The following is a 70,237-nucleotide window of genomic DNA, read 5'->3' as shown; positions in this document are numbered from 1 at the left end:
AGCTTGTCAATGCTGTTCTGATGTGAATGAGGAAACGCTGGCTGGACTCCAAGCTCTTGCGGGGGTCAGCACCATTATGAATATGAATATTTTCAGCATGATTTTACAGCCTTTAATGAAACTGGCTAGAAACTATTAGTGGGAAATCCTGTCAGTGGAGAGGCAGAAAGACCCACTTAAGATGTTATTCAGCTAATTGCATGAGGAGATTTCTAAAGTGTAACTTCTTGGTAATTACTGGTTTTATTTCATTATTTTATTTGAATATTTTACAATTTTTGGCTGTATGCATTTAAAATGAAACCCCAAAACCATTGTGTCATTACTAAAACTGACACTGATTGCTAAGGCAAAAATTACCATTACCATTGCTCATATTGGTGGGATTTTTCTAAAATCTTACAATTTCTGTTATGCAACTCATCATGTTTGTGCTACAGATATAAATTGTGCCTAAATCTTGCAGACTGTTACACTCTCAGAAAAAAAGGTACAAAAGCTGTCACTGGGACAGTACCCTTCAAAAGGGTTCTAATATGTACCATTTAGGTACTAATATGTACACATTTGGTACCAATATGTACCTTTGAGGGACTGCACTCTTTAGGTACAAAGGTGTACCTTTTGAAAAGGTACCGCCACAGTGACAGCTTTTGTACCTTTTTTTCTGAGAGTGTATCAAAGTAACCTATAGCAACCTATCCACATGATTTAAGTTATGAGTTTGGAAAAGCCAGTAGGGGTTTGCATATAGATTGAAAATGGGCTAGTAGTAACTAGCTGTCAACCAATCAGCGCACCATAGCAACCACAAAAAATGGCTTAACAACCACTCAGAACACCTTAGCAACCACTAGCATTGTGCTAACTTGATTTCATGGGAAAACAGCTTACGTTTTCTTGAGATTTAATTGGATAGTAATATTCTCTATGCATTTCTTGACACAATGGGATTTTGGAACCATATGCATCAATCTGCCTTTTGGTAATAATGTCGAATACAAGACTGTCCTCAGAAGCTTAGTCATTTGTGTGTCTTGAGGGATTTCTTACAGTAACCTTTTTGATTGCCATCTTTGAGTAGCTGGTTAAATAAGATTAACACACAATGCAAATGGCAGTTCTGCAATGCAAATTAAATCATTAACGCTGCTCTACACACATCCTCGCCACTGAAGCAATTCATGCCTTTCCAAGTCTCTGGAAAGGTGGCATCGATTATTTTTCTCAGTCACGTGTCATAAATACTGATTGCCATTTAGAGACCTTTTACTCCCGACATCCTTTCATTTTTAAATGAATTATTTTATAGTGTCTAGTATAACTGCATATAATAACCATTTAGGAATCACTGATTGTAATGAGAAATTATAGTATATATGTGTCAGTGGTGTGCAGTGGTGTTCTGAAATGAGGAGGCAAAATCTTCAGGTTTTTTTTTGTATAAATCACATGTAAATTCATGTCCCAGTTAAACTTAATTTTGTCACATTTTCCTGGTTAATTAAACATAACTTTACAATACATCAAAAAAATATCAGTATTGTTTTATTTATTTTTAAGTATAAATCTCATCAATGTTAGTGTTTTAAGCAGTGTTGTTTTAGTGTTGTTTTTATTCCAATAATAACTAAAGGCAGTGACAATTTAAACACATTATTTTATTTGTGAACTGATGTTCAGCTGTTCTTTTTAAAAGTCAACTTATTTTCATCAGTCATGAAGCTCGATAAACACTGTCTGTCACAGACACGAAGATGAACCTTTAACTTCACCAAGCTGATTGCTCATTAAAAAGCCCACAGTCATCATGTTTACAGGTCATTTCAAGTTTGATTTTGATGTGACACAAAGCGGAGAAGTTGTTGAGTTGTTTACTTACTTTTTAATTAGTCTTCCCATTAACGTCATCATTTTGTTAATTCAGACTCATTCATGGAATGTGCAAGTAAACAAGATATGGGATCTAGGCTACTGCACAAACCAATCATAATCTATCATATCCAATCATAGCGGGATAGAGGCATTGCCTCCTCTCATTCATTCTCAATTACCCCCCACTAAACCCACTGCATTAGGGTGTCTGTTAAAACTCAATGGGCTCAGGGGAGGCAAGAGAGACGCGGACTCCCAGCATAACCTTACCTGCTGGTGTTGCTGTTGGACAGTGTTACTTTAGAAAAACAAGTGATTTATACACTTTTTAATGTCACGTTTTGTAAAATTTGTGTTGTTTCATCTTTGTAATATTGTTTTTGAGGAGGCACTGCCTCCCTTGCCTCCTCGGAGGAAACCGAGACCAGGAAGAGAAGTTAGGCTACTTTTAATGCATCCTTGCATTTCCCTTTCCAAAACATGATCATTCAAATCTGATCCGACATTTTTATATTAATCAATGTTAGATTCTAATGCCTGTTCCCATACCCATCTTTAAAGTAAAGCTGTAGTTGTTTTATGTGTGCGGTAGGCCTACTTCAAATAGTCTGAGCCAGCCGGGCCACACATAATGTCAAGAAGCTGTCATTTATTGGGTGGGAATATAAGTTCTCTGCATATATTGATGCATTAGTCATTTTAATATCAAGAAATAACTTTCCTGTATTTGTGCCTGGCTGTTTATAGAGCCGAGCTTTGTTAATCATCAACTTAAGATTTGATGCTGACGCCTTTCGAATTAACTAGATTTCTGCACGAATGACTCATGAAATGTGATTTCATCTGCATCCAGGTACTAATAACAAGCTGATTTAATTAGCGCCATGCACAACATTTGACAGTGCTATATTTTTAATGAACAAATGATTTGTACAACCAAAATAATTAATGGAACAAGTATGTGAGCATTTATATTTGGTAACTGGCAAAACTAAATTGCTATTGCCACTGATTAGACCCCTGCAGTATATATGGTAGTCGTTATTAACAAATATTATTTTTTATATTATAGGTTCGTGAAACTGTTTGTCATGTTGTGGTTCACAAAATCTCAGCTCTTTATGACATACCTTAAAGAAAGTATGGAAACCTGCTTCTGCTGCAGAGTTAAAAAAGGTAATTGCAATTATTATTTCACCCAGCTGTGACTTAATATTTAGTAATTGCTACTTTATCCCAGCTGTGACTTTATATCTTGAAATGTGATCTCTTTATTTTTTATTTAGCTCAGTGTTTTTTTTTTTTATTATTTTATTTTTTTACTTTGAGGCGAAAACAGGGTTCTGCAAGAACTCAACTTTCTATCTGATGCTGTTTTTTTGATTTTAGATTATATAACTTTCGAAGAGGCTCTATCATGATCACTTGGGACGGCACTGAAGAACCTCCTGAATGCTTTCGATTACACAAAAGAGGAGACGTCTGTGCGAAGACAATTCGACCCATGAAAGCTTTGAATGCAAGCAATGAGGGAAGCTTGAAAGAAATATTCCCATTTGATCCTTTCTAACTGTGATGTATTTTAATACAAAACAGTACGCAGCACCACAAGTGGGCTGGTGGAAGTGGAAACCTCTAGAGCTTCAAAGGACCCATCAATTGCGTCGACTGGCTGTTTATAAAGTGCAGGCCCTAATTCTCCATGTTACAAGCACTCAGCGTTTGCAAGAACAGAACACAGTAGCGTCTAGCATCCTGTTCAAATCTAATTCATTCTGACCTGGCCACTTAGCGTGCACTGAAAAAGAAGCAAACCTGCATTCTGTAATCCAGTGGAGCTCATTACATCGCTCAATAACAGTGGCTCAAACTCTTAATTGAGATTTTTAGCATGTTTTATTTGTCGTGGTAAATATATTTCAATGCTAATGCATCTATAAATTACTAAATTGGTCACATTAGATATAGCCACTCAGCAGTGGAGCCAAATGTATCATAATAGAATGAGCTGTAGGCTGTAACGCAAGTTTTTCTGTGCTTTATTTATGTGCTCCATGCTGCGGAGTAACTAACTAAAGGTAGTGATGCTACTTTGCTACATTGTTACAGAAAAAAAACTGCATTACAGCTTAGCTATTTTTGTAACACTGTATTTCAATGGTCTACTTTAGACATTCTACAAGTAACTTTGCAACTACATGTCAGCTAACTCTCATTAGAGTATTAGTAGACTGTTTTTAATGAATATAATTAATTTGAATCAAAACGGTCAAAAACATTTTCTTTTTCTTTTTTTTTTAAAAACAACAACATTAAAGCAGCATAAATATTACTTTATAATATTTGTATTCAAGTCAAGTCACCTTTATTTATATAGTGCTTTTTACAATACAGATTGTTTCAAAACAGCTTTACAGTGATAACAGAAAAATAATGCAACAACGTATGTTTCTGCAGCACAGCAGATCTAGAAGAAAATAGCGTCATTGTTCGGCTTAAGTAAGTTCAGTGAATGTTCATTTCTGTTGTAAAAAAGTTATTAATTTAGTTTAATTTTTGAATATCAAGTGTCCCCAAATAAGCAAGCCAAAAGCCACAGGTGACAAAGATGATGGTGGCAAGGAACCAAAATTCCATCAGGTGAAATAATGGAGAAAAAAACCTTGGGAGAAACCAGGCTCAGTCGGGGGGCCAGTTCTCCTCTGGCCAACTATGATTTAGGCACCAACACAGGTCAGCAGTCAGGTTGGATCGGAACATTCAGAATATTATCCAGCTCCATCTGGCTGAAGGTCAAAGTCATCACTCCGGTATGGAGAAGGGTTTGTTGAGGATCAGTGCCGATGGCTGTCGTGTCGATGAGGCCTTCACAGGGGAGAGTCTAGTTGACACAATCTCTGCTGACACTTCAGGGATGCGTTGTGGTCGTGTCTAGGTGCAGGTCCAGCATTTGATCTGGATACGGCCGGGATCCGGCTGACTACAGTAAACCTTGGGATAAACAGAGAGACTAATATTAGCGTAAATACCATTCTTCTTATGATGTAACGAGTGACATCAGGTATTATAAGAAGTGTTCCCAGTTCCGACTGACCTAGTTTATGCAGCCTAACGTAACATAATTTGGGGGCTCATCCGGGATATTTTCTCAATATTGAGAAAGTTCCGGTAGTTAGCATAATCCCTTGTTTTACTCTGGGAGTGTCTGTGGTGGATGGACTCAAGTGACTATAGGGTTATCAGTATTGTAGCATTGAGTTTTGTGTAGTTTAGGGTTTTTGTTTGTAAGCTTCGTGATATCTTTGAATGTACATAGGTTTATTGAGAATCCGTCATTAGACATTTTTGATAAATGTCGTAAAGATGATCTCTTGGCAATAGCTGAACACTTCCAAATCTCAGTTCATTGGCAGTCATTGAAAAAAAGAGATGTTTTGAGTTTAGGTTTAGGTTTAGAATAGTCGATGAAGTAGAGTGTTCTACTATTTGTCAGGTAGTTGTGCCTGCAGAGTATCGTGCACATGTGCTTTTACTCGCCCATGACCATGTTATGTCAGGACATTTAAGGGTGACAAAGACATGCAATCTTGCGTGTGTTGCGCCTTTTTAAAAAAAAAATTTGGCCTAGGTTGAAAAGGGATGTTGCAGCTTATTGCCGAACATGCTCTGCTTGTCAGGTTATGGGGAAACCAAACCAAGTTATTCCTCCCACCCCGTTAGTTCCAATTCCAGAGCTTGTGAACCTTTTGAGCATGTGATCATGGATTGTGTCAGACCACTGCCTAAAACTAAGACTGGACATCAGTTCTTGCTTACGATAATGTGCGTAGCGACTCGATACCCAGAAGCAGTGCCATTGCGAAAAATTACTTCCAAATCGGCCGTTAAGGCATTGGTCAAATTCTTTTCTACTTTTGGTCTGCCTAAGATGGTACAAACGGATCAAGGCACAAATTTCATGTCCAAGTTATTCACACAAATCTTGTCTTCGCTGGGTATCCGTCATCGTACTTCAAGTCCTTACCATCCTGAGAGTCAAGGTGTGCTCGAGAGATTCCACCAGACACTTAAGGCTATGTTGAAGAAGTATTGTTGGGAGACAGGGAATGAGTGGAATGAGGGTGTGCCACTTGTTCTTTTTGCTATTCGTGAAACCACTCAGGAGTCCTTAAGGTTCAGTCCAACTGAACTGGTGTTTGGACATAGTGTCCGAGGACCACTGAAAGTCCTTAAGGAGCAAATGCTTGGACTAGATGACAGTTTAAGTCCTACAAAGAACATTTTTGATTATGTGGCTTGTTTTCGTGAAAGAGTGCAGGAAGCCTGTAGCCTGGTCCTACCAGACTCTTGTACATTTCATTTGTACAGAGAGTCTGGCCACTCTCCATTGACAAGCGTTAACTTTCTTGAAGGTGGGAACTCTGTTGAAGTTTAAAACTATTGGATCTGCCCAGAGCCACTCTGGATCGGCCATAACCAATCGCTAACGTTTGGTCGTGACGTAACCCTACAACTCAAACTAGTGCATGACATCAACGTCATCGTTCTCAGCCACTCCGTCTGTTCGCTCAGTGGACCGCCAAAAAATTGGCCAGAGATAAACCAAGAATATACCGCAAACCCAGACGGAGTACTGAAGGAAAATGACAATTGAGCGGAAGTACGTAGGAGGGAGCCTGTGCGCGTGCCAAAAAAGCTCTTTCTGAAGCTCAATCTAGCATGAAGTCATGATCATTTTCAGTGGGTGATAAGGTACTTGTGTTATTACCAATTCAAGGGTCTGCATTGTCCGCACGTTTTGTTGGTCCTTACGAGGTAGTAGGTAAACAATGACACTAATTACATCATTAAAACACCTGACCGTAAGAGACAAAAATGTGTCACATTAATATGCTCAAAGCTTACCATACCAGGAAAGAAGCATCTCACTGTTCAGAGGAGAACACAGGGCCCGTGATTTCATCTGTTGCTGTGAGTTGTAAGCAGTGCTTTAAGTGGGCCGGTACGCGCCGGTACTCAGTACCGCCACTTCCAAATATAGCTCTTGAGCGTACCGCCACCTCTCCGTGCGCCCAGAACGTGGTTTTAGCGTACCGGTACGCTCATTTGCACATCTGTTTTAATCCTCTGGCGGCGCTGCCGCTTTTCAGAGCGCCCTTCACAATGCACGGCGCGCGCTCTATTTCAGCATAATGGTTGTTTGTTGCCATGACAAAGGAGGAGGAAGCACAACTGAAACCGCCATGGAAGCACGAGAGGACCTCCCGTTATCGTAAACGACCACCCGCCAACTCTCACGCATTCACCGTCCGTGAGACACATGCACGCAATTGACACTTTTCACACGCTCTCACAACACATCCATTTTCTCACGCACAGAAAAATCGCGAAGCAAAGAGGACACGGAGACAGAGCAGGTTAGTTATGATATAAAACAAAATCCCAGCTCTCAGATTCTGTCATTTTTATAACGAGATTCAAACAATAAATACCGTTTTGGCGCTTGTAAATGTGACATGACAGATCCCTAGCGCACGTGAACCGATCATCTCTATTAACACGAATGAACACAATGTTAAAAGAAACAGTACAACTTACCGAAATGTATATTCAGCCTACATAATATCGATCAATCAGTGTTTTTCAACCGCGGAAAGGGTCAGTAAAACAGCTGGAGAACAATTGTCACATAATATTTACCTCAGGAAAGCCATTTGATGACCATAATATAGGCTATAGCACGTGAGTTGGCTAGAAAAACACAGCTATAGAGAGTTTTTTGCTAAATATGTGTACTATATTACATATTTATTATATTTTTTTACATATCATTAAATAAAGTTGTTATTAGGATAAAAAAATGCATTATATTTAATTTGAATTATTTTTAACCTTAAATAATACTACCAGCTGATAGGGCTCTCTGTATGTTTACATCATTAGGTGAGATTTTTTTTCTTGAGAAAAATGAATGCCTATCTTGTGTACCTAATATTTATCCAAATTAGATTAAGAAAAAGATTATTTTGTTTTTTTCTTTCTCAGAATAGTTTATATCTCACAATTCTGACTTTATAACACACATTTTGCGACTTTATATCATGCAATTCTGACTTTATATATCCCAATTGCGCCTTTATTTCTCAGAATTGCGACTTTATATCTCGCTATTGCGACTTTATATCTCATAATTGCGACTTTATTTCTCACAATTCTGACTTCTTATCTCGCAATTATGAGAAAAAAAGTCACAATTCTGACTTGATATATCGCAATTGTGAGAAAAAAAGTCAGAATTGTGAGATAACAAGTCGCAATTATGATTATTTATTTATTATTCAGTGGCGGAAACAAGCTTCCATAGTTACCTCAGGGGAGGAGGGGAGTCAGCAAAAAAAAAAAAAAAAATTAGAGTACCGGCACCTCTTTTGAGCCACTTAAAGCACTGGTTGTAAGACAGAACCATAATTTCTTGGTGATGCTGATGAGTTGAGACTACAGGTTGACCCATTGCCTTTCACACCATTGTCTAATTCTGAGATTTTTGCGCTGATCCTTCTAAGTTGTTATTAATTGTATTTATATGATATTTGTATTTTTGTAATAGAATTTTTGCCATGAAAATATCCTTAGATGCTGACATGGCATTAAATAAAAAAATCTATCTAAGTTGCTGTGTCATCTGACAGAGGATCAGCGTGTAGACATTGTAACACTGATTCAGAGTTTTCCTCAGATTTTTGGGGATGTACCTAAACAAACTGATGTGCTTTATCATGACATTAATGTTTGCAATGTCGTTCCCATTAAGCAGCACCCTTATTGGATGAATGCTGCAAAGAGGGCTGCAATGAGGAAAGAGGTTGAGTATTTGTTACAGGAGGATCTTGCAAAGCCCAGCATGAGTCCATGGAGCTCTCCATGTATCCAAGTTCCTAAAGCTGATGGAACAGTTTGATTTTGTACTGATTATCATTGAGTGAATTCCGTAATAGTACCAGATTGTTTCCCATTGCCAAGGATGGAGGACTGCATTGACAATGTGGGTTCTGCTAAATTTGTTAGCAAGCTAGATATGCTCAAAGGTTTTTGGCAGGTGCTATTGACACCAAGGGCATCAGACATCTCTGCTTTTGTAACTCCAGATTCGTTCCTACCATATAACAGTAGATATAATAATATAATGGCGTTCGGCCTCAGAAATGCACCTGCGACTTTTCAGAGGTTAGTGAATACAGTGTTGGCAAATGTACCTAATTGTAGTTCATATTTAGACGATCTGGTTGTCTATGCTTCTAACTGGCCTGAACACATGTCAGTGTTGACTATGGTATTTCAACGACTTGCTGATGCTTCATTAACTTTGAATTTGGCTAAATGTGAGTTCTGCAAAGCTACCGTGACATACTTGGGTAAGCAAGTGGGGAAAGGTCAAGTTCGTCCAGTAGAGGCCAAGGTTTATGCCATCAAAGAGTTCCCTGCACCTACTACTCGTCGTGAGCTGAGAAGATTCTTAGGAATGGCAGGGTATTACAGAAGTTTTTGTCAGAACTTTTCTTCTGTTGCAAAACCCCTGACAGACTTGCTTAGCCCCACAAAACAATTCATTTAGTCAGCCCCGAGAGTCAGTGTGCTTTTGAAACTATTAAACATTTGTTATGTAGCTCTCCCGTGTTGTCTGCCCCTAATTTTTCTGTACCCTTCACAATAGAGGTGGACGCAAGCGCAGTTGGAGCAGGCGCTGTGCTGTTACAGGAGGGCGAAGAAGGTATCGATCACCCAATTTGTTTATTTTCTAAGAAATGTAACAAACATCAATGTAACTACTCCACGATTGAGAGAGGCTTTGGCTTTGTTGTCATTGCAGCATTTTGAAGTGTATGTTGGGTCTACTTCGTATCCTCTAGTTGTGTATTCAGATCACTACCTCCTTACGTTCCTGCGTCGAATGTACAATCAAAACCAAAGGCAAATGCGATGGGCTCTTGTGGTTCAAAATTATAATATTGAGATTCGGCACAAAAAGGGAGTGGATAATGTGGTTGCGGATGCCCTTTCTAAAGTGTAACTCCTGTGAGGGGTTGTTTTGTGTACAAACTTTATAAAAACTTATGTTTGATTTTAAGGGTGGGGGTGTTACGTGCTAGGATGTTTGTTCCCTCCCCTTTTGTTATTGTTTGCAGTGTTTCTCCCCTCTGCTGTTGGTTTCTTCCTGTTTTCCCGCTCTCTGCCATATCTGAGTTTGCAGGTTCTGCTATTGGTCGGAAACAACCAATCATCAGCTGCGGTTTGGGATATAAGGCACTCTGGAGAATGGAAGAGGAGGAGCTTGATGGCTGTGCTACTTTTGTTGTTAAAGTATACTGACTTTGTGGTGGTTCGCTGGCTTGCTTGCTTGCTTGTTTGATTGTGTTAACTCAGAGGACGTCTTAATTGATTACTAGTCTGGAGAGAAGAGAAAAGGAAAGTACGTCACATGAATTAAGTACGTAATACATATTGCAAACACGTAGAATATCTCTTTTAGACACACTAGGTAAGGAGCATGTGCAACTCTGTGTAAGTTTTGTTTTAGTTAGTGAAGCTTTAGTTATGGCGTGATAAATGCGGAATAATTATTTTTCTGTTTTTGTTTTCAGTTAGCTTTGAGGGTGGGGATTAGTTTGTTTTTTTTATTTTTGTTTGTTTAGCACCACTCATCTTTTTTCTCTCTGTGGCTTATTTCAATCATTGGTTTTATTTTATTTTTGCTGAAGTTGTATATAGCTATAAATAAGTTTGTTTTTGTTTCCATTTATGTAAATTATGTTTTGCATATCGTAAATAAAGTGAACCACCTGCTTGCAGTTATCTCAGTTATCCTTGTGTCATTCACCCACAGTACTCTCCAGAGACAAATTATAGGAGTGTGTTTAAATTTTATTATGTATGTCTTCATCATACCTCTATGCCATCAGGGGACGAAACTAACTTCAGAATAGTTAGCTACTTTTGGTTTGTAGCCTCTAGATTAGTTAAAAGCTTGTTCAAAACAGTCACTTGAGTGTACTTTCATTATGATTATCTTGTTGCTTGAAAAGCAGCTATTTCAAAACTGCATCACCAAAAGAATTTTTGATGGAGACAATCCCAATCCATTCCACCATTCAAGCCAGGTACTATGATTTCAGCACAGCTGGGAAATCAATGAAAGTAAATAATGGTTGGATACATCCCCCACCTTCTTGTGTGCAGGTAAAGCCGTTTAGAGCTTCTTCCAGCCATTTGGAAATCCTTTGCTGAGAAGAGATGCCTGGCTGGCGCTTTGTTTTATTGGCTCTGCTAAAGAATGATTTCAGTGTACTGAGAGGCACCTCACCCCAGCAGCTACGTAATTAATGTGTCCGAGACTATTTATAGTAGCGAGGAAAGGCAGTGGGGACGTGGGTTGTGTAGATGGGTGAGGGGTACCGATGGTGGTGGGGTGTAAGGAACGAGCTGGGAAGCACTTTGCGTTGCCTCTTGGTCATATAATCTGAGGCTTCATACGTGAATGACAAATAGTGAAACGCTCTGAGACAGGGTCTGATGTAGCAATGAAAAACACAAATTGAATCGAGTTTAGAAACATCTTGAGAGGATTTCCAGAGTCAGCTAATCCTTGTTAGACACTTTTCCTGAGCATTTACACAAGGTTTTAGATCCATTCAACAGTGTTACTCTTTATTAGTTTTATTTTCTCAGCTACACTCTTAAAAATAAAGCATCTTTAATGGCATGGTTCCACAAAAGACCTTTAACATCCATATAACCTTTCTATTCTACAAAAAGTTCTTTATAATGGGGAAAAAAGGTTCTTAATGTTCTCCACACAAGAAAAAAAAAACAAATATTTAAGAACTTTTCACTGGAAGCTTCTTTGGGGAACCCTTTTTTTTTTTTGCTCTGCACTCTTAAAAATAAAAGTTCCAAAAGAGCAATGCCATAGAAGAACCATTTTTGGTTCCTCAATCTTTCTTAAAAGATTTTGTTTTCTTTCGTGTGAAAAATATTTAAAAAATCTAAAGGATCCTTTTCCACTATAAGAAACTTTTGTGGAATGGAAATGTTCTTCATGGAACCATCAATGCCAATAAAGAACCTTTATTTTTATGAGCATGGCATCACTCTGAAAACTTTATTTTTAGGAGTCTAAAATAAATATAAATTGTGTCAAATATTTCTCCTACAATTCATGATGAGAAATAAAATAGACAATTGTTGACATAGGAAGAGCAAAGAGCTATAAAATGAATGTTGTTAGCATAGCTCAGATCATTTGGATTAGAAGAATTTGATGTGAAATTTGAATTCATATTGAGATTTGACTGCAGACATTGGCATCTTAGCAAATCAGAGCAGAGTTTGGGATATTGTTTTTAAAGGAGACCTGTGTGAAGGTCTTTTTCTGAGGGGAAAAAATAGGCAGAAAATTAGACTGTCTCTGTTTCCTCTCCATTGAATCTAAATGTTAACCAATTAATGTTTTGCCAATCATTATTGCATATTCAAGTCTTTAGCGACCCGGATCTAACACGGATGGATCTCTGCCTGCCGCGATAATATAAAACTCTTAGATTACTCTTAGAAACTCTTATAAGAGTAACAATTACAGAAGAATGAAGTAAAGCATATTTCAGCCCGACGCAGTTATCATTTTCATGTCCTGCGTGGCTGCGCCACAATGTTAGTAATGTGCGCCTATAGGCAGGTCCACAACGCGTGTACACTCTGCTTATTACACACACAGATTAATATTGTGTGCATAAAGATATGGTGGAATCCAGCTTGTCCCATAGATGGTCTGCTTGCAAGCTTTAACCTCGAGCATGAGCAGATCCGTTTGCGCTCTGGAGACGCGCGTGTTCAGTTTTTCCGCTTGCAAATTCCGCCATCTAAATAGGGAATCCGCCATGGCGCGAGCGCAACTGGCTTTTAAAGGGAATGGGAGATGAGACTCTGGTTAGTTTATTTCACGTTACGCCCAAAACACACTCATTACTCATATAGGGACAAGACAACCCTTTTAGACCATGCGCCGCACACGCCGACCATTTTTCCCGTCGTTAAACTAGCAAAAGTGGATTCGGACATGCCCTAAGTGCACTTGCGCCGTGCGCTTTAGACCATGTGCTTAGATCGTTAAAATAGGGCCCTAAGAGTGAAAAGTCACTTCATCATTGTGTATCAGACATTGCCACCTTGTGGAATAAAGGTGAGTTGCACCTATTCAGTCATCAAAGATTCAATTATTGTTGTGCAGAAAAAATATAAATGAATGGGAAAACAGGCATTCTATTATATATATATATATATATATATATATATATATATATATATATATATATATATATATTCTTGTTATATTGTTTATAATGAATTGATTGAGGAATACTAAGAAGGTTGAAAAAAAATGTAAAGAGGAGGAGGGTATGAATGACTTCCCAGGTCACTATAAAGACCTGAGGGATGCGTTCAAAATTAACAACTGGTATTTGGCAAAGATTGCGTTTTAATTTCCTGAATTGACTTGCCAGATTTGTCTGTTGAGCATGACGTTGGCTAGTCCAATAGGTATTTTGACACTAATCTATTTTCCCATGTTGAAAGACCAGTAATCAATAACCGGAGCTCAATAAAATCAGCCAATATATTAATCAAAAAGTGGGCTAATTTGAAAGAACACCCCATCTATAGCCTGTCACGTGTGCACATTTAAACAAATCTGTCTGGAGACAACACCAAAGAATAAGCAAAACAAAACATCTAAGAGTGGAGGTAATTTTCATCCTCAATGTCCTTTGCTTTCTTCCCTTGCTCCAAGCACTAAAAATATCATGTTTCATCATATTCTCACACACATGTCCATGATCACAAGGCTCTCACACGTTTGGTCTGTGACAGTATGAGTCACCGCACTGTTTGGAAGCTCGGGTCCACGCTTCTGTTTTACTCATACTAATAAATGTCTCAGATCTACTGTCTGCAGGGTAGCACCTCCTCCTACTGGTTTGTCTAATTGGAACAAAATAGAGGAGACCTACATAAATGCCAAGTCTTGGCTGTGGCTTTCTTTCTGTGAGCTCTGAAAACAATAGCCTGGAGTTTGTATGGAGATTTTGTGAAATTTGCCCAAGTTATGCAATGGCACAGCATGCAAAACCCACAGTTAAGGGAGAGTCAATTATTAGGCTGATTTGTAAAATTGTAGCCTGTCCAAATTGTGATATTCATCTGTTTGGCAGGCAATACTCATGCAACTATAATAGAGAATATATTATTCTCTATATAAAGCAGCTAACTTGCTGTATTCACACTTTCTGTAGGTTTTACCTGATGCTTTTGTTTTTGCATGTAAGTCTCTGATATGCATTCCATGTTATAGTACATGCTATACCCATAACAGTGAAATGTGATCTTATGCTGTAATAGTATAAAACACGGTCTTTCTTGGCAAAGCGGCTGACAGCCCCTCAGCAACAGCTCGAGGCATGCAAAGTAGTCTTGCACTTCCCTTTACCATATATGGATTATACCGGTGCGCACGAGAGCAGACGGAAACGTCTCGGAGAAATTAAAACGTTTTCCTGTCATCAGATGAGGACAAATTAACGTTTATTGCTTAGTTGACATCTCCCGTCTTAAAGAGATATACCACCAACCAGTTGCGTAGATTTCGATGGGAGAAGAAAAGTCTGAGACGCACGGAAACAGTCGCGCGCGCATCGCACAGCAGTGAATGAGAAATCCACAGGTGAGATGCTCGCATTTATATGGATTTATACGTGCATTGTGCTGCCTGAATTATAACATTAATTTAACACGGGGAAGTATAGTCTAATTCGCATGAGCGGGAAATATTACTAGCTTAATCTATTTTATGTGAGTATAAGTCAGTGTTTATGTTGTTTAGTCTTGCTTTATACCTCCCTCATGTTGTTGCAGGATTTCTGTTTAACTAAATCGCAATATATTTGTATTTTAGTCTGCATAATGGCTTATTGTGGGGCTGAATTGCGTTTTAGTTACATTAAAGAATTGCTTAAAATTTGTAAGCATTTGATTTAATGTTGCTACTTTTTTTTTTTTTTACAGATTATTTCAGATCTGTGTTTGTCTTATAGTAGTTGCATACCTGTAGCTATGTCTCAACATATGTTATAGGTGGCAACTGGCAAAGTAGCTTTCAGAGGGCGCAGCTTTTTTTAAAGGCTTTTTTTTCTGACAATGAAAAAAAATTAAGTTACATAATTAAGTTTTGTTCCATATCACATGCAATTGTCCATATTGTAAATTATAATGAATTCTAAAACAGCTCCACACACTAATTTTTTTTTTTTTTTTTTTTTTTCAGATCAGAAATGTAAAATGCATGTGGGTTTTAGCAACCAAGAGTAGAAATAATGCAGGAATAGTTGAAAGACCTGTGTCTGGATAACTTAGAATGCCAATAAGTATGTTCATCCCAATGCGAACATTTTATTTTACCCCCCACCCCCCGTAATGTGTTGATGGTGCAATGGTGCACAAGGGAGTTAGTTTCCAAGACAACAACACATATAGACAGAAGATAAGGTTGACAATCCAAGAAGCAAATTATAAATCAAGTCTAGTATATTTATTTAAACATGGTACAAAAACTTTTCAGTTCAATGCAAAAAAAAAAAAAAAGCTTTAGAATTAAATGGCAAAATGGAGTGGAGTTCATAATTTGTAACAGTGTATAATAACAACTTTGATGATCTTAGTGAAATGAATGTGAGTGGAAAATAATTTAGATATGTTAAAATGTACATTTTATGTGTGTTTGTCTCTTGTATTCATTGTAAACATCACTTAATATAATGTTGAGAATTCAGAAATATCGTATACAAGATTGAAGTATCAAGATGGAAAATACGTCTTTCTTTTTCCATAGAGACGCATTCGCTCACACATGAGCTTGTCCCAGTGTAATTTAATGTGAAAGCTCGGCAGACTTCCCTTTGGTCTCTGATTGACAGTTTAAATCTGTGCTGTTCTTAATGGGGGCTTGAGCAGACATGTGAGCAGAGCTTCCTGCCACAGGTGAAAGACAGCACTCCATTCTCTCATCTGTCTTTCTGTGAGTTGCAGTGAACGTCTCAGTATAGCTAGAGAAAGACAAGAGGAATTGTTTTCCTTTTCTTGCAGCGACTGTGTATTTTAATGTGTTGCTGTCAGATGCTGCTTTGGAGTTTAAGAGCTCCTTTGATTTGAAGTTAGATTGTATTTTATTAGAGCTGTTGGCTTGCAAATGTCCATCCATTTTTCATCAGTCTCTAAAATCATGATGGCTCGTCATCATTTACCCTTTATTTTACCCAATAATCAGCTGCTCCACTTTAGTAGAGTGACAGTTTTCTGCCTAATTTAAAAAGGCCGCTTGAAATTTGCTGTTGATTTGAGTACTTAAATGTATTCCGCTCTTATTCTAACAGCCTGTTAAAACCCTGACCGTAAATGTTAACATAAATCTGTAATATTATTGTTTTATTCTGTCACATGAAATAAGCATCACAAGGTAAATTTCCTATGATATTATGAAGTGGACTACACATCCTGACAACTGGAAAATTTCTGTATTAATTGTATTTATTGTGATAGTTCACCCCAGAAGAAAGAAATTTGTCATCATTTACCCACTCTGATCTCATTCCAAATCTATAATTGTTGCAGAATCTTCATTTCATTATGATGAGAATCCATAGTGATAATTCCTGATAAGGTCCCAAAATGCACCGTACGATGCATCATTCTTGTATTCTAGTCATGTAAAGCGTTGATGAACAAATTGAAATTTAAGGCATTGTTCACTGAAAAGTCAGTGAGTTGAACCAGAGAACCACAAAACTATCATATGGTTGCAGAAGCCTGGAAATATAGTTCCTTTTTTTGTTATGGAGCTTAACAGCCTTTGTCAAGCTTTTTGTTCTACTGAAGAAAGAGTCATACGTGTCTGGAATGACATGAGGGTGAGAGATAATTATGAAGGTAAAAGAGTAGCAAAACTCGAGAGCATGTAGATGTGAATTTGAGAAGTTGTACAATAAATATTCGTACTTGTACGTGAACATTTATACTCACAGCTCCAATGTGAAAACCTGTCAAATAAAAATATGAAGGAGCCGTTTTATTGGTTGGCGCCTAGCCAATGAAATGGGACTTCTATTGTACGCGATGATTTCACGAAACCCACGTCCCTGACGCTCTGAAACGCTAATGGCTTAATGCATTTGACTGATATTAAAAGAAATAAATGATATCATCAAACTCAGGAAACACCATACTAATAATGCATACTACAGAAAAGCAGATGAGCACAGAATATGACGAAAGAAAGCAAATTTGTGTTCAGTGCAAATAAACTTGCTTGTGTATTATTAATCATGTATAACGAATTGTGTGTTTTTTTTTTTTTTTTTTTAACTGGTGGTCCATTAAGCCTCATTAAGTGTTTTCTTGGTTTTCTATGGGCGGAAAATGCTTAACGTACAATTTAACGCGGTGCTCAATTGCTTTTCTGTACGCTTTATTTGTATGGTGTTCCAAAGTTCCTGAGTTTGGTCTTTTAATACCACTGTCTTGATTAAATGCGTTGCGTTCATCTGCTGTGCTCATCTGGTTTTCATCTGCTGTGCTCATCTGTGCTCAGGTGTTTTTTTTTTTTTTTTTTTGTCTAGATTGACTGACAATGGGGGAAAGAATTCCTCATAAACTGAACCATCATCTTACTTCTGTTATTTTCAGTATACAAAGAGCAGTAGACAAAAAGTAGAATCATGGTGTAATGTTCATAATTAAGTTTTGTATAACAAAGTATCCAAAAGAAAACCAGTTAAATTGCTTTTTTTTTTTTTCAAAAATTAAGCATCGTAAATTAAGCTGCTTCCTAAGATGCCTTGTTTTGCCCAAATTTCAGTGCAGCATTGTGTGGATCCTTTGGCTACTTATTAAATAAAATAATTCAATTAAAAAAAAAAAAAGTTGATATGTTTGGTCTTGGCGGAATAGATCTGCTATGCTGCTGCTGCTGTAGGTTATTGCTGTTGCTGTTATTGCTGCTGCTGCTGCAGAGCAAGTACGGGACTTGCTGCTGCCAATAAACACACGACACGTTGCTGTGAGCAAGTAAGCTGTACAATATAGCATACATGAATTACCCATAGCAGATCTATACAGGTGGAGCTGGGGAAGGTGGAGGGTTTCTGAAAGCGTGCTGTCCTGCTACAGCGAAAGCTGACCCAGTATTAGAAGGATGAGCAGTGAGTTAATTGGCTACTGATTCAGCAGGAACCAATCACCTGTGTCATATAGAGAATGATGTGATTGCAAGCAGATTGAGTTAAGGATCTATTAGCATGCGCCATATAGAGTTTTATGACAGAACTTTGTATATGATTGGCCAATGGCGGCCAGATATGTAATTATCCTCATAGAAAATGAAGGCAACTTGCAAGACACTACATGCCATTTTTTAAAGTCAAATGGACAAATAATTAATAATTAAATAAAAATGTGTAATAAAAAAAAACATTCTATAATATTTTACTCAAGATTTCAGTCCTTTGCATTATTTATCCTTAAGAATAGTGCAGTGTTACCTCAGCAACAATGTCAAACTCTATTGAAATCAATTGTGTGCGTCAAGTCTCCTATACAGATCGCTATTTGTCTTGCTGCCAATAGCTAAAAACCCTGTGCTGGATTCAAAGATTTTGATTGAGTTAAGCTGATGACTGGTTTGCAGCAAGAAGTCACATATCGTAGTGCACGCCATCCGCTGAAGTTCATCTACTGAGCTGACTTGTGAGATGACTGCATGTTGTTGTTGTCATATTGTCAAGAATCAGCAATCCCGTTTGTATGCGAGCAAATGTATTCAAGGATCATGTGATCTTGCAATTTACACACCTAGTCAGCGATCACTTGTATAGTGTGTGCACACCTCCATGATAGGAGTCCTTTAGTGCCCGCAGGGAGACATTTTCTGTCTTTGTAGTGAGTGCTTGGCTTATGTGGAGAGTTTTTAAAATCATTTGAGGTGCCATAATGATTATAGGATGCTGCCTTTGAGGCAAGTTGCTATGTAGGCAGCGAAGTAGCTCACTAGGTTTTGGAACTGGACGAATATTTCACTAGCTGTCATTGTTCAGCAACCAGTTACACAACACACTCAGAGTAAAAGACTGTGCCACTGGATGTCTATCTGATTTGTTCCATCACATGGTGAGTGTAAATGCCTGTAAACATCTCAAATGCATCTTGGACAGACAAAGAACTATAGCTATTCTTATTTAGTTTCATTTCAGAGAGACCAATGGGTCTTCGAGTCGGATCGATCCCAATTGTGAAACGTCTCTGCGATACTATGCTTGACGTTAACGTTGATCAACACTGCAGATTGGCTCTGTGAAAATAGCCTAGTGGGGAATAAGCTGGCATAGATCCCCTGATGGCCCCATACACCTTTATCACAGCCTGGAGGATTATTGGTCTTATCGACTCCTAGATTGTAATGATATGTGCCCCGGTTCCTCCCCTGTGTTACCTGCCCTGTATTAGCGTTTCCTAACCTTTTTTGTCTTAGGACCCCCACAGCCCAGCAATAGTAGTAACTAGTAAGTACCAATTCATTCTCATCAAACCAGAAATATGTTTCTTTTGACTTATATTATACTGAAGCAATTTAGAAATCTACCTCTGTCTAAAGTCTATTTATGCGAATAAGCTTCTGCTAAATGACATTCTGTGGAAAGTATTATAATATTTTTTTCAATGGCACGCAGTGGTGTTCTGAAATGACGAGGCAAAGTTCTCAAATCTTTTTTATAAATCAAATGTAAATTCACGTCCCAGTTACACTTAATGTTGTCACTTTTTCCTGGTCAAAAAAACTACATCAAAAAACAAAAATACAATTCTATTTTGTATTTTTCTTTTACATTAACTAGGCCTGTGTAATCAATGTGCTATTTATTAAAACCAAGTATGAATCTCATCAAGTTATTGATTTTACACATTTTTATATTTATTCCAAAAAAATAACTAAAGGCAGTAACAATTTAAACAATATATTTTATTTGTGAACTTATTTCCATCAATCATGAAGCTCGGGAAACACTGTCTGTTGCAGACACGGAGATGTACCTTTAATATTCCCAAACTGATTTGTCAATAAAAAAAAACCCCACAGTCATCATGTTTTCAGGCCATTTCAAGTGTGATTTTGATGTGACATAAAGTGGTGATGTCTAAGTGGCTGAGTTGTTTACTTACCATCATTTCATTTATTCAGAGCGATTCGCGAACGTGCACGAAAACAAGAGGCGGGATTTATCGCACAAACCAATCATATCCAGTCGTAGTGCGATGGAGGCATTGCCTCCAGACTTTTGCTTACAAATAACTCTGAATTTCTTGGTCCAGGTAACACGGAGAACGAGTAAACATTACAATACAGAGCGGGTTGAAAATATGAGAAAAGCTTAGGGTATTCCACACCCACACAACCAATAAAGATGACACGTTTTGGGAAAGAATTGTGGGTCTGGTTTGATTGGATTAGTTTCTGGCTATAGGCAGGTTAAATTATTTAAATATACTTGTATATCATTTCATTATTGAAGTGAAAAAATTGCCACCCTTACAGGTAACCTTTTACCCCACCATTCAGAGCTTCATAATGAGAAAGACACTTGACATTTCTTCAATTTATGAAATACTGGAGACACGGTTATGGGCCGTCTCTCAGTGCTTATCCAGTGCTTATTCATTCATTGTTTGAGAAGAGAGCAGTGATTGCGTCGATGACAATCACAGGGCCTGCCATCATAAATTATTATGAAAACAGTGTTCCTGTTGGATTAGTGGGCAGAGACCAGGGCCGTAGCTAGAGGATTCGGGGCCCCCTGAAAAAATATTGATGTGAGCCCCCACCACCCTCCACCAATATCATATACTGTACAATAGATGAGCATGGAGGCCCACATCTAACAGAAGATGGTGATTTTGTTGTAAAACCTTTATTTTAAAAGTTAAATGTTTATATAAAAATGACAACTAATAAAAACTAACAAAAAGCAAGAAATTGTTAAATAATAATAAAACCAATTTTAAAAAAGTAACAGCAAAATAATGTTTTTTTTTTTTCAGTCATTCTGTAATAATTAATAAATCAAAAAGTAAACATTTAGAAATTGACAAGAATGCAGTCAAATTTTACAAACAAAATCATTTAATTATATTATTTTTTAATAAAGATCATATGGAACTGGTAATATTATTAAATAAAGCTAATAAATTAAATTAAATAAAGCTAAAAAATATTCATCCAAGTGCAGTGTGTTGTATTCGTGTTTTCTTGATGTAATAAATACATCATCAGTCGGCAGGTCAGGTGCATAATGCAATGCGTTGTGACTCGTGTCAATTTTTTAACTCTATTTACAATAGTGTAAAAAGACAGGGATTCTGACCACGTAATCATTCAGTCGATTGTGGTGCGCACCGATAATGAAAAGTGACAGTACCCGGCAGGCTGTGGACGGTAGTTTTCTTATTCCCAGCGAAATAACAATACAACCTGTCTTTAAGAACGTCTTGATCGACTGGGATTCAACAACTCTCCTGGCCTCCCTCTCCTTCTTTTCAAGGAGTTTCTGGTACACTGATTTATGTTTTCGTTTCCCCAACATTTTTCAGTCAGTCAGTCAGTCTCCTGCTCTTCCACCAACTTTATTGTTAACTTCAGGCACTGCCGCCTCAACTCTGATTGGTTCTGTTCACGAGCTGGGGCGGGACTTACAATTTTATTGGGTCCATCTGATGTTTGTCACTGGCTGAACAATTAATAAATACTTTAGATCGGACTAAACCATTTTTAGGGAGGTAAGAGAAGCAGATATTTGGAAAAAATATTTAACCAAATTGCATGTTTTTGTGGTTTTCATTTAAATCTCAGGCAAACAACTAATATAAATATTAGAATTGTTCATACAACAGGGGCCTATAGAGTATAACTGCTGGATTTTGTGGGGCCTTCTGGGCAGCGGGGGCCCTATAATTGTCACCACATTTCACCCCACTAGCGACAGCCCTGGCAGAGAGCAATAAAATAAATAGGAAATAGTGTCAAAGAGCATGCAGAGTTTCCCAGCACATACAATTTATGTTGAAATAGCTAGAAAGTAATGCAATACAGAACTTTATTTGCTATCTGAGGATGCCAGAATCATACAACATGGTCTATTTGGTGACATACGGCTAGTGGAGGCTCACATCTCACATAAAACAGATACATACTGACCTGGAAAACCTCATTGTAGTCTGAAAGGTCTTCCTTGGATGGCATATCTTGTCAGAAAGAATTTGCCACAAATAAATGGAGGTTGAGGAATAGGCACTGGTGAGGCTTGTCAGACTGAACGAAAGCATTATACAGCAGCCCTGCCTCATTTCGCTTGACAAAGATCAGAAGGTTAACTCATCTCTATGAATGAGAATGAAAATCCATATGAAAAAGCTGCCGTTCAGCCTTTGTATATGAATGAGAGTGGGAATCTATGTAAAAGAAGATTATGAAATCAATAAAACAATTTGGTAGCAATTGGAGAAATTGAAATCGATAAACCTGAAGCTGAGGAGAGAAGCATATCAGCAATATTGCTTATCTGCTGGTGGCGCTCTTAACTTTTACTTGCGAGTTTAGAAATAGAAGATGATGTTGAATCTTTCCCAGAATCCTCTGGTCACTGTTGCTAGCTTAAATGCCTTGACAAAAGGTGATATAAGCAAAAGAAGAGCATGATTTGTGCAGCTTTTGTTGAATCCTGTGTACCTGCATTGACGGTTCCTCTTGCTCAACCGTTACCATAGAGACCCCTCCGTCCCCAGCCGAGAAGCCTTTGACTGCCAGGCTTACCGTCTCTATTGAGCAGTGGTGTCATTCATGTGGCCCAAGAGCCTTTGCGAGGGACAGCGGCTTAGCGGGGATGACCTGGTGAGAAGGAGCCGATGTTCCTGCTCTCGGCTATGGCAACGCTCCCTTGGCAGCTGTTGTCTTGTGTTTGGTAGCATGTCAGTTCTCGCCTTTCATGGGAGCTGATGACTGCGATGGAGTGACATTCAATTCAGGTGGCGGATTGCGTAATTGAAATGTGTTCACCTGGGAAGCAGCTGCTCAGTGGCCTGGTGCTAATTGCCACCAGTAAGAGCTGAGAATTCAGGTGAATGCACTGCCGTGCCCTTCAATGCGCATTATGCTCGAATCCAGCACAGCGACTGGTGGAAGCTGCTTTGTGGAGGAAGTCGAGAAAGGTGCTGAGACTCAGATAGACTGCTTTGGCCCATCTTTTGACATTTCTTAATGCACATCTGGTCAGATTAAAGGAAGCTGAAAAGCAAACGCACCCTCTCCTCATGTCTTGCAGGATTAATCAAGCTGAGAGAAACCAGACATGATCTTAACCCAGACCAAAGGCTGGAATACACTATACCACTATACCACAAGTTGACGCTAATTGTCAAAGGTCAGAGCCAATTTGCAGATTTGAGTTGACATATTTCACAGAAAATCATGTTGGGTATGATGGAAACAGACTCCAATATTTTTAGTTGTATACTATAATTCCAACCTGTCAGAGGCTTTCAAAAATGTTCGATAATTTAAGCCGGTTTTGGAAGACATTGTTTTCATTTGTCAGGCGTCTTCTAGCAGCGAGCTGCATGTATGAGTTTGATGTGTTCAAGTAATGGACTCAGACCAGTTAGAGCTGTTCATGTACACCTCACGCCTCTGGCCTCGCTGGAGACCCCGGTTCGAATCATGCTCGGAGTGGGTCTAATAGGACCGGTTACATTTGGTGTCGTAACCTGGATGGGAGTGATGTTTAGGGGGGTGACCAGCTGCTGTAATCGAACATCTGACTCCAGCTACACTGCTGAGAGCAATTGGTTAGATGAATATGTAAATATGCGCTTTCCTCTCAATAACAAAATAAACACGCAACAAAATTGAGAAAACAGAAAAAGTACTTTAATAAAGCATAAGAAAAGCATCTGATCATAGTGATGTTGACGTTTGCACGAGCTCTACAGCACTCCAGTCAAGTAACGGCACACTTATTTATATATCACTTTATACAATAGATAGCTTAAAATCAAGCAGCTTTACCATATTAAACATGAAAAACAGTGTCAGTGTCTCGTTTCATCGGAAGTACAACTTAATTTTCAACTGTAAAGCAGCTCTCCAATGTGTTCATGTTTTCAATCACGGACGTCTGACCTTGACCGACTGCACAGGCCAAATGAACCAGAAAAGATTTCCACGTGAAAGAAGGCGGAGCCTCTGTGCACACCTACCTATTACGTAATCGCCATGGACCAATGGTAGTGCGAAGGTGTTTAGAAAAGTTTGCTTTGGCAAGCTGTTTCAAACTCCCAAAAGAACTTTGTCTCGGCCTGATTTAGTCCGAAATGAAGTCACATCAGTTCGTTCTTCGATTTCGCTTGAAATATATAAATATAAATATAGGCTAGTAAGAGCTGTACGTGTAAACCTCACTCCCCTGGCTTTAAGAGGCGTGCTAGTAGGGGTGTCTGATCGAAAGTTTAGCTCCAGCCCCAATTAAACACATCTGAACCAGCTAATCAAGGTCTTCAGGAATCTGCAGGAAGGTGATCCACCACCAGAAGCAGGACTGAAAATCCTTAGGCTAAGATGTTTTTTTTTTTCCCCTGCAGGGTTCGATTCAAAACAACCCTGCAAATGGCCTGAACTAGCTAAACTTGTAACCAGCATAAATGACCAGTTTGTTGCATCTTCTTCACAAGTACAAGGCATTTTGAGGCACCTTCATGCTGTTTTGGCTGATCGTGTCCAAGACTTGGTCAAGCTGGAATACAACAACCAGCATGTGTGTTGCAATATAAACTGGTCCAAACTAGTCTACGGTGATTTAAAATGCTAAATCTTCTGAAAAATATAGCTTTTACTACAAAAACCTGCCGATGTAGTATTATGAATGCACCAGCGACACGCTAGATCTCCAAGTAAACATAGAGTCATTGCATAGAAAACAACTGATATGACAGTGGGCTTCAGAACTCCTCCTCGTAACATTTAGAGATTTGACAAAGGAAAACTGTCATGAGCTGAAAGAACTATTTGTACATCTGCATATGACATCTCAATCAAAATTATTCTCCTTCACTCATTCTGTCAGTCTCTTACGCTAACCCCCGCCCCCCTTGATTCTTTCTCTGAATAGAACCGTTGCTTTTCCCAAAGATGTGACTGAATGTGGCTCACTAGTGAATCATATACCCAGTGAGTCTGTACCCAGAAGTAGCTGTTCTCACCTCTCAAGACTCCTCAGGTTAAGGGCCTTGAGTTTAAGCCTGTGGTTCCAGTCATAACCGTATTAAGAGCCTCTGCCGAACTCTCACAATCTCCATCTGCACCACATCTGAGCTGATGGGTGAAAAATTTGCCGCCGTCTTGACATTGAGAGTAATTGCAGGCTTCGCTTCTCACACAGATGACCGCTTTCTGTGGCTGAAGACAAATGTGCCTGACACGTACGTCAATTAACACTGGACAGCAGCCGCATGTGCCCTATGCAAAGCGTGTTTATAACTGGATTAGGAGAAGGAGGGATGATGCCTGTAATTACTCATCGTGCCTGTTGCGAGCACAGCCAATGGTCAGCCTGAGAGGTGGACGCTGGGTTAATTGTTTCACCCGCTCCCGCCTTTCTGAGAAGTGCTCTCTGATAATGGCCCCACACGTCCCCTCATTCTGTCACCTTTCCTCCTCTCCTATGGCGTAGCTGATGCATTGTGTGGTATTTTTTGCAGACAGTGAACAAGCATGTCGACACTGCTGGATCTAAAGAGCAGTGTGCTCAGGCAGGTGCAGAGGAGCCAGTCCCTGAGGACCAGGAGGGAGCCACCGGCCAGCACCAGCGCTGGAGGGAGTCCCCCGACGCTCGCACGCCGCTCTGGCACCGTCGTACACAGGTGAGTCTAAACCATGAGAGCACATTCTTAAAAAAGAAAAGGCTTTCAAAACCTGACACTGCTTAACACACTTCTTTATTATAATTTACTTTAGAATGTCTAAAAGTGAAGTGGAACACAGCCAATGATTGAAAAACACTGCTTTAATGCACCAGTCTAGAGAATAGTTCTGATCCAAATAACCATGAAATCAATTCAATTTGTTTTTGTATGTATTGCACACTCTAAATAATTTTGGGTTGTTTTAACCCAATTTTGGGTCAAATATGTAAAAACCCAAACGCTGGGTTAAAATTGTAATTTAAAAATGTAACCCAACGGCTGAATTTGTCCGTATATGAACCAAAGTTCAACCCAGCATTTTTTAGAGTGTGTGCTGTTTACAATATATAGTTCAAGCTTCCTAAAGAATATATATATATATATAACTTACAAGTAACTTACCACAGACTTTTGAACAGTAGTGTGCACATTTTATAATTTACTATCTGCCTTTAACTAGAAGCAGCAGCAGATCATGGTTTGTTGATTAATTTCCTTTCCCAACCACCAATTAGTTACTGAGGAAGCGGCTGAAGTTTATTCATTTTGAAAATGTCTTTGTGGTTTTCATCCATGATTAGCCTGTCAAGTGTGGATTTACCAGGTTTGTGAACTAAAGGCGAGTTGAAAAGGACGAGCACTTCAATATGTCCTATCCCAACCGGTCTCAAAAAATACGGGAAAGAAATTGCACCCATAAAGTTCAATTTCATGGTCGCTTTAACAACATTATTTTTTAGAGTGATACAGCAGAGATTAATACAACACAATAACAAACGGAGGCTATCGCTTCAATGTTCTTAATGTTTAGAGTTTTGTATTGATCTATTAACTTCCCCCAGATCTTAACAGATGGTGGGATGTCTGATGTCCATGAAGAGGCCAGTGACTCAGTTAGCTCTTGAACGCCTACTACGTTTATAGTATATTCATGCTTTTAGAATGACTCAATCTTGACACCTTGCTCTATCACATTTCAATTTTATCGGTGTTAACAATTCAGTACAAGAAGGCCTTTGTGAGGATCATGCAACAATTACCTTTCTGTCTCAAAGCGGTATCACAAGGCCTTTTCTTTTCCATTCAGGCCAGGGTTTTTTAAGGCAATTTCCAGGCAGCAAAGATAAAAGTGGTTTGGTCTCTGTGGTTAGAAAAGAACGATAATGCAGGTCAGTCTGATCTTTACGAAAATGCAAAGAATCCAGAGGCTTTAAATGTGATATGACTAAAATGTTTTCCAGCGCTCCACCATGTCTACAAGAACAGAATATGTTTTTCTACCCTATCTGGACATGGTTACTGCTCTAAACACCCGTAAATGCATCACTTTGAGCATGCACGTGACTTCTTGTGTCTTGGGTAGGGTTGCCACCTTTGATTTGTGAAAAACCTGGACACTCAGATTTTTTTTTTTGGGGGGGGGGGGGGGGGGTTGTTTTTGCATGATTTTCCAGCGCTGTTTTTCCTTCATATTTAACAGAAATTTTTAACTGTAAAAAAATAATAATCTTGCATCACAATAAGTGTATTGTGATTGTCAAAACATTTTAGTAACTAAACTGAATTGTATTAGGTTTAGTGACAACATGTTACAATGTTTATATGGTACAATTTCTGGTAAGCTATGTTTTTTATTATTGCTTGAAACAAATTTCAGGATTTCAATTCAGTTCAATTCTTGTGATTTGATTTAATTGACTAATTTGGATAAATATTAGGTACACAAGATTTTATTGACCCTTTCCGCGGTTGAAAAACACTGATTGATCGATATTATGTATGATGAATATACATTTCGGTAAGTTGTACTGTTTCTTTTAACATTGTTCATTCGTGTTTATTTACTATTAGCTAGTAGAGATGATCGGTTCACGTGCCGCTAGGGATCTTTCACGTCACATTTACAAACGCCAAAACGGTGTTTATTGTTTGAATTTCGTAATAAAATTGACAGAATCTGAGAGCTGAGATTTTTTTTATATCATAAGTAACCTGCTCTGTCTAGTCTGTCGGTCTCCGTGTCCTCTTTGCTTCGCGATTTTTCTGTGCGTGAGAAAATGGATGTGTGGCGTGAGAGCGTGTGAAAAGTGTCAATTGCGTGTGGCAGCTCTGCAGTAACAGTAGAAGGAAACGGTTTAATTTGAAACCAGGAAATTCTACTTTAGAAGTACATTTTCATAAAAAAAATTCGTGTCCCGGGAAAGAATATAAATTTCTCTCAAAAAAGAGAACAATCCCTGGAAAACCGGGACGGGTGGCAACGCTAGTCTTGGGTCACATGACCATTCTCTGCTATTTGATCAAAGTCATGTCCAAAGACATGTATATGGTGAATGGGTTCACTGCTGTAGGTAAACAAAGTTGATTGTTTTTCATCCGTCCTCTCGGTCTGTCTTGTTTTTATTTCCTTTTCGACTGATTTCAAAGCCAAACGTAATGATGGGCATATGAACCTTGAGGTTTCTATAGCAACCAAACACGTCTGTTTATCACAGCTGCTCCTAAAATATGAGCTGCTTTATTTTTAATGACTGCACCTCTTCTGTCTAGGAGGGGACAAAACACCTGTTACGTGCAGAACTGAACTAAATTATTGTTTTGCACTTCATTTGATGTACCCTTCTTCGCTAATGTTATTTATACCATATGCAAGGGTGATTGCTGTCATTGCTGGCCAGATGTAACTAGCAGTAATCAATAAACACAGTTCATCCATTGTTAACTAGCAGCTGGACTACACAGGATTCAGTCAGCATCCTATGAGACTGCGTAGTTTGTAGTGATTTGCCTCGGGCTGTATGACTGCCATCATTAGGCTTTCAGGAAGCTGTTTGTCTCCTTCATTAGCGCCGAAGAGAAGTAATACCTGTAACCCAGATACTCACTCATTAATATTATGCAAATGATCCAAAGCTGTGCAGAGCGTCCCTTCCTTATTCACATCACTGGTGACCCTGATTACAGCCGGTTTAAGATCTACAGATCTGTGGAAACGTTTGAAAAGGCACAGATTCTTAAGAGATCTGTTATATTGCTATATTATTACTTATTTAAAAAGTGACACCACTTTTATAAGGTTTCAGAGCTGTTTTGTTACCTTTTGTCATTATGGTCACACTTTAGATTTTGGTCCAATTCTCAATATTAACTAACCAGTAACTATGACTTTTGTCTCAATGAACTCCTAATTACTGCTTATTAATAGTTAGTAAGGTAGTTGTTAAGTTTGGGTATTGGGTAGGATTAAAAGATGTAGAATATGGTCATGCAGAATAAGGCACTAATATGTGCTTTATAAGTATAACAGCCAATATCCTAGTAATATGCATGCTAATACGTTAATAGTGAGAATTTGACCATAAACTGAAGTGTTACAGTCATTATTTATATTTGTATAATTTAATGCAATTATGCTTATATTTTGTGTGTAAAATACATGGTATGTCATCACCATCATACAAATTGTAAAAAAAATAAAAATAGTTTGGCATCATTTTTAGATAATGCTGGTATTAGCAACACCAGAAAAACAAAATGGCTGCTTAATAAAATACAAATGGGGTTGAATAAAATGTGGTTATATTGGTTATATCAGACAGTTTGTAATAGCTTTTTTTGTCTTGGCAGTATCTAATCATGCACACTAATGTGAGCTGATCATTACAGCAAATTTTATTTTGCATTGTCAAGCTGACCACAGACCGCATCTCACACTAAAACACAGAGAGGGCAATTTGTCATCACTTTAAAAGGAGGAAGAGGTGGGGGGTTTCTCCACCACATCCTTTTGATTGAATCACATCATTGCATATGTGTTACACATTTTTCTGTGTTACATGTGCTTCTATATAAGTATGTCCTTCGTGTTTGCTCAAATAAATTGAGAAATGACAGTCTGGAACGTGACAAACTGCAAAAAACTAAACAACAATGTTAAATTATAGATTAAAATTTTTTCATTCTTAATCATCCATAAGAATGAGAATGTTCGTTGTTTACTTGATGTACAGTAATCACTTGGTTGTGAGAAACACAACAGCAGGAGCCTCAATGTGTAACTTTCATATAGTTGTGACAAACATCTAAATGACCTGGTTAAGAAAAAAATCTTGTATTATGATGCACCCTCAGTACACTGTGGAAAATATGAGAAATACGGCTGATTGGCGGCAGCATTAGAAATTAGTGTAATCACATGCAGTACGACCTGAAGGGCCCGGATGGAATCAGACGTAATGAGCTCCATCCAGAATTTTATTTCCTGTTGTGTGGGTGAGCATTACTTTTATTTTCTGCATGAACTCTGCAAATGGTTTGTCTCTAAATGTCTCCCTAACCAAAGAATGATTATTGCATACTTAACATTTCATTCAGCTGGGCATTCATCTGATTCATAAGTGCCAAGCTGTATTTTTTTCTCATGTCAGTCGACAGGAAGCTTCTACATTCAAATGTGATATGTCAGTAAATAATTTACTTTTTTTCATTTTTTGCTCTCCGATACAACCATTGAAGTCTGAATAATGAAAATAAACAATATCGCTAAAATAATAAAAAGCTTCATGGAAAACTCTGTTTCCTAGCAACATGAATGTGGTCGGCCAAATAAGTGTGCTTATTTGTGTGTGTGTGTGTGTGTGTGTGTGTGTGTGTGTGTCACTTGCATTTGTATAACTCACAGAAGTTCTAATAATCCATGCCTCCCATGCAATCACTTTTCAAGTAATAACAACACAGGAAGGTTTAAAAGCTTTGATTGGAGATGTAAAACCAGGCACAGACACAAAAGTGTTCATGAATTTTATGCTGCAAGTTTATTGGTTATTGACCTTATAATGTAGCTCAGAGGAATATCTGAAGTACGCATCCTTCAGGCCCCACGCTGCAGACCATTCATAGGGATGGGCATTAGTAATACGTACTGGGTAGTAACTTGAACGCCCGAAGGCGGCCTGTAGCAGGGTCTGAGTTGTAAACACTTGTCTCTAGGTAGCGGCAGAGCTAAAGAAGTCGAGTCTAGGTACAGGGGAACCGCTGGATCAGCCAAGAGCACCATGTAGTGCTACAACTGAGCGAAGCAGCGGAACCACGGATACCACGGATACCACAGCCTTCAGGCAACAAACAGGGACCCAGCTCGAAAGGCCCAGAGGCGGCCCGAGACAGGGTCTGAGTGTGTAGTGCGACTCTTACCTGTCTCTAGATGACCCCAGAGAGTGCGTGAGAAGGCGAAACCGGGTCCTCGAACCGCACCGAACTGTTGGCTGGCGAAGCAAGAGGTAGCTGAAGGTTGCAAGGCTGTACAGGGTCGCACACCAACAGTCTAAACCTCTATGGACTCAGGAACAGAGGAAATTGCTCTTTCTTTGAAAATGTAGGTACCGCTGGCTCCGCTTTACGAGAGCCAGCGGTGGATCAGACCTACACAAACATAGACTCCTGCCGGTCCTCCTCCGGGGGGAGGGAGTGGATCGGTGACCATCTCCAAGAGCTCTCTACTCCATCCCTGAGCTCTTGCCACCTGGTTTGGCAGCGTCTGATACAGGCTGGGTGGCCTGCCTGTGGCTAGTTCTCTGCTGAGGCCTGAGTGAAGGCTCCTGCGGTGGCCCAGTGGGAGCTTGAACGGCGGCAGGGGGGCGCCCTCAGCGACGTGCAGGTGGAGGAACTACCACCAGCGACAGGGTGATGGCAGCAGTGGGCAGGATGTGTCAGACCTCCTCCATCTGCTCCTGAGCAGCAGAGAACTGTTGGGTGCAGTTCTCCGCCGCGTCGCCGAACAACTCAACCTGGGAAATTTGGGAGTCCAGGAACCGAACCCTGTCTGCATCCACCATATCAACCAGCCAACTATGATGCGAAGTGGAGGGTTCCACTCGAGCCCGACAGCCGCGGCGGCCCGTTTCAGTATAGCTGATAACTGTGGATCCAGCTCAGGCAACGCTGTACTCCCCGAAGGGGACAATGCAGCTGAGTCATCACCTTCAGAATCCAGCTCACACTCCGATGTTGCAATCGGCATCCTGTCCTCCTGGGGAACCTCCAATGGAACCTCTGGCCCGTCCATTACAGACAAGCCAGCGCGCTCAACAAAGGAATCCATTGGTATCGGTGCGATGACATCGTGAGGAGTCCACGGGGAATGGTTACCTGGCAGAACCTCCATCACTATCCTACGATCACCCAAATCACACTGCACCCGAGGGTGGGGTGTAGAAATGGGGACTTGTGTTCTCATGTTCCCGCAATGAGAACACAAACTATCCACAAAAGCTGCTTCAGTGTGCTGTGGGCCCAAACACATGATGCAACAATTGTGACCGTCACAGGGGGACAGGGAACGACCGCATCCAGAAACGCACGGGCGAAATGACATCTTGAAAAAGACGCAAGCGCACCCATGTTACTCTTTCAGGAAATAAATGCTCTCACCAGTGCCAGAGCACAAAGGGGAATAATCGCTGCAACACTGACAAGGATGGTGCAGCCTGTACCAGTGAAGCACTCACTCTCTTCACCCTCAACCGGCCGTCAGACAAACAAACACAAACAGAGATTTGCTTTGCTATTAAAACAGCAGTCGAGAGCTTAGAAAGCTTGTGATCACAGCTGTCATGCGCTGTAAACATCAGTACCGGGAAAGACTTCCTGAAGAAGCACTGACACACTCGCTTGTTGTAATACAACATACTCTTTGGAGACTTCGACATGAAGGCCGATCGGCTCCGAAGTGAAAGACAACTGGTGCGTGCATCCACTTCCGTATTTATACCCACGCTGCGGGGCGGGGCGTGTGATGCGATTCACGCACGCCAATGTCCATTGGCTCGTTTTTACAATACTCGAAGATGACAGGCTCCCTAGCCTGATCCCAATCAGTCGACACGTCGACTACGTCGAACGTGCCCAACTGAAAGGGAACTAGTGACAACAAAAGCCGACTGTGCTCTCACTTCTAGTCGGTTGCGTCTCGGCCAAAAAGCTGCGCCAAAAAGCTGGGCTCATGTTATTATGAAAATAGTCATACATTTGAAAGCTCAGTTAAGATTACATAAAATTATAACAGCCTTATGTCTGTACCATCTTGACTTCTTTGCTCCCTATCAACACTTTCGCTTTTATTCTCATGGATTAATTTGTTCAGTAAACTGGACAGCCAATTAGAGTTCTCTTTTTCACCGACAGCCCGATGCTGATTCAACATTCTGAATCGGCCCAGAAAAGCCCAGATGGCATCCGACTAGAGCCAAGGGTGTGGAACACTCCGAACAAACTAAGCCGACCGATGCTCAAAAATGGCCCTATGTTGCCTGATGGCCGCCCGTCGACTTGGTGTGTCCGAGTCTTAAAGACCGCAGCCTTTAGTGTCAGCTCTTACTAGCTGGCCACCATTACACTCACCCCCCATCAGGGTCACGGCACCAATGTAACCTGTATGGTTCTACTCACACCGCTCCAAACAAGATTCAAACCATCATGGGAGGAGAGCGCGCTAACAAGGACTCGGGGACAAAGACCGCAGCCTCTATCATCAGTCACAATTCCGTCTCTTGAGGCCAGGGGAGTAAGTTTTACCCGCACAGCTCTTACTAACTAGTTGGCCTATGTTACATATAGCTACAAAATGAAATCAGATAATACAGCTCAAATAATTAGATATTCTGAAGTGTTTGTTAAAGTCCCCCTGTAGTAAATAATTGTATCCCTTAAAACTCTTTGATCACCAAAATTACATATTTAAAAGTTTTGTTCCTGTGAAAAAAAAAAAAAAAAAAATATATATATATATATATATATTCATTAAAATAGTTTTAATGTAACTCTACACCCTTGCTTCATTTAGTATACACGGATTCATGAATATGCAAATTAGCCCCGCCTCCACTCACTCAAACCAGCTCAGAGATTCACTCGCTAAACTTTACTGTAGCAAGTGGAAATGGTTTAATTCAGTGACATATGTTTGCACCAGGATCTGAGTCAGAAGAAAAAGTGGAAGAGTTATACAGGCTGGTATTCAAGTCGATGTATCAGAATGGTAATGTGTTTTATGTATCGCTCTCTACAACGTTGGACACATTACGGTAATTAATATGATTAGCCTTTTGCTAGACTACGTTATCAAACAGCTAATAATGTGTTGCTAATGTTACACAAACCATGTTCCCATTCGTCATCTCAGAGTCAGATAGCTGCCTTCTAAAAATCAGTATCCTTAGAAATGCTTTGAACAACTTAGAACATCAGTGGAGAAAGTTTATCATACAATCGTAATATATACATCATATACATAATTCACCCGCTATATTGCTAAATGTACATGATTTTTCATATCAACAGAAAACTATACCGGCATAACCTGGCTTCTCTTGAGACTCCCCTGCTTCACAGCATAGTAATGATGATATGCTAAAGCCCGTCGCACATTGACGTGATTGGTTACAAGGTAGTTTGCGCCAGCCATTTCAAACATTTTTGTCTTTGGTTCACTGGAGTTTTAAGGAGAAAATACTCAGCAATGGTGTTGGCTTATGAATTTGCAAATGGTTTGTCTTAAGGCATATTAAAACATCACATATAAACAACATTAAAAACGTTATTTTCACCACAGGGGGTCTTTAAGAGTTTATATTAGAATCTTAGGCTTTTAATGGAAAACTTTGATATCTTGGCACAGTTTTGACACTTTGGAGATCTCTTCTGAAGCTCTAGAGGAGATGACTAAGGTCTTTTCCCAGGAGAGAAATCTGAGAAACTGGCAACTTAAATGTGCTCTAAGCAGTGTTTTTGAATACCACACATAAAATGTACTCACTACCTGACAGATTTCACTGAAATAAATATCGCTACCTGTCACTATAACAGTACTAGGCTCTATAAACAGCTAAAAATAGTGAAAGAAGCAGCCTCTGAAAAACAGGTATGTGATGTTTCCTTATTTATATGGATTTACATATTTTCCGGTTGCTGTATGATGGTTACTGTTACTGTATGATGACTGAAATCGCTTTTCTAATAGTACTTTCATGCACGGATTGCTTTTGACAGCGCTGCATGAGCTCACGGCACCATCTGTGGAACACCCGTAGCATGTTAGCCAGGGTTCAAAGTGCCAAATGCGGGTAAAAATTGGCGTTGAAACGGTTTTACTCACCAGTTGCCCAGAAACGTTTGTATGAATTTTGACAATGCATGGTTGTGAGAATGTGATATAGCTTAGTGCAATCATCAAATCGCTGTTGTAAAAACATGCTGACGCCACGTGACTGACATTTGCCATGAAAGTACAGCAAGAGCAATCTAAGAGCAGCCAGCTGGCTCATTCTGCGCAGCTTCTCCAGAGCGTCTGTGCGAGATCTGATGACGACACAACTGTTTCATGATTGGCCAATGACAATAACAACAATCACTTGTGTTTCGTGTTTATTATGACACCATCTCAGCTGATGCTAACAAATTTGTATTCTTAGAACAGTAAAAACTCTTTTCATATAGCCTTAATATTATATTGCGTCATGTTTTTCAAAATAAAACTGCAGTATATAAAAAGTATACCCACTTTTTATGTTATATAAATTGTATAGGCTTATGTTAAACTTTATTCTTGTACATATGGCGCTGCATTAAGTATTGAACGAAAAGTGTTGCTCTATGAAAACATCTGAAATCTCTGTGTATTTGACAAATATTGCATCTAATCACTTCGTCTGTGATAAGTATGCAAACACCTCACAGGTGTCACCATGGGAACATCCAAATTCATGTCTCAGTTTTTAACAGCTCTCCGACAGCAAGCGGCAAATCTCAGAGATCGGTTACATCCAGCTGAATTTGAAACACACTTATTGTTGTTCTGATGTCAGCACAAGAACAGGGAAAAATATAAGCTTATTTCACATTTTTGAGAACCTCCTAAAGAATGAGCACTGGTAATTACTATAATATAGTGAAATATTAACAATTAGTAAAAATAAAAAATATTTAGTCAGTCTAGAAGGATCACTTTAAATGTCCATCTGTGGAGAAAGATGTATTAAAACTATATGGCATAGTTACAACATCTACCAGCAGGGTCTCATACCACATTCATACCACTTCCAACAATGCAACATCTTTATGTGGCATCCTTTTAAAAAAAACATAATTCAGTATCTAACAAATAATAATAAATACAAAATGTAAAAATATACAATTGACTCTTTCACTTTCATGCAACGCTGCAAACCTGCAGCTTTAAAGTTTATTCTTTTAATTCAGCTAAGAGGTCACGTCGTGATGTATAATTTCTTCTGTTGGTCAGTGGTCACATCTTCACGCGATACGAATTTGCAGGTCAGAGTTCTCCAAACTCGAACGCAAACTTAATCAAAGCGAAATTCACATGAGCTTGCATTAGCGGTTTCGAGCATTTGCATGCTTATGATTATGAATGGGAGTGACTAAAACAAATATTATAATGTGACTGGCCATTTGGGTCCATGCTAACCAGCCAAATCTTGACACCTTGTGGTTTGCTGACATGTTTTTGGAAAATAGGGTTTTAGAGAAAGGGTGCATTCTTGAAATTAACAAAATTATAGACGTTAACAAAATGACTAAAATCGCTCTCATGCAGCACCTTTGCACTTTTTTTTTTTTTTTTTTTCAACTCACTGCCGTCTATGAGGAACAACTGAGAGATTAAAACTCTAATCTCTAAATCTCATTTGCGATTTTTTTTTATTTCTCACGAGTAAGAACAAAACGGTCCAGACAGCCCTAGATTTATCAGACAATGATTTAATGTGCGGCCTCATTTAGTCCATATTTATATGGATGTATGCAGACTCAAGGTGTCATCCCTAATTCATCTTCTGAGGGAATCCCAGGAGCGCTCTGTTGGATATCTAGGGGTGCAGATATCTAATGCACACCTGCTGTGATGCTGTTGATAAAAAAATTGTCTGGAGTGCTGTGGGCTGGATAAATAATGAGAGACGGGAGGGCTGGAGCTCACCGAGGGGGTCTGGTCTGTCTGACAGCTGTATGGCCATACTAATGCGTTCCCCGCTCATTCCTCCACACTCTACTGAAGTCAGGCAGGGCAGAGCACGAGAGATGGACGATATTCCCTAGGTACTGCGCTCTGCCAACCAATCCCGCATTGAACGGCTATCATCACCATGACGACCGGGTCTGGAAAATTAGCAAGTGGCAGGGGTCCAAGAGTTCACCCCGCTTTGTGGGAGTTGCATACCCCCCTCCCCCCTCCCCGCTCCCCGGATCGCCTCCTGATAAAATAAATGAAGTTGGACAGGGTGTAAGAGTCTTGATCAGAAGCGGCAAGACACGATTGTATAATTGTTGCATTGACGATGTTTAAGCAGTGCATGCGGCAGGGACTCTAATGAGGGCGGAAAATGTCCATCATCTTCTTATCTCCATGGAGGCCATTTCTCAGGGACGCGTTTCAAGCTGTTGATTTTCAGGCTTGTCAGAGGGATGGGGAGGCCTGTCACCTCAATCCCCAGTGAGCGCAGGCGTTCTGTAGATAAACTTGATCAACAAGGTCCACAACAAGTTCTGAAATCCGCTGTCAGTATTTCCCAGCATGTTTGTTTGTTTCGCTTGGCTGAGACACATCTGGTTTCTTATCCCCTTCTTTTAGATATGGAAAGTAACGGATTACCTGCCTCGCTGAAAAGACCGGCATTCATTTCCATTATGCCCCGGGGTGGTTAGTGCTGGTTTGGTACTAGTTGACATGTGGAGCATCAAAGAAATGCATCTGAAGAAGCTGCTTGATCTAGGTTAAGTCGCCTGGTGAGAACAAACCACTAAAGGTATAGCAATTAGGGGTATGCAGAAAAGACGTGTCAAAAGCAAGTGTCTTTTGCAACCTGATCTCACGAGGAAACAATTCGTGGCAATTTCGTATGAATACGTATAATGTGAGCCGCACGAAAACGTACCATTTTTAGAAAAAAAGTAAGCATGAAGGTCCACCCCTTAACATATTGAATGAAAACATGAGAATATCATATAAATTCATACAAATTGGTCGCAAATTTGCCATTGACGTAACTTGCTATGAGCGCGTTGATCTATTGCAATGATAACATAATCTTTTCTGTATTCAGATAGAACAGGATGTGGGCGGAGCTTAAACAGGAAGTTCATCGGCATTAATGAAAGGCCTATTTTTCCATGTAATTGTATTTCATAGTTTCCCTATATTGCATATATTCCCTGTGGATTCAGGGGCCGCTAAGACGACACCATTCTCTCTACACAGACTTTAAACGCGAACCTGTGAGAAACGCTGATGGCGTTCACATGCGCATTAAGAATTGGTTCTATAGTTATGTGCGTTTGAATATATGTGTGCAGGTTTGGAATTCCCTACAAACCAAGCCTAAACAAAGTACTGGTGTTTCCTTATAATTTTTGATACAGAATTTTATTTTATTTTATCAATTCGGGGTAGATACGCGAATTGAGTTTCCCGACGACGCTTTATCTGTAGAGTGGTAAAGGGATCCTCCATAGGGAGAGACTAGTTGGCACTTCAGCACTGCGTTGTCATCGGGTCCAGGCGCAGGTCCTTCATCAGATCTGGATACGGCCTGGATCCGGCAGGCTGCGGGAAAACCTCGGGATAAACAAAAGACACTAAAATTAGCATAGATGCCATTCTTCTTATGAAGTAACGAGTACATCAGGATTTATGGGAAGTGTTCCCGGTTCCAGCTGACCTAATCTATGCAGCCTAACACTGAATTATAGAAGTCTATAATGTATTATGTGAATGCTAGGTCAAAGAGATGTGTCTTTAGTCTAGCTTTGAACTGACAGAGTGTGTCTGCTTCCCGGACAATGTTAGGCAGACTGTTCCAAAGTTTTGGTGCTAAATAGGAGAAGGATCTACCGCCAGCAGTCGATTTTGATATTCTAGGTATTATCAATTGGCCGGAATTTTGAGATCGCAATAGACGTGAAGGACTATAATGCGTTAAGAGCTCGCTCAAGTACTGCGGAGCTCAACCATTTAGTGCTTTGTAAGTGATCAGCAATATTTTAAAATTGATGCGATGTTTAATAGGGAGCCAATGCAGTTTTGACAGAACCGGGCTAATATGGTCGTACTTCCTGGTTCTGGTAAGAACTCGAGCTGCTGCGTTTTGAACTAGCTGTAGTTTGTTTATTAAGCGTGCAGGACAACCACCCAGTAGAGCATTACAATAATCTAGCCTTGAGGTCATGAACGCATGGACTAATTGTTCCGCATTTATCAATGAGAGCATATGGCGTAATTTAGATATATTTTTAAGATGGAAAAATGCAGTTTTACAGATACTAGACACGTGACTTTCAAATGAAAGATTGGTATCAAAGAGCACACCCAGGTTCCTAACCGACGACGAAGACTTAACAGAGCAGCCATCAAGTGTTAGACGGTTTTCTAGGTTATTACGTGAGGAAGTTTTTTGTCCAATAATTAGAATCTCTGTTTTTTTCAGAATTTAGAAGTAGGAAATTACGAGTCATCCAATTTTTTATATCAGCTATGCATTCCGTTAATTTTGTGAATTGGTAGGTTTCGTTTGGTTTTGAAGAAATATACAGCTGAGTATCATCGGCATAACAGTGAAAACTAATGCCATGTTTCCTAATGATATCTCCTAATGGTAGCATGTACAGAATAGGCATGATACAGACCAAAAATAGATGCTGATCAAAAAATATGATACTGATCAAAATAGGTATGAAATAGGTATGATACAGTTTCATAGTTGAATGTTGCTCTTGAAAATGTTTAATTTCTGGGACAGCCAATAAATTGAGATACAATGTGACCACCAGAACTTGAAATCGCTTGAAATCACACCACTTTACCACATGTTACCACATGTTTTTTCATGTGCTTATTTTTATAGCAAATCTTCTTTTATTATTATGTGGTTGAATTATTATTCATTGCTATTAGTCATTATTTGTGGTATTCAGTAGAAGGTATTCAGCATATCCCTAGTAGCAACTGCTACTAAGTATTATTGTTCACATTAGTGTTCACATTGAACAGAGAAGTTTAACTTCTCCTGAAACCATGATCATAGTCTGAAAGTAAAAGCTTCATGCTAATTTCTCCTCATCCTGTCTTATGTCAGCATCGCTCTTAGTTTCAGCCTAAACTTGACAATTTGACAGTTTTTTACCACTTCTCCATTTATCTCTGTTCAAGTAATTGCATGTCAACCCAAAACAAGCATTTGCTGGATGCCTGTCAAAGATTTATCAGTGTTGCTCATCTTATCTTATCAGTGTGAATGAGCAGCACTCCAGAAGTCCAGGTGACATTTCAGCATATATGTGATACTGATTACAGTGAAGCAGAACCAGGAAAAAAATGTCCCATTCTCGGCTGGAAGGGAAACTCTTTTTTGAAGCCACATTGTGTAATTAATTGTAAACAAAGGTGAAATGTTTCGCAACTGAACTGATCCGTCTCTATTTCCAGGGTTGCCAGGGGAAACGGAGATTTCTTTGACCGCATGAATAAAATCCTCCAGAAACAGGATAGTCTGCTGTCTGCCGGCCAAACGGAGGTAACCACATTCTTCAAAATATTGCATCCCTGCTTTCTCCTGGGTGTATCCCTGTCACCACATTCCCCTGTGTGTTCAGTCTGAAGAATCAGGTCATATTAAAGTAGTTCTCTCTCCTGAACATTGCGGTTGGATTCAGCAATCACAGAAACTCACCCTCACTATTCCCCTAATATACAGACAGCATCAGAGTTAATGTGCTTCAATTAGATGTTTACTGAAGAGCGTTACTCTCCCACTGTTCTAGCAGTATATGTTGAAAAGGACAGCAATCAATGCTGGCTGAGACTTTGCCTTCAAGTGGTTCTCGGTGATAAAAATGTCATTACCCCTTTCAATGGCTACTGTTTACTCACTATTGAAGCATCCTACAGAAATAAATAGTCCTGACAATCTAATCATGCAATTAATGTATGAAAATATGCTTTTTCACATCTTCATTGAACACAGTGATCCAACATTCACCATCTTTGTGGGGAAAGTGATAAAAATATTGATTTATATATACTCCTGTAGTAGCCCTCGGATGCATGAATTAGTGAATCACAAAGTTTTTTTTTTTTTTTTTTTTTTTTAAATCATTCTTAGGCCAACCCAGTCATTGAGATTTTTGTCTCGCTTGAGCATCCTACTTCAGGCCATGCCACAACATTTCATTTGGCTAAAGGTCAGGACTTTGACTTGACCATTGGAAAATTTCTCTGGCTGCTCCTTTCCGTTATTGATTTACTTGTGTGTTTAGGATCATTAGCATTGCGATGCACGACCTACACTCTGTTAACCGTCAACTCCTGCATTGTTGTCATGACATTCACAAGTATATTTTTCTGTATAAATCAAGTCAGGTTTAGTGCCATTCATCTCATTGCATCTCATCTCATCAGAATACAATACAATGCCTATTGAGATGAAATAGAAAGCAGACAGTCAAATTCACTAGCGTTTCTGCTGGGGAGATGCCGAGTACAATTAAGATTCATTATGCCCACAAAGACCGCAAGCTATCCAGTTCTTAGGCTGTAAATCATGATACTCCCACCACCATATGGCACGTCTGCTATGAGGGTCTGATGTCAGAATTCACCATTTTGCTGTGGATGAAAATAACTTTCCCATTTATGCCATAAAGATCGAATTTTATCTTGTCACTCTGGCAAATGTGTCTGGACCTTTCTTGTGGTCTTTAACAAAGCTGAAATGTGCAGCACTGTTCTTTTTGGCGAGCAGTGAATCCCTCCTTAATAACTTCCCACGCGCACATCTCTTGCCCAGTGTTTTCCTTACAGTGGATTCATGAACTCTGACAGCAGTCACTGCTAGAGTTATTGCTAGCAAACCGTTTGTCTGTTTTCCTGCGATTTTATGATCAAGTTACAGTTGCTAAAAAATTTTATTGAATTGGCCACACCCATAGGAAGTTGCATCGGGATTACGGGAAGTGGACAAATTACAATAGAGTGCAACAGCCGGGTTCCGCAAGTAAAAATCCAATTAATTTTCTCCATAAGGGAATTGATTTTTAATGAAAACATACACAACATTAAAGACAGACCTGTGAGCTACATGGCTGTTAATCGATGGTATATGCTTCTGTTGAAGCTGGCAGTCCACATTATTTCAAATTATTTTTTTTTTTTAAATAATCATGTTTAACAGCAGAATTCCTGGTGTTCATTTCAGTTCTCATTAAACAGCATCAGTATAGTCAGATCAATAATATTGTTGAATGTTAAGTGTGGCTCATTAAAGCCGTTATGGACACAGTCTTGTACCTTTTTTTTCTTCTTGGAATTAGAGTTTCTAATGTTGATTCACCTCATAACTTGTTGGTTTGGATCATGGCATTTAACCCTCTATTGCACGCATTATTAATTAGACATTGTAAAAAATGTTTTGCATGTTTTTATTACTTAACATGAGCTAAATAACAGATATATATAAAAAAAAATCTAAAAAAAAGTTTAAAGGTGGGTCGTTGGTAAATTGTTGCCATATGGCAACAATATGCAATCGTGGAAAGTACCATAAAATCAAAAAAAAAAAAAAAAAAAACTAATTTTATTTAAAACAAGACTCAACAAATCCATCTCATACTTAGTGAAATGTTTAAACAAACATTTATACAGTAAAAACATTATATAATTTCAACAGTTATCTGAAATGTCTGGTAATAATAACCAGGAACCTGGAACCTGTCTCACTGAAATACACTATTCATTCGTTTCATTTCATTTAGTCATTTTTTTTGCTGTTTCATTTCATTTAATTCTCTTCATGACTTGTGAAAGTCAGTGAAGCAGAGGAAAACTAAACACTTGGAGCACTTGCTTCTTACAATGCCCTTGCATCCTGGCATTTTGCACCTGCCCTTCTCAGATGCATGCAAGGGCCAGTGGTCTGTGCGGTCTCTGCGGACAGGATCTGGCGGGACAAAGCTTTGGGGCCCTCTTTTATTTTTCCCCACCACAACAGCTTGTGAAGGTCTAATGTTTTTACCTTTAAAATATAAGCAAAAGTTGTAAACATAGTCTCATGAAACATAGTTTCATGCTATGTAAGTCAATGGGACTCCATTAGGTTGAATGCACCAGGACGTTTCCATATTTGCATATAGTTGCCATATGGCAACAAATGTATTTTAGCATATTACAAAAAACTTATAAAATCAAAACTGAATTTAATGTTAAAAAATTAAAGTTTACTTACCCCAGATACTGATTTAATTTTTTTATTTGATGAAAATTTTCCAAAATTCTGAATAAAAGGCTATCTTCAGGAGCCCCAGACAGTGATGTTTGCATGTCAATGTCCATGAGCAAAAAGGACTGGCAAACAGGATATCCTGGTCATGTGACCTCATAAATTGTATTTTCTTAAAAGTTAAAGCCCCCTTTTCACAACTAACTGTAAAAACATAGATTTTATATCACGGCTTTAAAAAAAAATTAAGATAAAGTAATTGTTGCCATATGGCAACGCTATGCAATAGAGGGTTAAGTTTTTAAGAAAGACTTCTTAGGAATTATTAATTTAATTAAATTATTAGGAAAAATACCTGTGAAAACTGGACGACACTCTATCAACACAGTGAAATTGAACAGGTCATGCCATTCTGGGAAATTAAATGTTCTTCCATCCTGGTCCATATATTTTTTAAATGTAAATTAAGTGCAATCTACTGTTGGCTCTTTGTTTGCCAGGCCTAAAACATTTTTACTCCTTTCAAGTTTCAAAGAATCAAGACTTGATTAGAAATTTCACACTGTTGCAGTTATACGAATTTTCTTGGAATTTCAGTTTATTCAGCCTTAAATTTAAATTGCAATTCTGCATCATGTTTGCCATTTTGATTCAAATTGCAGGAAATGAATTCAAATTCAAAATTCCAGACTGCAACATAGAGTCGGCCCACATCTGGTATACGCATGGAATCCACATGTACCAGATGTGGTCCGGATCTGGGCCGACACTACAGTATGTTGCTGTCTGGGATGGATCTTTAATTAATTATGAATAGCAAACATGATGTTATTAGTTAATAGCCATTTTATACTGAATGAGGACTTTAATTCATGGTGCATGGTTTGTCTGGTAGCCACAAGGTATTACAATAGTAGTAAACCATGGTTGAACTTTTTGATCTGAGCGCCTCATAAATCACTTCATAAGCCTGTGTTGTGAATAAAACCTGTTTTATTTTCAAATTTTTTTGTTTCAGATTCTCCCTGAAACTCCTGATGGCTGATTGTCAAGTCATTGATTAAAACATTTGAGTTAAATTACTCCCCTTGGAGAACTGATTGTGTTATACATTCACCAACTAAAAAGTAAATGATGTTGATTGACAAAAGTGCGAGTTTATCACTGTGCTATTGTCGAGATCCTTTTCATCTATTAACGTAACCCAGATAAAAGCTCATATTTTGGAGCAAATTATCCATTTCTCACAGACGGTAATTCTGAAGAGCTCATAAACTCTCCTTTGGCCAGCTCATTGCTCGCAGCCCTTGAATCTACATGGTTACGGAATTGCTTTGAGCTCATTGTTACGCACAATTAATGATCTCCTCACTCTTCATTGATCACCTCACCTGTCATCTTTGTTTCTATTGGTTCTCCGTCCTCATGCATTTACAGGAGGAGAGCAGCTGCGCTCCTCCACCCCCAGAGTGCAAAGACCAAGCTTTTGTTCCAGAAAGAGCCACCAGGCATGAGGTGAGTCTCCTGGTTATCCTTTCAAAACGCAAGAATGATTCAGATTGCATGATTCCTTCTTGTGGGACATTGCTGTTTTTCTCCAACCGTAAAATCAATCATTCTGTTTTAGCTGGATTTGTTGTATGAGGAGGCGATCTACACCGTGGTCAACCTAGTCGGGGTGCCGTCGCCAGAATATGTCACCAGCGAAGGGGACATTTTTAATTACCTGCAGAAGGTGCGACTCTGTTATTTGCTTAATAAAGATTTAAACACTCCCACATCCTTCCAATAACAACACAAATATCACAATATTTGTTGTGCCTTTGGTGCTCCAAAACCACCAAGTCCTAAATAAATATCGTGCTCTGATTGATTTCTAAATGGAAATGAAATTGACAGGAATATTTGTTTTATCTTTTGTTTTCAAAGTGCTTGCGTTCCTTGAAGGGATTGTGGGGGAGCGGAGGGTTGTATGTGGGTGGTGGTGGGGGGTTTGTTTACTTTGACTTGGTTTTATGAGTTGGAGCAGATGCTCTTGTCTCAGACATGATTAAACATCAAAGCCCGTGCCCAATGGGGATTGATGTTCGGTGCTTATATTACACCTATGAAACCCCTGTCATTCCAGAGGAGCCTGATTACATTCTGAGACCTCTAACACTCAGGTGCAGCAGGTCTTCCGTTTGAAGTGTCTGATCTATAATGTTTTTTCTTCCAAAAAAACCCCAAAAGAAACTGACATAGCCTGAGCTTTGATTACCATCACTTCTATAAAAGGCAAAACCCCCTTTCCCAAGAATAATGGCCGTCAGCACTCATTTGAATTACATTTTTATGTAGAAGTTTAGATGCCATAAAGAGTTTTCTATGCAATGTTTCCGAAAGTTGAAAATTGAGATCAAGTTGTGTTTAAGACTCTTAAGTAATAGTTTGATACTTCATTCGGACTCCAAATTAGAGACCCGTGAACAACACAACTCTTATGTCTACAAGGAAAAACATTTTCTCCAAATTTCACTGTATCTCTGAGACAAGAATGAACTTTTAGACAAGTTTGTTAATGGCTGCTCAATTAGACATTTGTGTATAAAAGACTCACTTAAAGAATTAGTTCACTTCAAATTGAAAGTTCTGTAATCCTTTACTCACCTTCAGGTAGTTTCAAACCTGTATGAATGTCTTTCTTCTGCTGAACACAAAGGAAGATATTTTGAAGAATGTCAGTAACCAGACAGTTGATGTGCCCCATTGGCTATGGAATTACTATGGAAGTCAATGGGGCACATCAACTGTTTGGTTACTGACATTCTTCAAAATATCTTCTTTTGTGTTCAGCAGAAGAAAGACATTCATACAGGTTTGAAACAACTTGAAGGTGAGTAAATGATTACAGAATTTTAATTTTAAAGTGAACTAATTCTCTAAGTCTTTTATACACAAATGTCTAATTGAGCAGCCATTAACAAACAAACTTCGTTCTTGTCTCAGAGTTGTTGATTTTTTTAAACAATTTTTAGAATTTTTTTTTTTAAATATGTCTACATTTTAAAATAATAAATAAACTATTATTCATTTTTAATATTATCATTATTATTAAATACATATACTTTTTTGTCATATAGTTTTTAGAAAAGTCTAAAAAGCCTATAGATATATTTGTTTATGATGAAATTCCCTTAAAATAAAACATGCATTTATACACAGTACATCATCTGTTATATTTGCATACACTTCCAACTTCGGGGGTTTGGAGGTCAGTAAGATCTTGTGCTCAACGGATTGCATTTATGCATTTATTTGATCAGAAATACAGTAAATACAGTGAAATATTATAACAGTTTAAAATAAATGTTTTCTATTGTAATATATTTTAAAATTCCTGTGATGTCAAAGCTGAATTTTCAGCATCATTACTCCAGTCTTCAGTGTCACATGATCCTTCAGAAATCATGCTAATATGATCTGGTTTGCTGCTTAAGAGACATTTCTGATTATATTTGAAAACAGTTGTGCTGCTTAATATTTTTGTGGAAGACTTACTGCAAGACTTGTGAAAATGTCTGTCATTGCATTTCTTAATCATGAATGATTCCAGAAACTAATCTTTCCCCTGATCACTTTCTCGCTCAGGTCTTTGATATGGGTCAAGAGGAGCATGATATCATCCTCCAGAGAGTCAGAGAATCGAAGGTGAGGGTTTTGTCTGATACTATGTGCATGACTCTCTTGTTCTGACAATCACAGCATATACTGCTGCCAGCTTTACATCAAGTGTCAACCTATTTTTTCTTTAAATGCAGATTATTTTTCCTTTTGTATGAGTAAAGACTAAAGAAATCTTCAACAAGTGGAAAATATTGATATGCATAGAGAGCCTCTCTTACTAAGCAAATCAATAAAAATCAAGTTTCTACATGACTAAACTTTGAAATATCACTGTGAAAGATGCCCCAGTACCTCTTGTAACCTCTTAGAAGGTCTTTGAAAAGGACAGATAAATGTTGTGCCATTTCAATGTGCATCACAATGATCCAAGCTTTCATTTGAACAGCAGTCTCCCACTGCCTGTGTCATACACAACATACTCACTTCACATCTGAAAAAAGAAAACCTCTATTGACTTCTTTGCTCTCGACAAGCCTTGGCACTAAAGCACGGCACGCTTGCGTTTATTTTACTGTGCACTCACTCAAGGTGCCGCCACCATGTCGAACAGCAAAATGAAACATGTTTCGTTTTGATTACTGCAGTAGTGCTTTCTAATCCAGGTGTGAAACGTTCTTTTGCAGAAAGCCAGCTTTTCTCTCAGGGTCTCGGTAATGAAAGGCAAAAATCTCATGGCGAAAGATGCCAATGGTAAGATATTTTAGCCTTTTTTGTATTATTCGTGTGCTTTAATTCTAAAATCATGACCTTTTGTTGTAGTCTGTGGCATTGATTTTTGTTTCGGAGTATCCAGAAGAGACAAAACATTCACACCTGCATCCCTTAGAAAATCTTCAAAGGACATTTTATTTATATTACTTAAAGCATCATAGAAACTGTGTTAGTTTTAGACTTTATTTTGTCTGCAAATTTTTTTTGTTCTCCTTTTGATGAGCCAAAATTCACACTACATTTATGATTCAGTAAAAACCGAGTGGAAAAAAAGTGTTTTATCTGCTTTGAAACCATTTATCCTAGCCTTTGTGGAATTAATTAGCCAACATTTTTTTTGCCTCACACTGGGTAGGCTACAGTGACCCCTACTGCATGCTGGGAATTCTCTTGGGACAATCACCCAAAGACACCGAGGAGAAGAAAGAGAGAAGGTTCAGTTTTCGCAAGAGACGGGAAAAGCTAGAGAAGCGCTCCAGTGTTAAGGAGGTGTTGGCGGGAAGGGATATCCAAGTGACCGAAGTCAAACCAGAGACTCTCAACCCAGTGTGGAATGAACACTTCGTTTTGTGAGCATCTTACTGTTAGAACTGAAAATGTAAAATCTGTAATCATCAGTTATAATGTAACTGGGACATCGTTTTTAAATGTGATTGTTTTCCACAGTGACATTGATGACGTTCACAATGACCTTCTCCATCTGGACATATGGTAAGATGTATCAACAGATGTTCCTCAGAACGAGAGCAGTCTGTTTTTCTCACCGAAAAGTTGTTATCTTCCACCCTAGGGATCACGATGACGATGTTTCAGTTGCGGAAGCCTGTAAGAAGCTGAATGAAATCAGTGGATTCAGAGGAATGGGCAGGTAGATCACACAATGACTGTCTGTTGTCTAAAAGCTAATGAACCTGAGATGCATCTGACTCATTCTCTGCAAATGCTTGTTAAAATGCATGCCGAATGTATGACTCAAACTGTTGCATCATGATTTTAGATATTTCAAGCAAATTGCCAAATCTGTGAGGTCTAACGGGGCCGCTGCATCAGGAAGTGAGGAGAATGCTGATGATTTCCTAGGTTGCATCAACATCCCGTTGAATGTGAGCTCTAATTCTGCACATTTAAGTTGTTATAACAACTCATCGAGTTTGTCACTGTATCTACTTTTGTGCCACTTTTTCGTCTCTCACTAGGAGATCCCGGTCGTTGGTTATGATAAATGGTTTAAGTTGGAGCCCAGATCCAGCGCCTCTAAAGTTCAGGGAGAATGTCACCTGATTCTTCGCCTCTTCACCACTCAGGTACTGCTGGAATCTAGCAGCACTCATTAAAGGGATAGTTCACTCTGAATTTTTTATTATCATTTATTCACCCTAATGTATTTCAAGTACTGCATGACTTCTATTCATCTGTGGAACACAAACATTGAATGTTGAAGAATGTACTCTTCAACATTTCCCAAAGGGGCTTCGCTTTTCCATCTACCTATTCGATGGGGATCCATGCTGTTGAGCTTCAATTGTAATTTTGGAACTCGAAAGCCCAGATTCCCATTTAATTGTATTTAAATAGACAAGAGCAGCTACTGCTCTAAAGTTTGGGGTCAGTAAGATTTTTTAAAAAGAAATTAATTATTTTATTCAGCAAGAATGCATTCATTTGATCACAAGCGTCAATGAATTAAGAAGATGAATTAAAAAGAAATGCTGTTCTTTTGAACTTTCTATTCATCAAAGAATCCTGAAAAAAAATGTATCATGGTTTCCACAAAAAATATTAAGCAGCATAACTGTACAACATTGATAATAATAATATTAAATGTTTCTTGAGCACCAAATCAGCATATTGGAATGATTTCTGAAGGATCAATATAATATAATACAAATAGAAAAGTTATTTTATGTTGTAATAATATTTCACTACATTACTGTTTTTACTGTATTTTTTATTAAATAAATGCAGCCTTGATGAGCATATGAGATTTTAAAACTCTAAAGGCCTGTCCACACCAAGGAAGATAACTATAACGATAAAGAGACAGTTCGAAAAATCGTTCTAAATATAAAAGAATAGCAGAGTCCACACCACAGCTATAACAATAATGGCACAGAGAAATTATATCATTGGAATCACTTTCAGATTATTTTTTTTTTTTTCAGCTGATGAACAATAAAAAACATTGTCAGCTAATAAGAGCATTTAAAGTGGCAGACGACAAAGCTGCAGCTTGCGCTTAGAATAAACCGACCGCTATCGTCAGCTGTTGTGGATGCTATATAATTAGAGTTCTCTTTATAGTTATTGTTTTTGGTATGAATGGGCCTTTACCGACCCCAAACTTTTGAGTGGTGCTGTACATTCTAATGCATGATGGTTTGGAATGACAGGATGGTGAGTAAATGACTTCATTCCTTTAAGATTAAAATTTCTATTCATCTTTATAATATGTATTCATCACTCTTTTTTTCTGCTCAATAGAGAGACACAGCACTGAGTAAAATGGCCTCCAATGTAACCATTCACAAGAAGATGTTGAGTCAGATTCTGGACTATGAACACAATCAAATTCAGGTTGCACTTTTTTTGTATTACATTGCCTAGCATTCATCTGCATCAAGCTTAGAGCTTGTCATAAATAATCCATTTTAATTGCAGAAAGAGCCTTATAACTGGAATGGACAAGTGTGTGCGGCTGCATGGACTGTGCTGTCCCATCATGCAGTGCAGGCTGACCTGTCCCCTCTGCAGCAGGCCATCATGTGCGTATTAAACATCAAACCTACAGTGAGATCATATCTCGCCACGCAGTCGGCGTGTTTATTGACAGGATGAGCACTACAGCATGAAAATCATAACACCAAGGCCCATCCTGATAATCACTGCATGCTTTAGCTACACATGCCTGCCAACAGTGAGACTGACACTAGTGTGTAAAACGGATGTTTTTGAATGTGTTTGCAGCCGTTGGCAGTGTTACAGCAGCCATCACCGCTCTCAGAGAATGAGCTACGCTCTGCTTCTCAGGCTACTGAAAACCATGGAGGCAGAGTGGGAGGATACCGCTGTGCAAGGGGAGCTGGTGGGTCTTTACAACTCTGAACATCTGGGAAACGTCCATGTGCTGTAACACAGTGTCTGGACATCACTCTAGCACTTGTTTGAGTTTTACACATTAGGGGCGACTTCACTCTGCTGATGCTGCGCAAAAAAGCATTTTCCTGATTTGTCCACCGTTTTCCAGTAAAATGTAAACTTTTGTAGAAAAATGTACACTTACTTAAGAAGCAAATTTGCATGATATCAGGATTTATTGTCTGAGAATATTTGGAGACAATATTGTTTCTGTTCTAAGCGTAAATCTAAAACATATGCATTCAGGTTTATGCTTGAAAATAGTTTAAACTTGTGATGTTTTAATATATTTTTGTAAACAACATACATATAATTTTGCTGAAGTAAACGTATGTTGCTTTAAAAGATATTTAGATAGTATACTGGAAAAAAAACACCAAAATCAAACACGGTTTTGTGTTTAAAAAAAAAAAAAAAAAGTTTAAAGGGGTCCTGTTATGCCCTTTTATGAAGTCTTGATTTTGTTTTTGGGGTGTTCTAGACTATGCTATCATGCTTGATTGTTCAAAAAACACGTTATTTTTCACATATTTTACATTATTACAGCTCCTCTCTCTCCAGTCTGGCTCCAACATGCCGGTTTCGATGATGCCCCTCCTTCCGAAATACGAAATGTGCTGTGATTGGTTAGCTGACCCAGTGTGTTGTGATTGGCAGCGCTTAGTAGGGATGGGCAAATGAAGCCTCATGAAGCACTGAGGCTTTTCCCTGATTGTTCCGGGAAAGGATTCGAAGCATCAAGAGTGTCGAAAACAGCGCCATCTTGTGGCAGGTCAAATTTATAGCAGCCATAAACCCGAGTCCGCAGCGCCATTGTTTTATGTATTAAGCACAAATAAAAGCCTGACAACGCTAAATGTTCAGTTTTCTGATAATATAATTCACATATTAAAGTGTGGCAATAAATTAAATGTAACAATTATATTAATACTAATTATAAAAATACCAAAAGAATTGCTTGATGCAAGTTAATGGTGGTCTAATTATTTTATGGTTTCTATGCTGTTTATAATAATGACAGAATATATGATCATGTAACATAGGCTATAGGCTTATTTATAAATACAAAAATAAATAATAGTAAATGGACTTAAACTTCCAAAAACCTGTAGAGTAGTGGTCTGGGTTCAAACATTTCGACACGCAAAGTGAAGCATTCACGTGACTGGAAAGAACGTGAGGCTTCGTTTTTCGTTGATCATGTGTTCCTCTGAAAGAAATACGTGCTCCGGCACGGAGCTTCATGAGAAATTTCGCTACAAACTCGATACGCGCTTTGAAGCTTCAGTGTCATATGTAACATCACTAGCGCTTAGTGCATGTTTGGGAAATGTCCCACCCCTCCATAACTGCGAGTTCTTCTCCAGTGTAAATATAGGATGTCGAGTAAGGATGGCGTCAATTTCAAACCAATTCGAGCCCGATTCAGACCCTGACAATGTTAATGAACAAGAGGACTGTCCAGAACGGATTTCATGCACAGATTTTTGTTGAATCCAAAAATGTGACCTATGTGAACCTAAGAAGGTAATAGTAGTGTAAACAGTTGCACCACTTTTGCTCCCAGGATTTCAGCGCAAACATCTGCGTCTTCACTAACCACCCGCAATCCACTTTTAATAAGGCGCAATATGCAGTGCATATTTATATAAAGTCAGAATGTAACATAATTAGCAACGGATGTTTTCTTCCGTATTGTGATGTACATTTGAGTGAAACGGATTTAATAAAAGAAAAATAAATGTAGGGCGTGGACGATCCATCGGTTGTTGATTGGATGGAGGCAGATCTGAATGTGAGCTAGTTGGTTGTAATAATGAACTAAATGATTGGAGAAGTCCAGCATACATCACCAGAGAAAAGTCTGCCATTTCACTGAAAGATTTTGATTGAAAAATGTAACCTTGTGCAGACATGAATTCGTCACAATAAGATCACATACATTTATAAAATATATTGGGTTAATTTCCTTTTCATGTCGACTTGCAGAAAGATACAAGGTGAATCTTTTGATCACAATCATGGCTACTTTCCATGTAAACTAGGCTTATTATACTCATTGTTATTTGTCTGGTGCATTTAACATTGTGCTAATACCACTCACGAAAAGTGCCGCATTCCCCACAAACTTGCGCTCAGAATCGAAGAGTTGCACTGTGCGCTAATTTAATGTGTTGTTCCTTTAGCAAATCGGATACTAAAACAACGCAGTCAGCCTGTGCAACAAAAAAAAAAACGCTGCTATGAGCAGGTGTAATTAATTCTATGTGAATTCCCCCCTAAGGCTTTAGTTTGGAACTAATTCTTTTAATCTGGCTCCATCCTGTAATTGTGTGTTTCTGAGTGCAGGAGAGTCTCTTGGCAGAGAGCTTCAGACTTTACTGTGATTACTGCCTGTCTCAAATGAAGAGTATGCGTCAAGTATTCCCCTGCAACAATTCTGCTGCCATCATACGCTGTGAGCTTATGCTGAGGTAAACTTATACCCACACACACGCACACAGGCTACAAAGAATCATGAGCTCGCAGACCGGCATTCGCACGGTCGATTTTCTGGCCGAAGGACCAAAATAAATCTATTTATATTCAGATATTTCTACCATCAATTGCAGCAGCTGTGTCTGCAAGCTCATGGTGATCTGCCCTTTCGGACTCTGGGTAGATCTGTATTGGGTAGCGGGACACACGAAAATGGATTTCATGTGGGTTTTTTGCTACTACAATGTAGTACAGTACTCTAGGCTCAGACACACACCAACACACAAACATACTGTATGAACAATGCATGCAGTTTCCAGATAGCGTCGTTGAAACTGTTTTTTGGATATTGATCTTTGTGTATGTGTGCTTTAGGAGCATTGGTCACATGCAGTCAATGGCAGCCTTTAGAGCAGTGTGTTCAAACCGCAATGAACTGCACTTGGAAATAGCAACAGTTATAAAGGTAACTAGGTGTTCCAGACCAACAGTGAGACATACAGTGGTCCTGAGGGGTATTTGGACACTGAAGCCACACTTGCCAAAAATGTACACTGCAAGGATGCTTTAAATAAAATATATATATATATATATTTTTTTTTATATATATATATTGTATAAATATCTTTGCTATTTCAAATAAATGTTGTTCTTTTGAACTTTCTATTCATCAAATAAAACTTTGTCATGGTTTCCACAAAAATATTAAGCAGCACAACTGTTTTCAACGTTGATAATAATAAGAAATGTTTCTTGAGCAGCAAATCAGATCATATTAAAATGATTTCTGAAGGATCACGTGACACTGACTGGAGTATTGATGCTGAAAATTCAGCTTTGATCACAGAAATCAATTATATTTTTTAAATATATTCAAGTAGAAAACAGTTATTTTAAACTGTAAAAATATCTCACAATATTACTGTTTTACTGTACTTTTGTTTTAAATAAATGCAGCCTTGGTGAGCAGAAGAGACTTATAAACATTTGAAAAAACTAACGGTAATGTATGAATGTCTCTGCAATATATTACTAAACATTAAACCAAGTGACACATTATTTTCAAGAAATACAGCACAAGTACACTTTTCAAACAACATTTAGCAAGGAAAAAAAGACGTGTGTTTGGTTTCCATTAAATAAATTAAATATATTGTTCAAAATGAAGACATTTTTGTGACACTTTGGTTGTGGGACATAGTAAATGTGATGAAGTCAGGACACTTTTGTGAACTAGAGAGGAACTGACTTCACACATCTACTACTCATCCTAAGACCAGATGTTAAAGGTCACTGCAAAAATGGCACAGAAAATGGAAGGTAGTTCTGAGAAAAGCTCAAGCGGATATTTTATATCTAATGCAGTGACATTCCGAAATGTCAATAGTAAGTGTCCAAATATGTTTGGGGCCACTGCATACAGTAATTTAAAATATTATCTGTTGAATGTAAAATAGTACCTGGAGCATATTTTATTGTACTATGTGTGCATTGATATTATTTTTTCTAATTATAATTTTTGGTTTCTTTGCTTGTTCCTGAATTTAGAAAGGCACAGTTGAGTGGTATGAAGGAATAATATCAAACATTAAACCAGACGAAGGAGTAAGTATTAATTTTATAACAATTGCAATTTGTAATATATATCCAAAAATATAATCAAATATACTTCCATTCATTTAGCTACAGCACAACATAAATGTTCACCTAGTTTCAATGATCCTCTACTTATGTGCATTTGGCAGAGGTTTTCTTCCAAAGCCTTTTACGTTGTTGTACATTTTACAAGTTCATGCATTCTCTGGGAATCAAGTGTTGACCTTAGTGTTGGAATTAGCCATGCTTTACTGTTTGAGCGGCAGGAATGCTACAGGGATAGTTTATATAGTAGTATATTATATCTGAAAAGACATACTGCTGTGAATAGAGCTCCTGCAGTTTCTCTATTGGCCATAACTGAGCAAGATAGCATTGGTCGAGCCGATGTATTTCTTTTCTGCACATCTCTACAGACTTTAGAGGAGCAGCTGAGGCGTCTGGTTGTGGTGGTGGATGCAGTATGTGATGATGTGCAGAGAGGACAAAATGTCTACAACAAACTTTATTACAGGTAACTTTTGTAGAACTTTGCATAAAGATGAAGTGTATAATTTCAGAATTGCAAAAATAATGACTGTTTTCAAATGGGTTTCCAGAATTGCCCCCCCCCCCCCCACGCACACACACACGCACACACGCACACACACACCTCCCGTCTGCCATTGATAGGTCAAACAGATAGTCCCGCCCCAAACTCACGCCATTGGTTGAGTCAGTGTTTTCTGTGTTGGGCTGGTCAGGCAATGTTCTGATTGCCCCGCACAGCCATATTGTTTACACTTTGGAAAGTCAACCTACAAATAGGGTTTTTTTTATAGCTGTCTCTGCAAATGAAGCTGAGATAGAAGAAATTATTTTAACAGAGAAAAAAAAACACAATTCAGTTTTAATGAGATGGGTTGGGACACAACAATGAAACTGAGCATTAAAAACAAAACAAAACAAAAAATCCAGGAAAAAACATGTTTTGTGTCTTGTCTTTCAGCTCTGTGAAGGTTGACTTCTTCAGCATCTCCTACCGGCAGTTAGAGAAGCTTGTAAGTTTGAACGCCCCTGGAAACACTTATAGATCTCCGTTAAAAATAAGTCTCGCCTCGATAAACAGGAGCCAGGTGATAGAGAGGGGCTTTAATGTTGTGCTGTGTCCCTAGGTGGCAGATGACGTCAATGTGGCAATGGAGAGAGTGTGTGGGAACCTGGAGCAGGAGAGTTTTCGGTTCACCCAAACCATGGGAGAGACCCTTTTTGAGCTCTTCATGTCTCTGAAGTCCCTCAAACGCTTCAGGGAGTACCTGCCTCTCAAGTTAGTCATTGGGTTGCCCTTCATCCATCTGCATGACTGAGTGCTAATTCATCACCTAGGCTATTATGTAAAGAGTGACTCACATGGAGAGAGTGAATGAATGTACATGAGGGTTAATAGATAAATGATTTTACCCATAATTGATGAAGTTATCCGCTCTTGAGTATGAGAATGGCCAAAAAACTGGTGATTCACATTTCTTTTCAGAGACACTAAGATGTTGGCTCTGACTGGATTTCACAATTGGTTTAAGACCTCTATTCACAAATGGCTGCAGATTGTACATGAAAGATCCACTGACAGGATCCGCAAAGCTGTGGAAATGGATCAGGTGAGCAAGGACAAAACATTTTTGTGTTATAACATATATTATACCTACCAACACAATACATGGCCAACCAATACAAGTTTTTCAATGGCGATGTCAGAAAGAATAGCAAAAAATAGCTGCAGATTAACTGGCCTGGGCCCGTGGGGTGCACAATAATGTGGAAACTGTGTTATAGGCAGATTCATTGTATAGCTCTATCTGTAGCAATTCTGCAAGCGAATTGTCAAGAGAGGAATAGGTTATGGAGGATGAGGCATTGGGTGACATCATGACAAGCCAAGACATGTGCAATGGTTTCCATCCATGTCAGTGAGTCATTTTAAAACCCATTTCTACTTTAAAGACAGCATGTCCGCTCCCACTGAGTTTTATTCATACACTGAAACATAATTGGTGCAGGATTTACTTTAAAACTGTTTCCTTTCAGAAATTGCTATTAAATTTCACAAATATTTACAAAGTAACGTTAAGTAATATATTGAATTAAATGTGAAATTTTGAAGAAGACTGAAATAGTTTTTCCTTGTAAAACATACTCCAGTAATATTTTTTCTTTTTAACTTTGAGAAATATTTTTTACAGTGTACTGTTGTCTCCAGTAATCTATACTTACTATAAGCTTCAACCTATAATTTTTAGAAAATTTGTATCATAATTTATATGATCTACTAATAATTATTTTTGGAAACGTGGCTCTAGCTGATATTTTCTAGCTTCTTTGATATAGCCTCTTTAAGTAAGAACAACTGGTTACACTTGATTTTAAGGTGTCCTTGTTACGGTGTATTTATGTAGTGAGTAACAACATGTACTTACTATAGGGTTAGGGTTTGGTTCAGTAATTCTGCATAATTTACTGTTATTACTATACATTACATGCAATGTGTAAAAAGGACACTGTAAAATAAAGTGTTACCAAAATATCAAGTTAACGTACCCTCATTGAGAGTGTGTTAATGAGGGTTTGTTGGCTGCATAACGTGACGTGTGTATTTTAATGGTACAGTTGGAGCTGATTCAGAGTCAGACCAAACACAGCTCCTCGGCGGTGGACGTTACAACATGCTTCAGCCAGGTGCGGGAGTTCTGGGCCCAGCTGGCGTGGCCCGATTCAGCGGGAGCCTTCATTTTCATCACACGCCTGACGGACGTGAGCACCACTGATCTCTAAGCTCCACTTTCATAAGCATGCAGTTTAAGCTTGCACAGCTGGAGAGCGGCAGTCAAAAACTAAAACTCTGAAAATAAAAAGCTTGTCTGTAATGGAAAGGAGAATTGATGGTTTCACTCAGATAACGCAATTCTTTCTTGATGTATGTCAGAATTTCTGCAGCGAGGCGGTGTGTTACGCCGAGCTGATCAAGCGCAAGATTGAGAGGGGCCAGCTGGGACAAGACCACAACAAGAGTTTCATCGTGCAGGTAGCGCTTCTGGGCTATGGAGGGTTGGCTTTAATTACGAGCGAAGTAAATGTCAGCGTTGAGTGCTTCTCCCTGACAACACTGACGTCTCAGCGGTGCGCCTGTGTCATAGTGTGTCTGCCCTCGTTAGCGCCCCCTTTTCATTACGCACTATATGCTCTCTCTCTCCCTCCGCCCCATTTAGACCTCCTTACTTTCTTCCTTTTTGTTCTATCCACTTTTTACCTCTCCTTTCCTCATTTCCAATCTCCCTTCCTCCTCTTCCTGGCTGCTGCTTTGGCGCAGGTTTGTGTGGCTCTGAATAGCACGGAGCTTGTGCGTGTGTACCTGGGAGGTCTGCCGCGGGAGCTGGACTGGCGGGGGGTAGAACAGGCCATGGGGGAGTCGTGCGGCTTGGAAGGGAAGGAGCAAGTCAACAAGTCCCTGAATGGGCAGCTCTACAATGCTGATATCGACCTGCAGAGGGAGGCCAAGCGGCTAATCACTCATCTTACTGATAGGGTAATGGCATACATCGAAGGGCACAGTTCATCTTCTAAGAGACTTGATTATATCAACAGCTTCAGTGTTATGAATATGGTGACATACAAGCAAGCTATGTTAACGCTGATGCATACTGCACATGAAAATTGTTTTCTGAAAATGAGGTTTCTGCAAACGGCCAATCCGGGGTGCGTTACCCATACAACAAGCTAAAAGACATAGGACCAGATTTACTAAACATGACAAATTAGCGTGGAGCGCAATTCCCCCCCCCCCCAAAAAAAACGCCAATGGGAGTGTAAAATTCTGCAGACAACGCGCAACTTAATGAACACGGACACTGCCGGATCATTTCCATGATGACCAATCCAATCTACCAAGAGCAGCGCAAATTAGCATCTGTTTTTAAGACATGCTTTTTTGGGGCGGTAAATAATGCTGCAAATACCAGTAAATTGACTAGCGCAAAACCTTAACCTTAAATCACCTTGCATGATTCATTTAAATACTCTCCTTACATAAATTTTGCATCTAAGAGGGAAACTCCTACAAATACATATGTAATAAGGTCAGCCGCAAAAATAACCCTATCCACACCTTTTCAGTGCAAATTTTTCACGTCATGTTTTAGTAAATCCTGACAGTAGTTTTTTAATGCCAAAAGAGGGTTTGTGCTGGAGCAAGGTTTTAGTAAATCTGGCCTAGAATGAAGTTTGTGTATAAATGGAATGGAAGATATAGAGTGTACAGCAAGGTAGCTTGTATATGTTTCTCAAGAGCATGATCTATTTAAATCCACAAGTCAAACTAACAAGAAACTATGCTTCTAACCAAAGGTCGAGACCTCTTCCACACAACTTTGCGATGCTTTTTGCAAATGTTTGTTGGAACTATTTCATGTTCCAGGAAACACAAATTCGTTGAACTGTTATTAACAACCGAATTTGACTATAGTTCGCTATCAATGCTTTTAGGAAAAGCACTCCTGATTGGTTAAATTTGCACAATTTCTGCACAGATTGTACAGAGTAATGAGTCACACTTGAGTAAACCACATAAATCTTTGTCCTACACAGATGCTTTCTGAACTCAAGAGATGCATTCAACACATCAGCTTATCTCCAGACTCTATTAACAATGATGAGGCAAGTATGAATTAACAGAGAAAGAATATTTCATTATTTCATGTTAGCATAAATTGGCTATGGTCTAATGTGTTTTTCAACATATGTTCTCTCTGATGAACTGCTCCAGGCTGTGGCTCCTCTGATGAAGTACCTAGATGACACTCTAGTCATCCTCAATGAGTCATTGGTTAAAGAGAATCTAACAAGGTAATTACTTTCGTCATTTAGTGATAAGAGCGGCCCTAAGGGCATACTGTAGCGATAACAGTAATGTAACATTAATGACACATAGATTTACCATTGGAAGCATGTTTTCCAAGTAAATTGGGCACTTGTCTGCATGTGAAGGAGGTCACTATGTCCGTGAACGTGATCTTTCTGGTTGTTTTGTACCCTAGGGTTCTGCAGAGTCTGTGGGAGCTGCTCCTGCGGATGATCCTGGACACGGTGGCGGAAAACAGGGGTGTCCAGGTGGAATTCTACTCACGTTTCCAGTACACTGTAGAGGTCAGTAAAGATGAGTCAACATGAGTATCACCAAAGTCAATTTCAAGGAAAGTCAGTTTACGAGGCGGCCATATGTGCAACGTTCCGGGTAGCTATTTTCTCATGCAAGACCAACTCCTATATAATGGGGACATACAGAATCAAAAACAGCTTGCCAAACTCACATTTAAATAACATATTTCAAATCAGCAATACAATCTGACACAGACTGTTTAATAAATGCTATTTCTTATTTTTAAAAATGGTTAAAAAAGCATTTCAGGTTGGTCCAGCCAATCCACATGTGCCGTCCCAAGTGCACATCTCAGGACACTGGAACTGGAGTTTCTAACGGCAGCTGCAGTGGTGCAAATACTTAGCCAGTTGGCCACTGGCTCTTTTATTTAGAGGGCAGTACGTATTGTGCACTATTATGCGTTGCAGTTTCTCCCATTCATAGTAATATGAGTGAACCATCCTGGTTTGGAATCACGTCCAGAGCTATTGTCTAATTCCTTATGCCCATTTACCCAGATTGGTTTCTGGTGCTCAACCTGTAAGCATTCCACATGTTCCCACCAAAGAAAGGGGGGTTCTAGGCCAGTTAAATTGGCTATAAAATGGCTAAAAAAAACCTCTCAAACCACCATTAACATCATAGTCCAGGGTTGGATAATGCAAAACAAATCTAAACTCAGCAAAACTAGACTCCAATATAATTGCCCAATGTGTCGAAGCAACACATCCATATATGATTACTATAAATTGTATTCATTATATATTTGCATAAAAGCAGCTCATAAAAAAGTCTGAATCAATTACTTAAGATGTTAATATGTTCACAAAACTTGTGGATTACACTACATGACTTTTAAAATCTATTTTAAAACACTAGGCAACATACACTTGCCGACTTTTTAAATGTTACAGAGAAAAAGTAAACAACTGAGAATCACACACTACCAGTTTTCAAGGGGTTCTGACACTACAGATGCATGAGAAATGAAAACAAATGTGTTCTAAAATCAGCTCAAATTATCAAACATGTTTGATATCCTCTGACAGGATGAAATTACAGTCTGAAGATTAATAAAATTGGTTTTGAGAGAGGTCCACAGGTCCCTTGGTTGAGTTCCAGCACCATTTTGGGAGGAAATGAGTACTAGATTAGTTCGAAAATGGTGCTGAAAGCCAACAATGTGTTTTGCCAGCTAGCAGTTTAGTACAATAACTCTGTGGACTGTAAGGGTCATGTCTGGTTTCCCTCTGTCTGCATTCTCAGCCACGGTCACAGTCACAGCATATATTCGCCACCACAGCTCTTGACACAGTATTCCAGCAGAGAGGAACTGGCTCAAGGGTTGAACATGTTGTTAACCATATAGTTGGTCTATTAGCACAACAAGTCTCAAGAGTGTGTTACGAGAGTCCGTGCATGTCTGCTGGAGTCCATGCAGTCAAAGAAAGAGCACAAGAATAATATGATGGCATAAAAGAAGAAAACATGTGTTGATTGTCAGTCTGGTAGTGATCGGACACCTTAACAAGTTCTTTTTTCGTGCAGACGCTGGTGCGGTTCTTCCAAGCTGATGGAGAAGGGCTGCTCTTGGAAGACCTTAAGAGTGGAGATTATAAGGTATTCTCACCTTCAACCAATGTGGCTGGCCAAATGAATTAAGCATGGCTTCATCTTCCTTCCCTCTTCCTTCCCATTAGGGCCTGGACGAGGAGCTGCGTCTAAACAAATGCTCCTCCTTTGAGCTGATCGAACAGTATTTCCTGGAGAAAATCTCCCAGCAGGTGGGTAGGAGTCTTGCTGGGCTGCCGCAGCTTTTAGCTCCAGCCCTGCCGAGAGAGGAGGTGTTGATTAGGAGCTAAGACATCACAAATACTATTCCTTCCTCTGATGATTAAAAGTTTACATCAGTCATTTCCTCTTTGACTAAGCGTTCTTTGCACTGTGTAAGATTTCGCAGTCTCTGACTGTGTCTCAAATCCCGCTAAGCTGACTTGCTGTCTACTGCCTACGGGGGCAGATGTCTACATTACTAGTTATAAAACCAAACCGAACCTCAAAAATGTCTGATCTGAACAGACAGCAACTTTAACAGCAACATTACAAAGTTAACTTGTTCTCAGTGTTGAATACAATTGTGCCTTCAAATTGTCTTATGTGAGTATAACATTTTCTAGAAAGCTTTACTTCATCAATAGTATGCCTACAGAAAATGCACTTAAAGTAAATTTCTTCTGAATTGACATGCCTGGATGCGGACGACCAAAGAAAATCCAGGCATCATTTTGGTTGTTGACACTGAAGGCTGCATTATCCGATAATAATTCTTCAAATGTTGGTCACAGAGTGGTGGATCAATCTCAGAAAGTAGCATCAATTCTCTACCTTCAATTGAAGACAATCTTAACGCCAGTGTCACTGACAATGCTAGGTTGTAAACAAAAATGATATATCACTAGCTTTTAAGATAAAACATGTCACTAAAATCAATTATAGAGTCTCAACCTTGGCTAATGTGTTATTGGTTCAAAACTAGAAACCAATTTTATATGTATTACTGCTGTGATGTAGACAGTAATCTTAACAAATTCCCATTTGCTTTACAGAGAATCTTAAAGCACAGTCGTTTTGGACGTATCAGTCTGAAGTGTTACTATGATGCCCCTGAGCAAAGACTCACTGTGGAGATACTGCATGCAGCTGATCTTATTGCCCTGGATGCCAATGGTAAACTCCAATTACACCAATTTGCAAGCACTACACACACACACACACACACACAGACAGAGGACACGCAGAGGATAGAGCAAAACAAAACACCAGTCATGAATTAGAAGTCTAAAACGACAACTTTTAAAGAGAAATGTCGGAGGAGCTTGAGTTTGTTGCCCACCCTTTTTTGTTTGAACCGCGAGAGGCGGCAAAGCTTACACTACTCCTACATCCTACATCACACAGTGTTACTCTTTTGGCGTAAGTCGACTTGCAAAGGCCGTATGCCGGAAGCTAGTTATTTCAGTCGATAAAGTTTTAAATATGGATATATTTTTCCAGTCCTCAAGTTCTTCCCAAAATTGAGATTCATTGGAAGATATGCATGACTAAACCCAGGTTTATAATTTCCCAAATGTTTCCAATGGCTTTAAGGTCAGGGAATTGAGGAGGCCACTTGAAGACTTCAGAATGCTGAGCATGAACACTTTCATGAAGCACAACTTTGTTGCATGTGCAATGTGTTTGGGATTGTTGGGATCATGCTTTAAAATACACATTTGATCTCCAAACAGATCCTGTATATACTTGGCTACATTGTGTTCAACTGGATTCCCTAGTATTGGTCCATTTTCTAAGTGCCAGCAGCTTTATAGATCCTTCCAACACTTGCTGCAGACATGCGTCCCCAATACCATTACCATGCATGCATTTGGTATTAAAACACTCTGATCATTTCCTACAAACATACCTGACACCATCCAATGCTAGGTTGTTATATTTTGACTTGTCGGACTGTAGAACATGGCTCCAATCTTCTACACTCCAGTCCTAATGTTCTTTGGCAAATGTGAGGTGTTTTTTGAATAAGATACAACCAATAAATGGTTTATTTACTGATACAGAAGCTCTCAATCCAGCCACTTGTAGCTGTTGGTTTACAGTTCAAAATGAAATTGGAGGTTGGAGAACTCATTCAGGTCTTAAAAGCTGTTTTGAGGTGGTCCCACATTCAGGTGATTTTCATCATCTTGTCAAAATGCTGACTAGTCTGCCACTTCACCAGCCACAACACTTTACATTCTGAATGGTAGTGGTCTCACTGTGCTTTGAAATAGTTCCGTGGATATTGTGGCCATTCACATCCTGCACAAGAGCAATATCCAAAACTGACTGACCAGATTTAGCCATTTTATCAAGCTCCTTCCATTTGACCATTTTCACTAAAACCCACAAAATAACATCTAATAATATAACTAATACCTGCCATATAGTGATTTATTGAATTATGGGCTGGGAATAATGAGTTAAAGATTGATTTGACCACTTGGCCAAAAATGGTGTACAGCACAGTTGTAAATAAATGCTATTTTACACTTCAGGCACAACTTCACAAAAATGCATACAAAATATTGAATAAAAATGAATTAAGATTTGAACTGAATTGTTTGAATTAAGTGCGAAGAAGTCAATTTTTCTGTGGCCACAACTGTGTATGTTATTTAATTGTGCATGCTCATTTCCTTTATTTTTTACATTTAACTTTGTATCTCTCCATATGTTCAAGTAAATAAGTTAATCTTTAAAAACACTACTAAGGAACACTGTTAATTATTCAGCACTACTCAAAATGATTATCAATCTTTCATACTGTTTTATAGCTAAATAAAACAAATGCAGAAGACAGTGATGTTTTCATAATTGCGACTGATCTTCTTTACGGTGAACGTGATTTCACCAAGTCCAACTTTCCAATCAGATTTGAGGGACAAGTTTACAGTTTCTGTCAAGTTTAGGCTTACAACCAAGGTTAGTTGTTTCTTCATCAGTGTTATTCACCTATCATTTCCCTCTGATTTTAGTGATAAATTATGGATAGGGTTAGGTTTAGGGATAATTTTTCGGACAGGAATGTTGTACCAGGATCAACAATATCTGTTGATCCAGGAACATATCTTGCTTGGCAAAATCACAGTGACCCTTCTTTACATCAGGTCTTTCTTACGTATTTTAACCATTTATTGCCAGTTATACATCACAGAGATGGTGTTGCATTTGTGTGTTGATTATAAAGTACTGAAGGTTTTCCTAAAGCTTTGGCACTATTCCTAGGCTTCCATGCAGGCACTGGTATTTCCAAATCTAGTTACTTGCTTAAATTTTCTGTTGTTTATTGGATTTGTCTCCTAATTCCTGCTTTCCTAGGCCTCAGCGACCCATTTGTCATCGTGGAGCTGTGTCCTCACCATCTGTTCCCCATGGCTCGGAGTCAGCGCACCCAAGTGAAGCTCAAAACCCTGCACCCTGTTTTTGACGAGCTTTTTTACTTGTGAGTACCACAACAACTGCTCAACTGCTGAACACCTGCTATTAACTTTGAGTCCCAGCACCTCAAACAGCATTTTGATTCCATTGTCTCCATCACAGCCATGTCAGCCCTGAGCAGTACAGGCACAGATGTGCCTGTCTGACCTTCACTGTGATGGACTATGATTGGTTGTCCACTAATGATTTCGCTGGCGAGGCTGTGGCCCCATTGAGTGACTTCTGTTGGCCGGGCAGGCCGAGTGCCACACCTGCTGGAAAGACCCTTCAACCCGTCATCCTGCACTTGTCCCGCCAAAAACCAAGCGGTATGATAATCTCTCAGATGTATCCGCCTTACAAGTAAAATCAGGGGTACTCAACTCTGCTTCAGGAGACCCACTGAACCTTCCAGTAGAGTTTAGATCTAGCGCTGCTCTTTCCTGCCTGTGATGTTGTAGTTATCCTGAGGACCTTTATTAGCTGGATCATATGTGTTTGATTAGGGTTGAAGGTAATGGTATACCTTCGAGTCCTTCTGGTAAAATTCCTACCCACGAGTTCGCAATTACGTTGTGATTACAGCAGTCAAGTGATTTTGATATGAATAAAATAGAAAAGTGTTAGACAATTTCATATTTCTTTCTCATTCTTAATTCCTGACTGACACAGGAAGCTTTTCTGCTACAGCTGTAAACTGCAATTGCTTCATAATTGATACTTTTCTTTGTATTTTACCTTTCTTGTGCTGCTTTTTGTCTCGCAAACCTTTTAGCCATAAACCAGCAAATGGTTGCACTTTATTTTACAGTATGTTTACTTAGAGAGTACTTACCTAAGAAATTATTGGGTAATATAAGGTAACTACAGGGGTTAAGGTAAGGTTTAGGAGTAGGTTCAGGGTAAGTTCCTAGTTATTACCCAGTTATTGTAATCACTGTATAAGTACACCGTACCTACATGGGGAACAGGATTGTAAAATAAAGTGCTACCCAATTAACTTTATCACTATCAACATTACACAAAAAGTACACAAACTAGACTACACATTCAGCATTCACAATTACGTCCTATTGTACTCAATAACAGATAGTTTCTACACTTATTCTTGAATGAATTGTCACACTCTTGAAAGTCAGCCTTGAAGAAAATCCCAAGTTTGCATAAATATCTTTTTGACATAACGTAGAACAGTATAAACTCGCAATAAGTGACTTTGTTGAGCCCAATGGAATAATTAAGAGTTTTACAGTAAATATGACATTTTATTTCAAGACTACTGATTATTTCAAGATTTCAGAGAGAAAAAGAAGTAGTGTACTGGTTAGATTTCAATGTTTTGTCAGCATTGCTTGGTGTTTAGTATCTGTTGCAGCCTGTCCTCTTGAAAAGATTTCCAATTACATGTGTCATTCCCTATCGAGAGGTCTGCCACCTCAACGTTATTGTTGCATCTGGTCTGATGGATTCATTTCTTGTTTTGATACAGAGAAGCCCATCATGAAGATGCTGGAGGCGAGAACGGGAGACAAAGAGGCTCAAGAGTTTGTGCGAAAGCTGAAAGAGATTGAGAAGTCAATGGAGGAAGAGTAATGTGTCCCCTGTAGTGCACGTATTTCTGATGGTGGTCTTTTTTACCTGTTGTACTATGTTTACTCTTCAAATGCACTCTTTTAAATGTATTTTTCACTGTTGTCCAGAAGAAGAAAAAAAGGTGAGGTAAATGATCATGTTTAAAGATCAGTATTTTATCACTGTTCAGCACTCAATGTGTGCTGTGTTTTGATGTTGAAGCCCTCTGATGGAGCTTGTTGTTCATAGAATTGTATGAATTTAGTAGTAGAAAGTCTATTTTGAAAGAAATATTTCTCAGTTGGATTGAATTCTAACGCTTTTCTGAGCTATAGATTGTGACTTGAACTCTGGAAATCTTGAACTTTGAAATAATTAGATGTTTACTTGAGGATTTTCAAAAATGCTACAAAAGAAACTGAATTTCTTTACATGTAGCAGTTTTGCAAGGCCACGTACACACTGCAGATAAATATGGTTCACTACCAAAAAATCCTTTTCTAAATCAGTCTATTTGAATAAAACGTACACTAAAAACAGTAATATTGTGAATTTAAAATAACTGTTTTCTATTTCAATATATTTTCAAATGGAATTTATTGCTGTGATCAAAGCTGAATTTTCAGCACCATTACTCAAGTCTTCAGTGTCACATGATCCTTCAGAAATCATTCTAGTATGATGATTTGCTGCTCAAAAAACATTTATTATCCTCAATGCTGAAAACATTGCTAGGACATTTTGTGCCGCTCAATATTTTTTGTAGAAACCATGATAATTTTTTTCCCAAATAAATTGATAAATAGAAAGATAAAAAGAACAGCAGTGATTTAAATTGGAAATCTTTTGTGACATTATAAATGTAATGATCAATTTAATGCACCCTTGCAGAATAATATTAATTATTGAATTATGTCCAAAATCTGTTATACAGTCAATTAGCCCTAAACAGATTCTCAAATGTCTCAAATCCTCAATGTCTTTTTCATTTGCCCTTTACTATTTCCCCTAGCAATTTGAGATGGAAAAGGTTGGCATCTCGGGGTTTTTTTTTTTTTTTTTTTTTTTATCAGCCAAACTGTTGCTATGGTTATCACCATGCCAAAAGTGACTCCTGTATTCTGTACACATGGAAGACATTCACTGCCACATTTAAATGCAGTTGTCACTCCCAAAACCTTGCAGTGTGTATGTGGCCTGAACGTTTAGCAAGATAGGCAACAGAATTTTGACGACTTTTTCCATGTAATCATACAGCAGAGCCGATACGATAATGTTTACCTTATTAAGTGTTCTCTGTTCGCTCTTATCAAGGAAAATACTTTCAGAAAAGTCCTTTATCTTAAACGGTGAATGTTCAGTATTTGTCCTTGAATCACACTGGATTGTGTTGAGATTTTATCTAACATTTCTGTAAGATGTCGTCTTTCCTAAAGAATGTATTCGTTTATGCCAAGTGGTTCTTCAATTTACGGGTTTAGTGTTCAGATGGTTCTCTTCTCTTGTATTTTCTCTGCCAAATTACTTGTTTTTATTGCCAGTAAACGATTAGGTTAAAAAAAAAACTAGGACTTTTTCACATCGCAAAGGCTTTTCACCCACCACGTTTTGAATGTCTTGCTATTTTTGTGACAGAAGCAGAGTTTATTGCCTTTATGAACTCTTCTTTCACATTTCTCCCCCCATCTGTACATTATGAATAGCTCTCAGCAGGCAACTTCCTGTTCAGCTATTATAACTTCAGCCTGTTACTTTTCCTCAGCAGCATCTCTCCTCTTCTGACCTTCACACATCTCATGCGCTATTCACCTCCTGGTGAGTGAAAACCACCAGAAATGAGCCACTCGCAAACAAATGAAGGCCAAAGCCTGCTGAAACATACCGCAGCACCCGGCAACACTGATATTACTGCTCCACTTGAAACATGTGATGCTCAAGAATGTGATACTGTCAGCAACTCTCTGTCTCCTTTGTGACTCCAGTAATGGTGTATATGGTGTGTGTGCATGCACGTGTGTGGCTGCGTGCACTCTGAGTTCAATAAAGAGATAACGATTAGAAAGAGACGCGTTTATGATTAAAGCAAGTTGAATCGGAGAGACCCGTTTTGCGCAGATGGTGTTGTGACATCTCATCTCAACAGCAGAGCCGTCTTCAGCCTCATTATCACTGCATGCTTTCAAAGACACAATACATCCTCACGAGTTATTCCAGGTACTTAACAAATAATACAATATGATCTCATCTGCCATATAATACAATGATTGCTTAGTACATTCAAATTCCTATTTACACACTAGAACTGAACAGTAGCAGAGTTGTAGGCTATACCCCTGCTTTGTTTTAAAAGGCAAACTAAATCTCTTGGTGGGTTTGGTTGTAAAGTAAAGCATAGTTTGCTTTAAGGCTATAAAATGATCTATCTATCTATCTATCTATCTATCTATCTATCTATCTATCTATCTATCTATCTATCTATCTATCTATCTATCTATCTATCTATCTATCTATCTATCTATCTATCTAGTTACAGTAAAACATTGAGGGAGGGAGTCACCACCAGGTGTCCCCACAGATTTCAGTATTACTATCTTTAGTTCTTTGACCAGACACTAGATGGCGTATTAAGAGGTTAGATGGGTCATTTTATTTTAGACGTGAAGAAAAAGGTCAGTTATTAAAAAACGTTGAATCGTTACTTATAAACTGACAGGGCTCTTTAAGGGACAGAGAACAGTATCATAAAATGGCATAACGCCCACTGGAAGAGGTGGGAAGCTAATCTGTGTTGCGTTGCAGCATCATAATTATGAGCACAGAGAAGACACCTACTTATTAACTCCAGTTATTGTACATAGTTATTATACTTCTGAGATAGCAGTCCTAGTTCAAAACTAACATGGCAACATTGCTTCATATTGTTTACAATGTAGCTTATCATTAGACTGCTAAAATTAGATGTCGTGGTGTTTTAATATTGCTTTGACTTCAAGGACAAGGTGTATTGTAAAACCTCTTTGCACGTGCATTCTGGTCATAGAATATCTTTAGCGATACAATGCTTAAATGCATTTCATCTGTTTGAGGCGAGTTAACCTCACAAACATGTCAAAAACATACCTCGGTCATGTTTCACCCTAAAAATATATTTGTATGTATAAAAGTATAAAATATTTTATTATTGTTTATTATTATAATATTTACGTTATATGTTAGCTTTTATTATTTTACAGTTTATATATATAGTATATATATAGTATATGACCATTGATGCATTACAGTTATACTGTGTAAAATAATAAGCTATACATAATAATAAGTTATACTGTGTAAAATAAGCTATCCATGTATATATATATATATATATATGGTATTTATATCATGGTAGAATTAGTATGTAATTCACACATCACATGTGTATTCATATGATATTTGTGCTGGTACCATTCTTATTTTTAATCCTTGTTTATACATCCACACCAGCATTGCTCTCCTGAGTTGTGCTCTGAGATCAGCGTGTGTTGGTAACTGACCTGAAAGGTCCACTTTTGTAGTCTCCTTCTCCACATGTTTGTGTCCTGGCAGCGTGTCATAAAGCCAGCCATGGGCTGTTAAGCTCTAAGTGGCTTCTGTT

At 38.7% G+C, this 70,237-nt stretch overlaps 1 protein-coding gene across 2 annotated transcripts; it reads left to right on the top strand.

Moving 5' to 3' along the window:
• The first annotated feature begins 14,373 nt into the window (after positions 1-14,373).
• baiap3 (BAI1 associated protein 3) lies at positions 14,374-68,667 on the top strand. Of its 2 annotated transcripts, XM_079886990.1 has the most exons (34): positions 14,374-14,647; positions 25,774-25,935; positions 40,472-40,559; positions 44,697-44,774; positions 44,887-44,994; positions 46,890-46,949; positions 47,549-47,615; positions 47,992-48,205; positions 48,303-48,347; positions 48,427-48,504; positions 48,634-48,739; positions 48,833-48,940; positions 50,118-50,210; positions 50,295-50,398; positions 50,601-50,718; positions 53,121-53,245; positions 53,625-53,715; positions 54,798-54,854; positions 55,262-55,359; positions 55,834-55,885; positions 56,000-56,151; positions 56,359-56,482; positions 57,489-57,632; positions 57,805-57,903; positions 58,189-58,404; positions 59,463-59,531; positions 59,641-59,720; positions 59,912-60,020; positions 61,564-61,635; positions 61,716-61,799; positions 62,622-62,742; positions 64,933-65,056; positions 65,155-65,360; positions 66,521-68,667. In XM_079886990.1, the coding sequence occupies exons 2-34, from the start codon at positions 25,787-25,789 to the stop codon at positions 66,622-66,624; spliced, it is 3,543 nt and encodes a 1,180-aa protein (XP_079743116.1). In that variant the 5' UTR covers positions 14,374-14,647; positions 25,774-25,786; the 3' UTR covers positions 66,625-68,667. The 2 variants fall into 2 exon arrangements, with proteins under 2 accessions (XP_079743116.1, XP_079743115.1); XM_079886989.1 differs by having other exon boundaries at positions 57,805-58,404.
• The last annotated feature ends 1,570 nt before the right edge of the window (positions 68,668-70,237 follow it).

The sequence above is a fragment of the Squalius cephalus genome (genome assembly GCF_949319135.1).
Source record: "Squalius cephalus genome assembly, chromosome: 1".
Taxonomy (NCBI): Eukaryota; Metazoa; Chordata; class Actinopteri; order Cypriniformes; family Leuciscidae; genus Squalius; species Squalius cephalus.
The sequence above is the reverse complement of the archived record's forward strand: the minus strand, read 5'-3'. Positions and strand labels throughout refer to the sequence as shown.

Bases quoted from the DNA above. Each gene is read 5' to 3' on its own strand.
- baiap3 (XM_079886989.1), top strand. From the start codon at position 25,787: ATGTCGACACTGCTGGATCTAAAGAGCAGTGTGCTCAGGCAGGTGCAG. The intron at 48,206-48,302 runs GTGAGCATCTTA...TGTTTTCCACAG, and splicing joins TGGAATGAACACTTCGTTTT to TGACATTGATGACGTTCACA. The intron at 50,211-50,294 runs GTTGCACTTTTT...TTTTAATTGCAG, and splicing joins ATGAACACAATCAAATTCAG to AAAGAGCCTTATAACTGGAA.